Raw genomic sequence first — 72,089 nt, forward strand, 5'->3', positions numbered from 1 at the left:
TCCCAGTTCCGGTGGTCCCGAAACAGAGGAGGAGAAGGAAGACTTCCTCCATGCCAGTTCCGGGGGTCCCGAGTCCGGTGGTCCCAGTTCCGGTGGTCCCTGTTTCGGTGGTCCCTGTTTCGGTGGTCCCAGTTCCGGTGGTCCCAGTTCCGGTGGTCCTAGTTCCGGTGGTCCCGAGTCCGGTGGTCCCAGTCCCGGAGGTCCCAGTTCCGGTGGTCCCGAGTTCGGTGGTCCAAGGGCCGGTTGTCCCAGTGCCGGTGGACCCAGTGCCGGTGGTCCAGAGTCCGGTGGCTCCAAAACACAGGAGGAGGAGAAAGGCTCCCTCCGTAACTGTTCACGTCACGTCTGCCCAGCCAGAGACTGTTCACGTCACGTCTGCCCAGCCAGAGACTGTTCACATCACGTCTGCCCAGCCAGAGACTGTTCACGTCCAGCCAGAGACTGTTCACGTCACGTCTGCCCAGCCAGAGACTGTTCACGTCACGTCTGCCCAGCCAGAGACTGTTCACGTCACGTCTGCCGAGCCTGTGTCACCGGACAAGATGGCCGCCGCAGAGCCTGTGTCCCCTGACAAGATGCCTGCTGAAACGTTGTTGGATTATTTTTCGACGCTATTCAAGATCCTAGAAATTCCCAGGAATGTTCACGTCACGTCTGCCGAGCCTGTGTCTTCCGACAAGATGGCCGCAGCCGAGTCTGTTCACGTCACGCATGCCGAGCCTGTGTCTTCGGACAAGATGGCTGCCGCCGAGACTGTTCACGTCATGTCTGCTGAGCCTGTGTCTTCGGACAAGATGGCCGCCACCGAGCCTGTTCACGTCACGTCTGCCGAGCCTGTGTCTTCGGACAAGATGGCCACCGCCGAGTCTGTGTTTCCGGACAGGATGGCCGCCGCCGAACCTGTGTTTCAGGGCAAGATGGTAGCCACTGGGCCGGTGTCTGTTCCTTAGCCGGTGCCTGTGTCTGTTCCTGAGCCGGTGCCTGTGTCTGTTCCTGAACCTGAGCCGGTGGTGTCTGTTCCTGAGCCGGTGGTGTCTGTTCCTGTTTCTGAGCCGGTGGTGTCTGTTCCTGAACCTGAGCCGGTGGTGTCTGTTCCAGTTCCCGAGCCGGTGGTGTCTATTCCAGTTCCTGAGCCGGTGGTGTCTGAGCCTGAGCCTGTGGGTTCTGTTCCTGAGCCTGAGCCTGTGGGTTCTGTTCCTGAGCCTGAGCCAGTGGTGTCTGTTCCTGAGCCTGAGCCGGTGGTGTCTGTTCCTGTTTCTGAGCCGGTGGTGTCTGTTCCTGTTTCTGAGCCGGTGGTGTCTGTTCCTGAACCTGAGCCGGTGGTGTCGGTGTCTGTTCCTGAGCCTGAGCCGGTGGGGTCTGTTCCAGTTCCTGCGCCGGTGGGGTCTGTTCCAGTTCCTGAGCCGGTGGTGTCTGTTCCAGTTCCTGCGCCGGTGGTGTCTGTTCCAGTTCCTGTGCCGGTGGTGTCTGTTCCAGTTCCTGAGCCGGTATCTGTCCCTGTGCCGTGGCCGCCCGAGGGGTCGTCTCCGCCCTGGCCGCCCGAGGGGTCGTCTCCGCCGCCCTGGCCGCCCGATGGACTGTCTGCTGCGCCCTGGCCACCCGATGGACTGTCTGAGCCGCCCTGGTTTTCTGCCAGGAGTCCATACTCTCCCTCCCTCACCTTTCTGTGTATTTGTTTTGATCTGTTTATTTTGTCTGATCTTTGGTCTTGTACGTTTGTTCTTGTCTTGTTTGGTGTCCCTCCTTAGGAACGCCAGGTGGCGTTCCTTTGAGGGGGGGTAGTGTCACAGTTCTGTCACCCTTGTTCTGGGTTTTCTCTTGGTTTGTGACAGAGCTGTGACACTCCCGGTTTGTCATGTGTTTGTGTTGTTTGGTCTGTTGTGAGCACATGGCTGTCATGTTATTTCCTTGTGCCATGTGCTCTCCTGTCTATTGTCTAGCCCCTCCCATCTTGTTATCCGATTATTGGTTAATTTGTCCTACCTGTCCTTCTCGTTACCCTCCTTTGTTTGTTCCCCTATTTAGCCTCCCTGTGTTTGTAGTCCTGTGCTGGTTCATTTGTCCTAGTTACTTGTTCCTGGTGTTTCCTTCCCGTTTTGCAATCTGAGCTTTTGAGTTTGTACCTTGTCTGCCGGTTAATACATTTCCTCTGCATTTGAATCCTCGTCTCACATTCATCCATTCCGTGACAGGATCCTTGGAACCATCTGTAAATATGAATGTATGGTCAGAAAAATGCATATTATTATATATAGATAATATTTAACAATATCCCTCACTGCTACTTCCTTTGATTTATTTTTGATTTCCTTATGAATGCCTAAATCTACATCTGGTATAGGGAGGAATAGGAGGGACTGAAACCGTTGAACAGTACTGTAACTTATGTAACTCTATATTCTCAGCTTTCACATCGCCAATCCACCCAAAACTTCTGTAATTGGACTTACTATGTTCCCAGCAGTCTTTTAAGATAGCTTTAGCTGGGTGGCTATCAACTTGTCCCTTCACATTAACCCAGTATGCTAACATCAGTTGTACCCTTCTGATCCTCAAAGGCATCTCATCCATTTCCACTTGCATAGAAGACACTGGGGATGTTTTAAAAGATCCACTACATATCCTTAGAGCCTGAGCTTGCATGACATCCAATGCTTTGATATTAGACTCTGCTGATGACATATATTCTATACACCCATATTTAAAGATAGACCTCATTAGTGCCCAATATATATTTTGTAAAGATGCCCTGCTTGCTCCCCATGCTTGTCCTGATAGACAGCTTAGGATATTAACAATCTTTTTACATTTATTAACCATTTTTTCCAAATGAATCTTCCATGTAAATTTTTCATCAAACCACATCCCAAGAAACCTAATAATCTTCATTTGCTCAAGAGGCTGACTGTACAATTTTAAGGATACAGGTGTGATCTTATGCTTTTTTGAAAAACATATGACTTGTGTTTTAGACACTGCATTTTTGATTTAACATAAGATTCATTACGGCCTTTAACCATAATGCTCCATCATCAGCATACAGGGATTTCCCAATTTTCTGGTCAATATTTGAGAATATATCATTAATCATAATGTTGAATAATAATGGTATACATACACTACCTTGTGGAGTTCCATTCTCAACTGTATATACCTCAGAGAATTATGCACCTACTCTTACCTGTATTTTCCTTTTAAACGAAAAATCCAAAATCCAATTGTATACTTTACCACCAATTCCTAATCGTTGTAATTTAATTAATAACCCTTCTTTCCAAAGCATATCATATGCTTTCTCAACATCAAAAAATACTGCTATTACCACCTCCCTATTAGTCTGTGCTTTCCTAATATCTGATTCTAAACATAATAATGAATCCATTGTACTTCGGCCCTTACGAAACCCACTCTGATATGGGGAAAAAAGGTCACTGCTTTCTAAATAATGGGTCATTCTATCTGTAATTATTCTTTCCATTATTTTACACAACTGCGATGTTAAAGCAATTGGTCTATAACTAGACGGGTCAGATGGGTTTTTCCCTGGCTTTAAAATAGTACTATAATTGCATGTTTCCACACTGATGGAAGCTGACCAATTTCCCAAATTTTATAAAAAAAATTGTAATACTATTTCTAGTGTCTCATCTGTCATATTTGCTACCATTTTGTAACATACCATGTCTTTTCCTGGAGTAGTTTGTTTTGCATTAAGAACTGCTTTGTTTCTTGCTTTAACTGCTTTACTGCACTCATCATTCCACCATGGTACATTCTTACATTTCCTATTTCCTTTGCATTTAGGTATTGTTTCCTCAGCTGACAATATTATTTCATTTACTAATGCATTATTAAACTCATTTATTTCTATTTCTTTAATCTCATTAAGTTTAAGACATTTTACTGCACAAATTATCTGAAAATGTTCCCAATTCGCATTCTCTATTTTCCACCTTGGAATATTTGTAATCCTTTCTTGACACGTCCCTGATCCAACTTTAATTAGAATAGGGAAATGATCACTACCTATTGTAGTTTCCTTATCTACATTCCATGTACTAATAACTGCTATTGCACTGTAACTGCTATTGCACTGGACACAAAAGTTAAATCAAGAACTGATTCAGTATTATTTATACTGTTAAACCGTGTTCCCTCACCATTGTTAAGACATACCAACCATTTGTCATCAATATATTCTTCTAAAGCTAGACCATTTGCATCTGTACTGTTGCTTCCCCATAACGTATTGTGTGCATTAAAATCCCCACACCATATTACCTCACTGAGTGGTGATCCCACAATATTTTCCAAAATACTACCCTCTATTTTCCCACAAGGATTATTACATATAGAACCTTTACTAGTCCATATCCTTATCGTAATTGATTCATTCTTATCATTTACATTTATAATTTCATAGCTTAAACCATTTTGTATGAAAGTTACTAATCCTCCCCCTCTACCATTCTCTCTATCTCTTCTAACTGCTGAATATCCCTTAATAGTAAAATCTAACTCTGATTTCAACCATGTTTCTTGCACACATATTATATTAGGCTTCTCTTTTAACTCATCTAAATATTTCTTAAATTCTTGGCCGTTTGCTATCAAACTTCTAGCATTCCATTGTAGTATGTAGGGTGACCATATTTTAGTTCCCTTTCAAGGGAACTCGAGCTGCGTCGAGACGCGGTGGGAACGCCCTGCGTGATTGCGTCGTGAAGCACGTGTATAATCAGTCCAATGGAAAGACGAAACGTCATCAGTGACTTCACCGACCAGGAAGGTATAAATCACCCTTGAGATCAGACCGCGCTAGCTTCTGTGCCTTCAGCAAGCGCTCTCTGTATATCTGTCCCTGTCATATTTATTGTTGTCTGTCAGCTCAATATATATATATATAAAATGGCGAATAAGCAAGAATACAGGCGTTGTGTTGTTCCCTGCCCTCGTTTCATCACGGGTGGGGACACACATCTGCTTTGTGTTTGTTGTTTGGGAGTGGAGCATGCCCAGTCAGTTCTCGAGGGAGCTGACTGTGAGCATTGCGTAAAGTTGTCCTTGCGGACGCTCCGCTCTCGCCAGGCGTTCTTTGAGGAGGACGGTTCGGTTCGCGCTCCCCGAGGTGCGGGTCCCGCTGCTGCCGAGGCACAGCGGAGGCTTTCATCTTGGGGTTCGCATATGGATTTAGTAGCGGGGCTTGAGACGGGCTCCGCCCTTTCTCAACCCTTACCTGCTGAATCCGGTGCTTCTGCCCAGGAAGGAGCCCGCTCTGCGGCTTCTCCTTCCCAGGTTGAGGCACCAATGTTGCGGCTATCCAGTTCTGAGGAACTGGATGTCGTCAGTGTTGAACAAAATACTGAAGATGAGTGTTCGCCAGCTCGTATTTCTGGGGATGAGGAGCTTATGGAGGTTTTAACTCGTGCTGTTGCCAAGTTAAATATTGAATGGCCATCTGATGAGATTGAAACTGTTTCTAAAAAGAGTCTTTTAGATGAACGTTTTTTGCCATCAAAAACACGACCTCCTCGTCGGGAACTGCCGTTTTTTCCCGATCTCCATACTGAGGTGTCGAGATCGTGGATTAAACCAGCTTCTTTCAGAGTGCATAATCCACAAACACTGAACTATAGTAATATTAAAGATATTTCACACTATGGTTATTTGACGATGCCTCCGGCGGAAGAGACGCTTGCGAGCCATCTCTCCCCCGAGTCATCGTCATCACTGAAAGCCCCGACGTTACCCACCAAGCCATTAAAAGCTACATCTATGATGGTGGGTAAAGCATATACGGCAGCAGGTCAGGCAGCAGCGTGCTTACACACTATGTCCATTTTACAAGCATATCAGGCTGACCTGCTGAGGGACATGGATGATTGTGAGGAAGTTAGCGCTGACGCAATTCGAGAATTGCGTCGGGCGACAGATCTATCTCTCCGGGCCACCAAGGAGACGGCAAAATCTGTGGGCCGTTCTATGGCAGCCCTGGTGGCCACGGAGCGTCATTTGTGGTTAAATTTGTCTGATATAAAAGATAAAGATAGATCTGTTCTTCTGGATGCCCCACTTTCGCCTTCAAGTTTATTCGGCGATGCTATAAATTGTGTTGTCGATAGATTTACAGAATCTAAGAAACAAGCGGCGGCATTCCAGAGGTTTCTTCCTCGCCGATCCAGTGTCCCAGAGACTGCTGGGCGTAATGTTAAAGCAGAGCAGTCTCGGCCATCTACGAGCTCCGCACAGCAGCACAGAGTGCAACAAAAACAGAGCGTCGCCTCTCGGGCTCCTCCACAATCTGGGGAGCCCAGGGGGCGGGCGCAGTTTAAGCCGGTTAGAGGTAGACAAGATCTGAGGACTGTCCTCTCTAGGAAGGCTTGGGACAAGAAGAAGTCCTGACGCCAAGGGTGTCAAAATGTTGAGAGTGGTCCCCTCAGGGGAGGGACGGTTTCGAGGAATCGTTTCTCCTCTGCGCCCTATGGGGGGCGGCTCTCTGAGGAGAGTCGCAGCGCTGCCACATCGGTTGTTCCCTGCCGGTTCGCCGTTTCAGGGCACCGAGGTGTCAGTGTCCCTGTACGATCCTCCGAGGAGGGTCGTAGAACGGTCAGTTTGGTTGTTCCCTGCCGGTTCGCCGCTTCAGGGCACCGAAATGTCTGTTCGACTAAACCCAGAGGCCAGTCTCGAGAGACTGGTTCCCTTAGCAGAATTTCTGGTAGCGTGGAAACTTCTACCAAATATTTCTCAATGGGTCCTGCATATAGTGGAAAAGGGTTACAGAATGCAGTTCGGTTCTCGTCCGCCCAGATTTCAAGGAGTTCTGCCCACAGTGGTGGACTCCGAGTAGGCTCTGGTTATGGAGCAGGAAGTTATGACGCTTCTTCGAAAAGGAGCTATAGAAAGGGTTTCTCCTCCCAGCAGAGAGTCAGGGTTTTACAGCCGTTATTTCATTGTTCCAAAGAAGGATGGGGGGTTGCGTCCTATTCTGGATCTGTGTCAGTTAAACCGCACAGTTCAGAAACTCAAGTTCAAGATGCTTACGCTCAAACAGATTGTATCACAGATTCAGTCCGAGGACTGGTTTGTGATACTAGACTTGAAGGACGCATACTTCCATGTATCGATTCATCCTCATCACAGGAAGTTCCTGAGGTTTGCTTTCGGGGGCGAAGCATACCAGTATCGGGTTCTTCCCTTCGGCCTAGGTTTATCACCCTGCACCTTTACAAAATATGTGGATGCAGCGCTGGCTCCTCTGAGACTCCAGGGCATTCGCATACTAAACTATCTAGACGATTGGTTGATTCTAGCTCAGTCAGAGCAGATGGCAGTTCGGCATCAAGGTGTCATTCTGGCTCATATAGAAAAGTTGGGGTTACGGCTCAACTCCAAAAAGAGTGTGCTCCTCCCAGCACAGAGGACCACTTTTCGAGTAATTTGGGATTCAACCACAATGCAGGCACGTCTGTCTCCTGCACGAATATCAGCGATTCTCACAGCCGTAAAAGGGGTAAAACTAGGTCAGTCACTCACTGTCAAACAATTTCAGAGATTGTTGGGGCTCATGGCAGCTGCGTCCAACGTAATTACTTTTGGCCTTCTGTACATGAGACCTCTGCAGTGGTGGCTCAGGACCAAGGGGTTTTCTCCGAGGGGAAATCCGTTCCGCATGATCAAGGTCACGCGGCGATGCCTTCGTGCTTTGGTCATGTGGAAGAAACCTTGGTTCCTCGCCCAGGGCCCAGTGTTGGGGGCTTCTTGTCGACGCGTAATGCTTTCGACAGACGCTTCCCTCACGGGGTGGGGCGCGGTCATGAGCGGACGCTCAGTGTCAGGTCTTTGGCAGGACCATCAACTATCTTGGCACATAAATCGATTAGAAATGATGGCCGTATTTCATGCTCTCAAATACTTCCTGCCAGACCTGAGAGGCCACCACGTGTTGGTCCGCACGGACAACACATCGGTGGTCTCGTACATCAACCATCAGGGGGGTCTGAGGTCTCGACTATTGTGCAATCTGGCTCATCAGATCCTCCTATGGGCCCAGGGGAAATTACTGTCCCTCAGGACAGTATATATTCCGGGGCATCTGAATGTAGGAGCAGATATTCTGTCAAGGCAGGGGCTGAGGCCCGGGGAGTGGAGGCTTCACCCCGAGGTGGTGGAGCTCCTATGGAAGAAATATGGTCAAGCTCGAGTCGACCTCTTCGCGTCATCAGACTCAACCCATTGTCCGCTTTGGTTCTCCCTCACACATCCAGCTCCTCTCGGACTGGATGCAATGGTGCAGGTGTGGCCGAGGCTACACCTGTACGGTTTTCCCCCGGTATCGATGCTCCCGGGAGTTCTGGAGAGGGTTCGCCGGGAAGGGGCTCATTTACTGTTAGTAGCCCCGTACTGGCCAACCCGAGTTTGGTTCTCGGACCTAGTGTCACTTCTGGACGGCTCTCCGATGGAGATTCCCGTCAGGAGGGACTTGCTGTCCCAAGCAAGGGGCACGATATTTCACCCTCACCCAGAGTTGTGGAAATTGTGGGCTTGGCCTCTGAGGGGGCCCAGCTCATAGAATCCGGTCTCTCGACTGAGGTCGTTGAGACCATCCTTCAATCCAGAGCTCCTTCCACAAGGAAACTTTATGCTTTGAAATGGAAATGATTTTCTACCTGGTGTGGAGATCATAATTTTAATCCTGTTAACTGCCCTGTTGGTACAGTTCTCGATTTTCTACAAGACCGTTTCTCTGCTGGATTATTTCCTTCCACCTTAAAGGTGTACGTAGCAGCTATATCTGCGTATCACACCCCTCTGGCGGGCACTTCAGTTGGGAGAGATCCTCTAATTATTCGTTTTCTCCGTGGTACTTTGAGGTTGAGACCTGCTTTGCACTCTGCACCGGCATGGGATTTGGCCATTGTACTTGAGGGTCTGACTTTGGCTCCCTTCGAGCCCATTGAAGAGGTTTCAGAAAAGTTCCTCACGCTAAAAACTTTATTTCTTCTTGCTATTTCCTCTATTAAGAGAATTGGAGATTTACAAGCCTTGTCGGTGGCTCCATCATGTCTGGAATTTGCACCTGGTATGGTGAAGGCATTTCTTCACCCTAGACCGGGTTACATACCTAAGGTCCCTACTAATGTTGGGGGCCCAATAGTGCTGCAGGCCTTTTATCCTCCACCATTTAATACCCCAGACCAGGAAAACCTTAATCTGCTTTGTCCCGTTCGGGCTTTGGATGCTTACGTCCACAGAGCTGCCCTGTGGCGTAAATCGGAACAATTATTTGTCTGCTTCGGTGCACCTAAGAAAGGTTGCCCTGCATCCAAACAGATAATGAGCAAGTGGATAGTTGAGGCTATCTCACTTGCATATGAAACGGCCGGACAGCCTTCACCTTTGACTGTTCGGGCCCATTCTACGAGGAGTATGGCTGCCTCTACGGCTTTAATTTCGGGAGTTTCCCTTTTTGACATTTGTAATGCGGCAGGATGGTCTTCTCCGCATACATTTGTGAGATTTTATGACTTGGACCTCTCCACTCCTGGGGTCAGGTTGCTTGCTTCTTAGTATGCGCATGGTACTTCATACAGAACAGGCACATCGTCATTATGGCATAGTGGGTATGGGGTTCCCACCGCGTCTCGACGCAGCTCGAGTTCCCTTAAAAGGGAACGTCTCAGGTTACGTATGTAACCCTGGTTCCCTGAGAGGGAACGAGACGCTGCGTCGCCTTGCCATACTTCCTGCTTGCCCTGATCGACTTGCTTCAGGCTTATCAGAAGCTAGCGCGGTCTGATCTCAAGGGTGATTTATACCTTCCTGGTCGGTGACGTCACTGATGACGTTCCGTCTTTCCATTGGACTGATTATACACGTGCTTCACGACGCAATCACGCAGGGCGTTCCCACCGCGTCTCGACGCAGCGTCTCGTTCCCTCTCAGGGAACCAGGGTTACATACGTAACCTGAGACGTTTTCAGAAAACAGGACGGGGGCGTGGTTGATGGGTGGGGCGTAGTTTGGGGAGGCGTGGTTAAGGGGTGGGGGCGTGGTTGGGGGTGAATGCATCAAAAAATACTTGACAAATGCATTCACAACCTTGCAACTATGTTATTGTACTTTAATACATAAAGCAATACATCCTTTCCATTCAATGTTTGGCCCGCAACAATAGAATACTATTTTAAAAAAGTTTAGCTTTTAACACCTTTTACATGACACTATTTCTTTTCATGGCCATAGCATAGGTTAAAATCTACTACTAAAATAAAAAATCTACTACACTATTTCAGTAAAAAAATAAAATAAAATAAAAAGTCAATCCTCCTGATGTTCTCTTGTAGCCTATACTTTCTTTATGTGGGCTTCTAGGTCGCTAGCACCTTTATTTTACACTGACACGTACGTGCCAGCTTTGCAATTCATGCATTCTGCTTTACACTGATCCCGACCGAAACGAAAACACTGGAATTTTCTCTGTAAATCATCTGTGAATTTACATTTGGGCTTTTTTTTTTTTTTTTTTTACGCTGTTAGCTACTTACATCTTATCTCGTACTTGACCGTAAACTGAAGCGTGGAGTCACGCTGCTAAAATTCTGTGAACGTAAAGTCCGCCTACTTTGATTTGATTGGTCAATGTCAGAATATTTGAAATGACAAGCAGTGACAGACCAATGAGGCTGAGATGAACACACACACACACACACACAGGCCTCTGTATTCTGACGTGTTCTCTGCTTGCTGCGGATTGAGGAACGCGCTGATTATAACAAGACGCGGCAAAGCCGAAGCCGGTTATGTTTTGTGTGCAAAGGAAAGCATTTAAAGTACACACTTAATGGCCCAATGAAAAATAATGAAAACCAGGAGATTTTCATCACTTTCTAAAAAACCGCCAGGACGGCCAGGACAGGACGTGAAAACAGGACGTTTGGTCACCCTAAGTATGCCTACATTTACCACCATTTAATCTATACCAGCATTGTGCTGGGTAGACTGAGTGTCTGTACTTAAGTTATCCCTAACTGTTTCCCAAACCATTCCTTTTATCCCCAAATATTTTTCAGCTGCTTTCACAATAATTGTAATCCTTTCGGTACGACTCGTTGTCTGTGCAGAACAATTGATCATTTCAACCATAAAAATCACAAAATCATGTTTGCTGACAACTAAATTATCTTTCCTTATCTTTCCATCCTCTTCATTTATTATGTCATTTCCAATGCCCTCATTTTGTTTTGGTATTACATTCACTCTGGGGACCAGCTTCATTGCTTCAGAGTATAGCTAATGCCTTCAGTTACCTTAATTCGTTGTACCTCTTTGGCTCTTTTACTAAATTCACAGCCCTGATATGCTGCACTGTGCTCCCCTCCACAACTGCAGCATTGATTGCGAACTTTGTCACATTCATCATAATCATGGTCTCCTCCACACTTACTACACCTCTTCTTTCCTTTGCATACAGCCACGATATGCCCAAACCGTTGACATTTATAACATCGAAATGGTGGAGGGATGTACAACTTAACCACATAACTCATAAAACCAACAACCTTATCTGGTAACGTTTCCCCTTCAAACGTAAGCATAACTGATAAGCTGTAGCAAATGTCTCCAAATCTCTTAGTTTTGAGTCTTTTGGCTTCACATACTTTAACGTGCTGTAATGCTATTATATCATCTGTCTGTACATTTACCGGAATGCCGGTAATGACTCCTCTAACTAACTTTTTGTCATTAGCCTTTGAACATTGCACTAGTTTACCATGAATTTTACTCATCTTAACTGCTTTTTTGAGTTGTTCTTCGCTTTTACAAAACACCAGTACACTGTAAAGAGGTTGCTGTACATTTTACAGTAACTTACTGGCAGCTGGATGTTATTACTGTATTTTCATTTTCATTTACAGCATTAGTATTGAGTTTAATTTTTTTTAAAATTTTCATCATTACATTTTTTTTTTTCAAATGTATGTTTCAAAAAAACAAAACAAAACAAAAACAAACACAATAATTCATGAACATTTGTCCTTATAATATTCTTTTTAATCGTTGAACATTTTGTTTTAGAAGTACAAATTACAAATCTTGACCTTTAGGAGCCACTAGCTGGAGAAGAAACAAAGGCAACATCACAAGTCCATAGAATTAATCTCCTGGGGACCATTTGTATCTGTAGCATGGCGAAAACGTACACACACTGAAAACAGGCCTTAAAATAATAAAATTCAGTCAAAGTCAGTTTGTGTTGTTACATTTCAGTAATTTTGCCAGTCAAAGTTGACAAGCTCTCTGATGAGAAACACTGAGGGTTTCAGGCTGATGCTTTTCTTTGGACCTTTCCAGATTTCCATCTGATCTGTGCCTTTGGTGTTTGGTGCCATCAGGGTTGATTCTCAGAATGAATCTGCAAGCACAAGCAGGGAAAAATATATAATTTTTTTAGACCGGTGTTGGCAGAATTTTCCCTAACTCTCAAACTTGATGCATGTATTTTGACGTTAATAAAAGCACTATATCTGATTCTGAATGCACCTACAGGGATGGTATTACCTCACAATCCGTTACATTAAAATCATTAAAGCTTCATTCTTTTTCAATACATTCCTGTAGCTTAGATTTCCAGGGAATGGATCACTTAAATTAAACTTAAACACAATGTAAGTTGCTTTGGATAAAAGTGTCTTCCAAATGCATGCATGTAAATGTAATGTAATGTAATGTAATGTAAAAAAAAAAAAGTTTATATATATATATATATATATATATATATATATATATATGTTTACCTAATTCTGCATTCGACAAAATAGACAGCTAATGCTGAAGAAGAGTCTGTCAGCTGTTGTAACTGGATGATGATTCTGCCCTTCATTGTCAGCAACCATGTTTTTGCTTAGAGAACAGACTCTCCTGAAACAGACAAAGTCACAGCAGCCTTTTAGTGTTATAGTTTACAGAAAAAACTAAAATACAATAACAGAACTTATTACTAACAACAATAACATGTGGGGTGAAGATGAGGTAAGATATGATGTTGTATGGTGTTTATAGTTTTTAATCAATTAAACAACATTAAAAATATTAGTTAGCAAAACTTTGCTATATTGATAATGGTATATTGCTAACCCTTTCCTCCTCCTCCTCTTCCTCCTCCAACGTCAACCCGTTCTGTGTATTAGTGGAGAGCGTCAGCAGTGACGTACAGTCCGGAGGGAATGGCTGCTGCAAATTCAAAATAAAGAACAGAAACTGATGGATGATTGTTTAAAAGCACTTTAACTCTGCTGCCTGGTAAACCACTGTTTTCTCCCATTCCGTTGGTTTCATCGGCAGTTATATTATGTTTGCCTGCTTAACTAACGCATACTTCAGCTAATTTAGTTGAAGTCATCTTACTCACCTGTAGAAGTTATCACTGTTACGAAGGCAATCACAAAAAAAAGACTCCAAAACACACCTCCGACATTGCAGACGAACATGATTCAGACCACAAACTTGAAAATAAAACAAAAGATGAAATTAACAATGGTGTTGGATAAAGGGTTAGTTTACTCAAAATTGTAAATTCTGTCACCATTTACTCACCCTCAACTTGTTCATAACCTCTATTAATTTATTTATTGTGCTGTATACAAAAGAATATTGTTTTCTTTTCAAACATCAAATGCCATAATGACGTTAACCTGACTGTTATTGTAGCTATTGCATTGTCCTGTCATCATACAATTTCAGTTTGTTTCAGTTAGCCTAACCAAAGTCCCGTGATGGCACCACGGACCTCAACAACCTGACCTCACTCATGGACGTTGTAATGTTGCTGGCTTGTTTAGGAACCCTTATAAGCTTTAGGTCGACTGTGTTGCAATGGCATGTAATTAACTTGACATTTTGTCTCGTCCTGTCATCATAAAATCCAGTTTGATGGCGTTTTACAACTATTGCTTGCTTGGCTATAGTCAGAACTAAAATCTGTGATAGGAGCACGGAGTGAGTCTGTGGTGAGACCAAGGATAACTCCAACGCAAGTCAATGACACTCATCTTCCGTGGTCCACACACGGATATCCGTTTCAATGACAGAGAACAGATCTCACTCAATGGACGTGCTTTCTCATTTGGAAACACAACATTTTAAGTATTTATTTATTTTCCAACACCAAATACCATAAAGACGTTAACCTCTCTGTTATTGTAGCTATTGCATTGTCCTGCCATCATAAAAATTCAGTTTGATTCTGTTAGCCTAACTGAAGTCCCGTGATGGCACCACGGACCTCAACAACCTGACCTCACTCAATGGATGTTGTAATGTTGCTCACTTGTTTAGACACTTAAAAGCTTTATGTCGACTGTGTTGCAATGACATGTAATTAAGTTGACATTTTGTCTTGTCCTGACATCATAAAATCCAGTTTGATGGCGTTTTACACCTATTGCTTGCTTGGCTATAGTCAGATCTAAAATCTGTGATAGGAGCACGGATTGAGTCTGTGGTGAGTCTCACGTCAGTTCGTGATATGGTCACGTAATTTAATCTATTGATTCGTGCCACGGATGCGTTTATTTCGTTATTTTCGTACAATACCAGCACATTTTTTAAACTAATGTATTTTCAATGGGAAGCGTCTTTCGTGATCACAGCACGATTCTTTCTGCCTGTCGGCTGCAGCAAAGAAGCTGTTTAATCAACATGTATTCACGAGATCTTATCATCATGGTTTATGTATTTTTTAATGTTATTATTTCGGTCTTATTGCCAGGGAAGCTGGATTGCTTTGCTGTTTATTGATATTTTTAAAATTATATTTTATCAGTAGGAAATCACTCTGAAGAAGTCTTGTTCCGAACACATCGCGATATTTGGCATCAGTTCACGTGTGTCAGATGTTGGTAAGTAGTAAATACCAGAGCCTGTCTACGGAGAGCCTGCCCACTCCCTATTAAGTCATATTGTACTGAATTTTGGTTGTAGTTCCACCAGAGTTCCACTGGGGGCGATCGCCCATGAATGCATAATCAATGGGAGTCAATGGGGCTAGACGGCTAAATTTGCCTCTTTCACCCGATTGCTGTTGAGAAATCTCAGATTTGAGTATAGGTTTTAGGTAAATCAGTACTTTTTCCTTTAAATAATCCTATATATTATACATAATGATATTTTATTTTCTCTTTTTTCAGCTGAAAAGACCAAAAGGGCCTTTCGGACTCAGTCAGCCCATTATTGTTTGAGGAGAAGTAAACGGAGGAGACAGACAGCTGCAAAGGCAAATATTCACAATGGTATGTATGTGTTGGTTTTAACCCTAAATCAAACATTTTATCAAGCATTTGTTGTTTCTTAAAACTTTTCTCACAAAACCCATAGCCCAATCAGTACAAACATAGTCTGAAAGTCTTAATAATTCACAAGATTTAACAAGTTGTCAAATTCGTATGATACTCGTACATATTTGTATACTCATACACAATCCTGCAGCTTTTACTCATTGGCTACTGCCTCAATTCCTGTACATATTTATCGCGATATTTGTAAATCAGTTGCGCCACTTCTTGGAAAGTTGTCGGATGTCACACACACTGTCAGAAAGTTTATATTAATTACAAATTGGTCCCCGTCTGTTTATGTTCCAGTGATACATGATGTCTCTCCACACCTCATAACCTACCTCTGTTTGCAAGAGTGGAAAAGCTTATCTGACTTGTCACATGACATCAGATACTCGATTATTTAGTCATAATCAGATCAGTTACACTGCTGATAACTGTCCCGTTTGCATGTAAATCATTTTCATATGATTATTGCTTGCTATTAAAGACATACTTTTATTCATAGAAATGCCCACATATCAGTGAACTTATAACATAAAAATGCTTTTAACATTTAATTATGCAACACTCTTTACAGAAAACATATCCTACAGTTATAAACTGACTATTTGCAAGTAATGTATTAAAATTACCTTCGTTTCTGTTTTGCAGGATTATTTAGTCCTTTTTTTTAAAGCTCTACCAATATCAAACTCAACAGCTCTTTTAAGAGCCAACCATTACAAGAGCTACTAGTGAGTCGCAGTGAATCTTGCGTGATCAGCCCTTCCCAGGTGAAGTTTCTAGAATATTGCAATCAGTATTTACTCATCAAATACTCTCTCCTGAATCATATGGTAAATTAACTTATTTATAACTGTCTTAATTTATGTTTCAAGAACAATAGTAATTGCACATAGAGTAAGTCGAGACTTTCTTGTTTTACAGCAGAGAAGGAAGACCAGTCCTTATATCAACGCAAGCTAATTGAATAAGTCCTTTGTTTCGGGTGAGGAAGGAACATCTGGTGCCCAACGAAGACAGAAAAGTGTGCAAGTCCATTGGTATGTATTGTATTGAAACAATGCTGTAAAATGTAGTACATAATTTGATGTTGACAATTTTACATTGTACAGGTTATCACTTGGTTTTTGATCAAGTGAAGCTCTTGAAACAATTGACAGAAGAGTATGTTGTCTGGAAAGAAATCAAGCATCACTGGCAAAGGCTCAAAAGAGACCATGCCCTTCTAAAAGATCTTTTAAAATAGGTTGCTGTTGATATGGGTAAAACTGTCTTTGTTCAGTACTTAGCTTATATTATGTGCTGCAATATTTATATATATATATATATATATATATATATATATATATATATATATACACTCACCTAAAGGATTATTAGGAACACCATACTAATACTGTGTTTGACCCCCTTTCGCCTTCAGAACTGCCTTAATTCTACGTGGCATTGATTCAACAAGGTGCTGAAAGCATTCTTTAGAAATGTTGGCCCATATTGATAGGATAGCATCTTGCAGTTGATGGAGATTTGTGGGATGCACATCCAGGGCACGAAGCTCCCGTTCCACCTCATCCCAAAGATGCTCTATTGGGTTGAGATCTGGTGACTGTGGGGGCCATTTTAGTACAGTGAACTCATTGTCATGTTCAAGAAACCAATTTGAATTGATTTGAGCTTTGTGACATGGTGCATTATCCTGCTGGAAGTAGCCATCAGAGGATGGGTACATGGTGGTCATAAAGGGATGGACATGGTCAGAAACAATGCTCAGGTAGGCCGTAGCATTTAAACAATGCCCAATTGGCACTAAGGGGCCTAAAGTGTGCCAAGAAAACATCTCCCACACCATTACACCACCACCACCAGCCTGCACAGTGGTAACAAGGCATGATGGATCCATGTTCTCATTCTGTTTACGCCAAATTCTGACTCTACCATCTGAATGTCTCAACAGAAATCGAGACTCATCAGACCAGGCAACATTTTTCCAGTCTTCAACTGTCCAATTTTGGTGAGCTCGTGCAAATTGTAGCCTCTTTTTCCTATTTGTAGTGGAGATGAGTGGTACCCGGTGGGGTCTTCTGCTGTTGTAGCCCATCCGCCTCAAGGTTGTGTGTGTTGTGGCTTCACAAATGCTTTGCTGCATACCTCGGTTGTAACGAGTGGTTATTTCAGTCAAAGTTGCTCTTCTATCAGCTTGAATCAGTCGGCCCATTCTCCTCTGACCTCTAGCGTCAACAAGGCATTTTCGCCCACAGGACTGCCGCATACTGGATGTTTTTCCCTTTTCACACCATTCTTTGTAAACCCTAGAAATGGTTGTGCGTGAAAATCCCAGTAACTGAGCAGATTGTGAAATACTCAGACCGGCCCATCTGGCACCAACAACCATGCCACACTCAAAATTGCTTAAATCACCTTTCTTTCCCATTCTGACATTCAGTTTGGAGTTCAGGAGATTGTCTTGACCAGGACCACACCCCTAAATGCATTGAAGCAACTGCCATGTGATTGGTTGATTAGATAATTGCATTAATGAGAAATTGAACAGGTGTTCCTAATAATCCTTTAGGTGAGTGTGTATATATAAATATATAAAATACTTCAATGTGTATATTATATAATGTACTGACTGCTGCTTTGTAAATTTATGTAAGGAACAGGCAACTCTGGCCCTTTGCATTCTACTTTTTGAGGTTAATTAAGAGTTAACCTCCAACCCTAATCGAGCACATCTGATAATTGTAACCAAAGTCTTCAGGTTTATTTCTAGACAATAGGCAGGAGGGTTTGAGGTCGGAGCTAAATCTGCAGGACAGTGGACGCTGAGGGCCAGAGTAAACCATCACTGCTTTAAATAACGCAGAACATAAGCTGACCTGACTGTCCATTAAACAACTTCATTTGAATGGTTTGTGTTTTTTGTTTTAATTTCAGACCAGGACTGGAGAACGCCTGACAGTGGGATGTTGAGACTTCTTCCTCTGGTTGAGAAAAAGCTACACCACATCAGTAATCACATCTTCTGTTCTTCTGTTCTTCAACTGAACAAACTGTTTAGACGAGGAAGAAGAACACGAACAGGATAGAGAGGTACAGGGAAGAGCAAGAAACCAGTTTAGCTGTGATAATGAATCATTATTTTCCAACACAATATCAGATCTGTTTTCTGTATCATAGGTGACTGAATATGATTATCTGGCACTCGTTTTGTGGCTTCAGCAGCTGTGAATGGATTCATATGATGTTAACGTATTTTTGAAGACACATTTTTATTTATCTTGAATCTCATTTTTCTTTATGCTACTTTATCAACTTTATGCTTTGTCCTCCAATAACGTGTTTAATAAAGTATGGTGACTATTGTGTATTGAAAGTGGCGTTTGGTACAGTAAATAAAATTTTTTATTTGAGAAATTTTAATTTCTTATTTCTTTAGTTTAATTAATTTAAAAATAACTACATATAATTAATAACTTATAAATAACTACATATAATTAATGACCATGATTCTTTTACTTGGGACATAAAAAATGTAGATCTGGTTAATGATATTTGGGACAACAATGCAACAAAAGTTGCACATACTTGCATGTATGCCAGTTTGCAGTGAAATAAAAGGAAGCTATGCGAATAGCAAGAGGCTGCAGTGGGCTATCTTGCTATAAATACTTAACGCTTAATTGAAGATGATCCATGTTGATCATTCCAGTACATCTACAACTGCTTTTCAAATGAAAGCATATCTCACTGATGTCAGGCATATAAGCAGCAATCAGAGGGGGTGAAAAGGAAATGTTGGCACTGCTTTTTTGTTGTTTTACTGAATGGTGCATTATCCTTGTGTAATAGTAATAGTGTGTGTAGATCTGTGTAGATTATACTGCCCTTCCACCCCCAGGGGCCAAGCAACGGCCCCCAGAAGAGCAAACAAATGCACATATCAAATGGCTGTAACTCAAAGTCCGGTTAATGTATCAAAGAGAAAATCAGCTGGACAACTGCTTATGCTATGTTTAATAAATAATGTTGGCCACAGTTTTCAGACATATATGGAAAGCTGGCATAAAGGTTATTTTTAAAGTGCTCACAGTAAAATATACAATTTCAGCTTCAGCTTTGGCTTCGCGATCAAGTCCCGAGGTGGGCATGGCAACACGGCACGCTCCAAGTCCCAGTGACTCCGGCCTGTGCAAAGAACATGCTGCCGCGGGCTCCTGGACAGGACCCCAGCGCCTTTGGCATGTCAATTGCCTCGAGTTGCTGGCTGTACGTCTCGCCCTGCACCGCTTCCGTGCGTTGCTCAGGGGTCAGCACGTACTAGTCCAATCAGACAGTACCGCGACAGTAGTGGTCTGCGCTCCCGCCGTATGTCGCAACTCGCTCGCCACCTCCTCATATGGAGTCAGAAGCATCTGAGGTCGCTTCGAGCCATTTATATTCCGGGAGACCTGAACCTTGCGGCTGACCAGCTGTCTCGGCTTCGGCCTCTCCCTGGAGAATGGAGACTCCATCCCCAGACGGTTCAACTGATTTGGGATCAGTTCGGGGACTCACAGGTAGATCTGTTTGCAGATCTGTCACAAGATCAGGGAGGACGAGGAGCAGGTCATTTTGGTTGCCCCGTATTGGCACAACCGGACCTGGTTCCCAGAACTAGTACTCCTTGCGACAGCACCTCCCTGGCCAATTCCCCAGAGGAAGGACCTGCTTTCTCAGGGACGGCGTGTGGCTCCTGGACGGGACGAGGCAGGTTTGAGTACCCCACCACCAGCGTTGGTGGCTACTAGGGGTGTAAATCGGACAGTTCATCACGATACGATACGATATCGATTCTCTCCGCCAGCGATACGATATTTCCCGATACTTCAAAAAATTCCACGATACGATTCGATTCGATTCAGGGCTATATCGATCGATTAATCGATATTTAGATATTATGTTCACACAACCAGTTACGTTTTTATTAACTCACAAATGCAATCAAAAAATATAACATGAACGTTTAATTAAACTCTTTGAAAATTGCACACCCTCTACCAGGGGCGTAGTTTGTGGGGGGGATGGGGGGGAGATAACCCCCCCAATATTTAAATCTATGCATTACAACCCCCCCAATATTTATAACATGATCACAATATCAGGAGGCATACCCAAACTTCAACCCCCCCAATGTTCAAACCAAATCTACGCCCTTGCCCTCTACCAATTGGGACATTTATAACAGAAGTGGTCATTTGCAAGTACTCCGTTCTTGTTCATTTTCATAAATCATGTTTTTTATTATTATTGTGCATTCCAAGTAATATCAATCAAACTGCAGCTGGGTTGTTTTGATTATTAATAATAATAATAATAATAATAATAATAAAATACAGGTAAATTACAAAATTAAAGTTAATTGAAAGTATGCTTTAATATGTTAAAAGTTTTTTGTTTTTTTTTAGCAGAGCAGATACATTCACATTTCATCTTTCTGAGTCAAACAAAACCAAGTAATTGCGATGATAAATAATACAACACTTGGTTTATCTTTGTAACGTTAAACTCCTCAGCTGACATAGACGCCTGACAAACTTTGTTGTTGTGATTAACGTACACGCAATACAATGAGCTTTTCCCTCAACACTGTAACGTGCTGCTTTAGTAAGGTTCCGTGAAAATGTTTCAGCTTTTATTTTCCTTTTACGCCCTGAAGAAGATATCTCGAGTTCATTGAAATTATCCATCCTCGATTCCTTTTAGTCAGCTTTGACGAAACTCCTCTTAGCCAGCGCGTCTTTTTAAAGTGACATCTGACCTGAATACTGCGCGCTGAGTCGCTAAAACGGATTTACCGTGTTGTGTTCACCAACAAGGGTGCGAGTGCTTGTCTGTTTCTGCTGTAAAACATGAACTCGCGATGCCTTGACAGCGGAGAATACCGGCTTTTGTGAAAAAAAACTTGTTTAGGGTTTAGTCAGTCTTGTCAGGCGTCTAGTTCAGATGAGGAGATTAACGTTACACACCGGCAGGCGGTTGGTGAGTAAACGAAAATGTGCGCTTTGGCGGAAGGATGTTACGTGAGAATGTGGAGAGTGTCAAAATAAAGGTGTATATCGATATTTTAAGTGTGGAATCGATGCATCGTATCGTTAGACGTTATATCGATGTATCGATCCATATCGATGTATCGTTACACCCCTAGTGGCTACCATCACTGCGTTGAAGTGGAACCTCTTCGTCAACTGGTGTTCTTCTAAACATCAAGAACCCACAAAATGCCCGATCAGTGTTGTGCTTTCCTTCCTGCAAGAAGGGTTGGAGCGAAGGCTGTCTCCCTCCACCCTGAAAGTGTATGTTGCCGCCATTGCCGCACATCATGACGCAGTTGAAGGTAAGTCCGTTGGAAAGCACGACCTGATCATCAGGTTCCTGAGAGGAGCGAGGAGACTAAATCCTCCTCGTTCTCCTCTCGTACCCTCTTGGGACCTCTCAGTGGTTTTAACTGCCCTGCAGAGTGCTCCCTTTGAGCCTCTGCAATCAGTGGAGCTTAAGTTCCTGTCAATGAAGACAGCGCTCCTGGTTGCATTGGCCTCCATCAAGAGGGTAGGAGACCTGCAGGCATGTTCGGTTGACGAAGCGTGCCTGGAATTCGAGCCGGCTTACTCTCACGTGATCCTGAGACCCCAGCCTGGATATGTGCCCAAGGTTCCCACCACACCCTTTCGAGACCAGGTGGTGAACCTGCAAGCGCTGCCCTTGGAGGAGGCAGACCCAGCCTTGGCACTGCTCTGTCCAGTACGCGCCCTCCGTGCTTACGTAGACAGAACGCAGTGTTTCAGGACCTCAGACCAGCTCTTTGTCTGTTATGATGGGAAGCTGAAGGGAAAGGCTCTCTCCAAGCAAAGGTTGTCTCACTGGATAGTGGACGCCATTGCTTGGCATACCAGCTGCAAGGTCGACCATGCCCCCTTGGTGTGACGGCCAACTCCACTCGGAGTGTGGCATCCTCTTGGGCTCTACCGCATGGCGCCTCGCTAACAGACATTTGTAGAGCTGCAGGCTGGGTGACACCTAACACATTCGTGAGATTCTATAATGTCCGAGTGGAGCCAGTTTCTTGTCATGTACTCGCTTCAACTAGCCGGTACTAGATTCTGCTCAGGTGTCTTCGCTTGCTCGCCATTCCTCTCCACGGGCGGGATACGTGCGGGATACGTGCGATATTTCCTCCGGTGAGCCTCATAAGCCCTGAGTTTCCTCCAGCACTGTTGACGTCAACGCCAGAGTTATGCCACCGGCAGCTTTCACGCTTGGCTAGGTGCCTCCATGTGCATGGTTCTCCCTCTGGGCGACTCCCACATGTGTATTTCCACTGTAAGCCTCTCTGAGCATGTGTCTTTCCCTCGGCAAGCCACCTTGCCACCCCTGGGGTTGAAATATTCCACCTGCGGCTGGACACCCCAGTGTTACTCCATATGCAGCCCCTCCGGGTCATATGTGTATACGGAGTATGTGTGAAACGCCGTCAACGAGCCCCAGCAGCGGAACGAGCGACCTGCAGCAAGCAGCTCAGCGGACGACGGCCTCCCGATCTACACGCTAGAACTCGACGCCTCCTCTTCTGATTCGCCGTTCACCTGCGGCCATCCGGCGAGAAGCCTATGGGCCCTATCTTGCACCCAGCGCAATTGACTTTGTACACCGACGCATGTTTCATTCCTATTTTGCACCCGCGCAAAGCGCGCTTTTCCCTCCACAGAAGCACGTCGCTAAACTAGGGAATGAACTTGCGCTCCCTGGGCGGTTCAGCGCAAAAAAGGAGGCGTGTTCCGGCGCAAACGTTCCCTGGTGCTATTTTACTGTTCCATAAAATAATTGCGCCACTGGCCAGAAAAAACCTAGTCTAAAGTCAGTGACGCGTTGCGCGTTGTTCATTATGCTATTTTAAGGGCGCATGCTTGGCCATAATGTATAGAGTGCACAACGCTCATACACTGTGATTCTCTAATCTACACAGAAGCAGCAGTTTTCATTTTTGCAAATCGTATTATTACAAACGATAGATAGATAGATAGATAGATAGATAGATAGATAGACAATTTATTATAAATATAATAATTTATTATAAAAGCATACATCTAGCTTACACATTTACCCACATTATTATATGCCTGTTTAACCGAAGCTAATTTGGGTGTGTTTCTCCCATCCCCAATGTCACTTCTCTCTCTTTTACGGCCGTGACGAGAGCGTTGGTCTCCTCGGCTGTGAACCGCTCTTGGCGTGCGCCTGGCAAATCCGCCGTTATAATAGCAATACGCCAAGGAAAAAGTGCGTCTGCTCTTAAAGGGAATGTGAGATGATGCTCTGATTGGTTTATTTCACGTTACGCCCAAACCACACCTATGAATAATGAAGCTACTTCAGACCAACCCCTTTTAGATTTGCGCCTGGCGCAAGAGTCATTTATCCCGCCGGGAAAATAGCAACAGCGCCGAGACCCGCCCACAAAGTTACTTGCGCTTTGCGCTTTGACACTTGCGTTTCAGATCGTTAAAATAGGGCCCATTATCTTTTTAAAGCGTTTTACAGTGTGTTCGCTGGTGCGAACAAAAATTTCAAAACACTGGCGTTGTTTCAAATGGCGCATCCGGATAGTGCGTCATGCAGAGCCCCTCTGCAAAGGCGGCTGCTCTCACTGTGAGAGTATGCCGATCTCCATGCTGTGCTCGCGGCTAGCTCTCTTCTCAGAGGGCGACCCCACCCCTCGCGCTCTCCCGTTTCCTGCCCTCCTCGAACTGCGGAGGAAGAAAAAACGGGGCCAGAGGATGCCTGAGCGAATTGAGACGAGCGAGCCCACGCTGGCCACGTCCCCGCGTGCCTTGCTCTCTCCAGCGGAAACCCCTTCACCTCTTCTGTTCACTCAGATGGACCAGCGCCCCTCTCTGCGAGCGGAAGGCCTCGTCTCTTTCGGTGGATCAGAAGAGGAGGAAGATGACAGCCTGTCTTTGGCTGCATCTGAGTGCGAGGATTGAGTGTGCGAGGACTGACCCCACCCCCTCATCTCAGTCCAGTGAAGGAGGCGCGGGTTTGGACTCAGAGCTCCTCCGCTTCCTCACTAAAGCCGTTGAAGACCCTGCAGAGAAAGAGGAAACACTGCAGAGCCACTTCAGCTCTCGCTGGCTGAGCTTACACCGCTGCTGGCCAAGCTGCATCGGCCCTGCACACCATGACGGTCTTCCAGGTGTTCCAAGCTAAACTCTTCCGCTCCATGGACGAGTCTGAACCTAACCTCAAGGCTTTTAGGGACCTGCACAGAGCCACTGATCTAGCCCTGCATGCCACTAAAACCACCACCCAGGCTATTGGAAGGAGTATGGCCAGTTTGATTGTGCTAGAGCGCCATCTCTGACTAAACCTGACGGAGATTAAGAACGCAGACAAGACTGCTTTTCTGGACTCTCCAGTCTCTAACACTGGCTTCTTTGGTCCTGCTGTGAAGGGTAGCCATCCCTGATGTGTCAGAATGGGTAATGAACACAATAAAACAAGGTTACTCACTCCAATTCACTCGCAGACCCCCGCGCTTTCGCGCCGCGGTCAAGACGACGGTGAGAAGCAGCGTGGCTCACGTCCTTCGCACCGAAGTATCAAACCTGTTGGCAAAAGGAGCTGTAGAAACTGTTCCCCTGTCACTGAACGAGTCAGGCTTTTACAGCCGCTTCTTCCTCGTTCCAAAGAAGGATGTCAGCCTCAGGCCCATCCTGGACCTCAGACACCTGAAGAAGGCCCTCATGAGATGGCAATTCAGAATGTTGACAACCAAACAAATCCTCGCGCAAATTCGCCCGGGAGATAGTTTTTTGTCAGTGGATCTGAAAGATACTTACTTTCATATTCAGATAGCCCCCCATCACAGGCCATTCTTGAGATTCGCCTTCAAGGGACAGGCTTATCAATACACAGTCCTGCCATTCGGCCTGTCTCTGGTACCTTGTACATTTACGAAAGTGCATGGACGCAGCTCTTTCCCCCCTGAGACAGCGGGGGATGCGCATTCTGAATTACCTCGACAATTGGCTTGTTCTGGCCCAATCAGAGGCCGAATTACTGACCCTCAGATCCTGGCTTCTCAGCCATTTGCAATGCCTTGGGCTCAGGATAAATTTTTCCAAGAGTGTACTGTCTCCCAGCCAAAGTGTAACCTTCCTGGGAACAGTTATCCACTCGGTTCAGATGAGAGCATGGCACGCCAGACCGCACTCTCTCCATTCAACAGCTAGCAGCTTCGTTCAGGGTGGGCTCTCACACGCCCCTCAGAACATTTCAGAGGATTCTGGGCAGTGGCAGTTCTACACGGAGGCCTAGGGAGGCCCGTACCTCTGTAGACACGCTTCTATGGGCCTTCCTTACCCCATAGGCGTTAGAGCTCATTCCACGAGAGGCATGGCCTCATCTTGGGCCTGGTCCAGTGGTATACCAATTGTAGACATCTGTGCGGCGGCCGGCTGGTCTTCGCCATCCACATTTGTACGATTTTATAACTTAGAGGTTCCTGCTCTGCAGGCTCAAGTTCTTTCTGTATAAAGGCCTTGGTCTCGGGGGAGCCCAAGCCTTTTATTACCCCTCTGTGGGGCCGACATGGTCCGGCCCCCATTGGATTTGACCTTAGCTCTACTATTAACCTCAGGCTTTGAGCCCTAGGTGATAGTTAAGGGCGAAGTTTTAAAATGGGTTCCCATAGCGTATAGCTACGCAATACGAGAGACCATTCTCGAAAGGGAACGTACTCGGTTACTAAAATAACCTCGATTCCCTGAGAGTAAGGGAACGAGTATTGCGTACCCTGCCGTGTTATGCTTGGTACAGGTGCTGTCGCTTCAGTCGATTTAAACCTGATTCCTATGGCGAAATGGCCCGCTTATATAGCCAGAAGCCACGCCCATTCTGGTGGGCTTCGGCGCGAAGCACCATGATTGGTTTGCGTGACAAAGCCGCTTCGCCTTATGTTCACGCAGTTCCCGCAGCACTGCGTTTTAAAATATTCTCGAGAAAAGGAGTTTTCTCATAGCGTATACCTACGCAATACTCGTTCCCTTACTCTCAGGGAACCGAGGTTAGATTAGTAACCGAGTATGTTTTGAGTGGAGCATAGGGCACACCAACTGCGATTTTAGAGTTCCGGCTAATATTTGGCACTAATTCAAGTGTACTCGGTTATAAAGACTAAAAGGGAATTTCTGTTTAGGGCAGCAACCTGCTGATCGACCAACCTAAATAGGGTGAGTCTTACCTCTGTTTAATGTAATGTTACTTTAGTCAAGTGTACGTGGGAAACCATGGCATGGCCAAACCAAAGCTATTGTCAGAGAAGTATATTGGTCGGCTTATATCTGTAGTAGTCATGACCTCTGTCTAAAGAAAACGTTACTTTAACCCTCTGGGGACGGATTGGGCGGTACCGCCCAAAATGGCATACTTTTACAAATGTGTAATTATCTTAAAAACTATTAATGATAGAGAGATGCGGTCTTTTTTGCCGTCTTCCTCAGACTCCGCTGAAAACAGTGGTTTATGGTATACACACTTCCTTGTTGCGTAATACCACTTCGTATAAGGCCAATGAAATCGATGTTGTTAGGAGTATTCCACGCGCAAAGGCCAATGGAAAAATTGCCGCTGGGAGGAATATTTTTCTTACCCAATCAGAGGAAGGTTACCATGACGTATTCTAGCTAATCAGAGGACTCTTTAGCCTTGCAAGGGGTGGTATTATAGTAAGTGATATGATGCAAACAGCGTCGAGTGGAGAAGGAGACATAGAGCGAACGGAGCGGAGAATTACACACACAGATTTATATGAGAGAGAGACAGAACGATTATATTTATTTATATATATATATATATATATATATATATAGCATATTAGCAATTATTATTTTATTGTTTTAGCACTTTTATGATGGCAAGCAGTAAAAGATTTACCTCAGAACAAGCTCTGGAACAATTACTGGAAAGTGACGAGGAGAAATCCGAAGCTGGAAAAACGCCTGGGACTGTTTGTATATAAAGTTCATTATTTCATTGTTCTTTACACTTTTGATTGAACAATTACAAATGTCTGTCAAGCAAAGGGTTTGAAAAATATATATATTGTTCAAAAACTATTCACTATTGTTGTGAGATGTGATTTTCAGTAATAAATGACTAAAATAAACTTTTAGTTTTTGAAATTCTCTAGTATATTGTACAATTTTTACTCATACTTGCTTTATAAACACATTACATGCATTCTTATGTTAGCTTAGGGTCTTCTGAATCCATAGATACCAAACACATGGTGTTCCATCTCCATTAGCCTACATATGGTTTATAAGCCCAAATGTAAAAAGAGAGAAAACGGACCAAAAAGGGCTTAGTCCCCAGAGGGTTAATTCAAGTGTATATAACCGAGAGGACTATACAAAAATATATTTGATTAGCTTGTGTCAGTGTGAATGCGACCGTCTAAAGATATTAGTCAGTTACCTCTGTTTAGTGACCTGAAGCTGGCAAGTTTGTGATCGTGAGTATGGCGGAAAATCAATGACAAAATTAACGGAGCGCACAACTGATGCTGGCGCGTGCAGTAAATGACATTTGCAAGAGGATAACAGATATACACACGAGGAAACGGGAACTCGTGAGCTCATTCAAACCCTGCGCGCGCATGACATCTCCTCTGCACGCAATACAAGCTCTCTCGCGCGCGCATGATCATTCCCCACGCTCTAGCGCTTGATCTCCTCTCGCCTGCTGCTTTTGCTCGCTCGAACACTTTTATTTTTGGCAGTCGAGGGGCGGGACTTACTGTTTTAATAACCTTAAATGTCATTTTTAATCATTTGAATTTTTATTTTGTTGCCATGTTGATCAATTTTTTTTATTTTTTTTGTGATATGCTCTGACGAAATGGAGATGATAAATGTTTATGGTTTCATCATTTTCCCTCTCTGTTTTCTTTTTCTTTCACTCTGTCTTTATCTCATACAAACAGACAAACATTGTCATATGCAGCATCCCAAAACAAGAGGCTCCCAATTACAAGTTAATAACATACTTCATTATTTCTGAGCTGCTTGTTACAACATGTCCAATTGGCAACAGCTTTCATGGACCTTCTGGTGAAAAATCTCCTCATCAACTGTAAGATTTCACTGGCTTGTTTAGAACTGGCTAATTAGTTAAGTGATTAAAGGATAAAGGATTGCCTGCTTGAGATGTTTTATGCATCTGTATCTAACCAGCATAGATTACCCCCATAAGATGTTTTGCAATCAATGTTATTAAAAGTCTCAATGTATATGCATCAGTTCAGGATATTTGTAACTTAGATTATAGTATTATAAGTATTATAGTTCCACCACCTCATAATCAGGTTTATTAACAGTAGGAGTTCATGTGTAATAGGCAGACTCTGTATCTTTTAGCTGAATAACTAAACGAGAAAGTAACTTCAGCGTAAGATGGATCCTGTCATGATTTTTGAAATCTTATCAAGACATGCTGACAGGGAGAAATGGAAAATAATTCACACCGAAGCGTTTGGCTATTGAAATCCCTCCCTCTTTCCCTGTTTCTCTCTTTCTCTCTCTACTAACGGTATGAAGTCAGGCTCTGTGTCCCCTTGGAAAGGCATTTCCATGGTTACTGATGTAATATGCAATCTGCCGCTAGCTAAGTGGACAGAGAGGAGGCGGCGTGATGAATGATGAGGTCTAAACGTTGACATGTAAAAGTGGAAGCTTATCACACACTCAAAAACCCCACAACATAACTAGCATGAATAAGTGAATGAGTCTAGCACTGGACCACATATTAAAGGGTTACTTCAGGATTTAGCATTAAGCTTTGTATTAGTAGAAAACCTGTAGTATTTTCGAATTACCATGCTTTCCACCCTCATATGACCCTGAGACAAGAGATTTATGTATTTTTTGTCTGGAAAAAATCCTCCGATGACGCAAAAATCGTCATTTTGCGTCATCGGAGGATTTTCTGGACAGAGGCTAAAGACTACAGGCAGTAGATGGCGTTGTTCCGCATGTTTTCAGCCCGCCCATACAGGGTGGGATCTCACTCACAGAATGTACACACAGTCAGCCTGTCTTTGGAAGCTAAGCTAGCAAGCTCTTGTTCTGTGGAGAAAGCTGAATAGTAGGAGAAAGCTGAGTAAGTAACCATCCTCCTTTTCCCGGACTTGATCGTTCAAAATGTCCGGGATTCAGCTTTTGCTTTCTGCGGTCGCTATTCCTTGTTTACATGCACACCTTTCAATCTAACTGAATTCATTCCGATTGGTGAATTTGAATGTAGTGTTTACATGAACGCTAAACAAGTGATCGGTTGATGTGCGTTTTACCATTGCTAAGAAAAATTCCCGCTCCTCCGTGAGAGATGCGAGACCCGGCGCGTCTCAGCAATGACACCACCGGCCTCGCGCCGTTCTCCCGCGGCCGTCAGCCTCGTCCTGCTCGCCACAGTAAACATGATGAATGGCGACTGTAGAACGCAAAAGCCGAATCCCGGACATTTTGGACGATCTCTATCCCTCGCAAACTCATCACGTAGGCTAGCTTTGTTGTTTTCAACAACTGCGCACTCTTACCGGTAGGCGTGGCCTCCTAAGGCAGCGAAGCAAGTGCATTCTGGGAGTTGTTGTCTTTCATCCACATAAGCCAAAAATACATTTTCTGGCTTTTCTCAGTCTAGAAAGCTCCAAATTCAAAAATTTCTTCACATTTCTTCTACTTAAATGACCTATTTTAAATACACATTCATCTTCCCAGAGGTGAAGTATCCCTTTAAACAACTTCTAAACTGATAACAAGCATTCCATTACATTTAAGGAATTCAATAACTTAGTATAAGGGGGTAGCAGTGGCTCAGTGGTTCATGTAGATTGTCTACAAACCGGAAGGTTGGTGGTTCAATCCCCGGTTCCACCTGTCCAAGTGTCGAGGTGTCCATGAGGTGTCCGGGAGCAAGTGTCCTGCTCCCGACGAGCTGGATGGTGCCTTGCATGGCTGACACTGCCGTTGGTGTATGAATGGGTGAATGTGAGGCTATGTAAAGCGCTTTGGTGGCCATAGGTCTGTGAAAGCGCTATATAAATGCAGTCCATTTACCATTTATAAATCTACAGAAATCAATACATATCTAAAGACTGTCATCAATTATTAATCCCCAATCCCTGGCTGTCTTTCTGCCATTGAAGAATGTACTGATTAATGTACTGGTCATCCTTTTCCATGCAATTAAACTGACAACTGAAGTTCACATTTTTCAAAAAGGACTCAAAAGTACCATAAAAATATCATAAAGTGCATATTACAAAACGTCTGAAGCCTTTGTTTCCAGGACAGCCTGAAATTGGTTATTCACTGTAAACAAAATCATTGACAGAGTTAATTTATAGGTTTCCTTTTTGTATAATTTAGGCTACATTTTATTTGGGTTTTGTGAACTTCATCAACTGACTCATTTATATCTGACTCAACAGAAAGTTTATTCATTAATCAGACATCATGACTTCCCTCATGAATGCATCAAGGGGAGCTGTCAAAGTTATCAGTGAATAACATTTTACATTTCATTTGGTTCTATACACAATGCTATGGTTTCTATGCAGAAGACTTAAAAAATAGAACCGCCATGTAGACCACTTCTAAGATTTTTTTGGTGCTTTTTTTTTTTCTTTTCATTTTGTAACTTGACAGCTCCACTCACTCATTTTATTCCATTTCAAAAAGTGTTTTCTTTCAAAATTGTAGGACAGAGAGTTCCACTGAATAAAGAACATCATATAAGTTTGGAACAACATCACGGTGAGAAAATGATGCGAGTTATTTCATTTTGGTATGAACTGGTCTATTATGTAATACTTGATGGTATTGTTTTTTTTTTTTTTTTTTTTTTTTTTTGCACTGATTACTCATTAGCTGTGAAAAATAACAATATTTTAATATAATGTTTCATATTCAGACCTAGCCTGACCCTGTGAAATACTTTCTGTAAAATAAATAATTTCAGTTAGAATTCCTCAAAGGGAAATTTCAAAATTCACTTCTTCCTTTTCAGTGCCGCAGGGATACTTAATGGCTCCTCTCAGCGATTTGTCAAATTCAAAACATTAGCCCTCATTCACAGCCAGAGTTAAGCTGAAATCTAATTCCTCTTAATGGCTGGCTGTGCATGCACTACACTGTTAGCGGGGAAGAGGAGCAACAAAACAGAGTAAATGTGCTCATCGCTCTTCCTGACTGTGTTGATTAGATTAAAAGCTGTAAGGCTCCCCTATTGCCTCTGATCCAGGACCAGCATTCACATCTAAAGTACAAATCTTACCTCTTATGAGGCGGACTGAAAAACCAATCTGAGATCAGTGTGAAAGTGCAAGTTAATTTAAGGTTAAGTGTTGTCTCTGCTGGTGAAAATGACCTAGTTGGACACAGAGAGAATGGTGATACGCAGTGATACAGAGTTCAGTCTTAGCAGCTGGGCAGACAGCTGTAATTTTCTAAAATTCTCATTTTTCTAAATGGTTTGCTTCCCATCACCAACTCATTTGACTAATGTAAGTCAATTATATGGACACAAGCAGCCAGTGCCATTAAATATACAACGAGACAGAAAGGAGAAATGTAATAATATAATTTTCAGTTCCCCGAATTTGTAACAGATGTAGCACCATCTTGCTACCTAAGCCATGTTTGCCATGTAGTGCTTCCAGCTTGTTTAGCTGGCTGATGGCAGACATGTGTGCAGTGCTTAAGCACTATTAGATGATTGTTATTGGATGTTATTGGACAGACTATCTATAGGAATGTGAGCTGAGCAGCAGCCATACATTACAGTTTTTCTGAATTGCTAAAACACTAAACCCCATTCTCTGAACCAAATTCTCAATAGTCTAAACCAATTTGTCGAATAAATCACTCTTTCTGTAAAACATTACAGTTTTTTTCAATTGCTTAAGCACAATTTTGAAAACAGGGCCCGCGTTTTCAACCCCCTTCACACAATTAGCACAACACTACACCAAAGTAACACAACACCTCAGATCGTTTGCAAAATGGAACACTTTTGTCAAAACTATACAATGTCTTATAAAAACCTTATTTTGTTGTCATAACATAAACACAACCATCATATGGTCTAATTCTGTTTGAATCAGTTAAACACTCCTGTGCTCAACCTAAAACACTTTTAGCATTTACACAGAGAAACTGTCAAAATAAATTCACCAACACCACATGACACCAATTGTGTAGACTAATGAAAATATTTATTTCTTTTCATGTACTCAAGACAGTCAATACTGAACATTTCAACAAAACATTCATAACAAAACATTTTCCAGTTTTCATACAGTTTTACAGTATTGTTGAAGACAGGTGAACTTACCTGTTGCCTTTTTATAGTGCTTACTGTAAACCTGATTGGTGTGTTCATTTTAAAGCCTTTGCTTTGCCTTTTGCAAGGAAATTACATCATGATAAATTTCTGTGTCAAATGCATGCAAGTGTGTTTAGCGTTTTGCAAATCACTGTGTGTAATGTTTTGCAAAAAGTGCGAAGCTGACAATGTGCTTACAGTTGTGCAAATCTAGGCCGGTGTTTTGCTCCTTGAGTGTAAGGTTTTGCTAATTGTGGGAAAGGTTTAATTTTAGTGTGTAAGCAATTGAAAAAAACTGTAAACAAGTTCAGGTAGTTACAACACTGTTTGCAAATCTCATTCACTTTTTTTTTCAAAACTCTAAACACATTCTCACTCACTAAAACACATTTTGCACCGTGATGCACTTGTGTTTCAAAATGCTAAACACAGGTAGGCGAAAGTTAAGCACAACTGCAACACAGAGGTCATCGTTTACACACAACGACTCAAAATTGTTCACACTTATTTCTAATGATGTGACCAAACCAACTGTACATACAAGTCAGTTCAGAGTCCCAACATTTATTCAAAATGTTGCACTGAATGTTGATACCAACAATGGATGGAAACAATATAAGAGGGAGAGAAGGAAGAGGATGAGGATGAGGAAGAGCAGGTGTGGAGAATGTTGTCAAGGCTGGATCTGGCTTTAGGGTTTTCCCCTTTGCCTGCAGAGACGACATTGTCTGAGATATGAATAAACTCCTCCGGCCGGACCCAACATGAAGACCTGATGCTGAAGCAGAATAAAATCTCTCTCACTGACCTTGATTTTGCAGTTGCACAACTCTTCTGAGTGTACTTTACTGTAACATGCTTTTCATTTAGAGTTTTTTACTGTAACCTTTTTGGCTTTTGCAGTTGGGTCACTGTATTTTCACAGTATGCAAGTGGTGAATATACAAACATGCGATAAGGCCTACTATTCAATATTCAGTACAATACTATACTTGCAGTGAATACAGTATATAATTTATTCACCTTACTACTGTAAGTTGTCATTACTATATTTTTTTATTTAATTGCAAAATGTGTTTACTTTGTTACAATATACTTTTTTTTCTGTAACTGCATGCTTTGGATTCTGTGTTCTCCATTTTCTGATGTAGTGTCTAATGAATGATCTGTAGTGTTTATAATTTTGACTCGCTGTGTGTGTGATCTGAGAGCATTGTTTGATTTTGAGCACAGATGAAATGGTTTTGAGGCAATTGTTTGATTTTGCCAGAAGAGTCAGCGGTTCTGTGAATGTGGTTTGAAAATTTGGTTTTGTGTTTAAGGTTTTGAGAAAGTGAGTAATGGTTTCAAGAAATGTGTTTTAGCAATTCAGAAAAACTGTAAGAGAACTTTATGTGACGTCACCTACAGTATGATGTAATAATTATGTAACCCTGGGTTAATTTCTACATTAAGCCTCTGGGGTCTAAGGGGTTTTTGGGGTCCTTGAGATGTTTTGACATGCCCTGGCATTTGTGCTTTTTTCAGTTGCTTATAAACATATTAATGCCAAAGGTGTAATTACACTCTATTCAGCACAAACAGGGCTGCCATAATATGTGAGCAACATGTATGTACATGTTTGTATTTTTGAGAGAATAATGTTTATGCATGGTTATTGAAAAAACTAAAAATGAAAGTTTCTGAAATAAGGCCACAAAACACATACTAAATATGTGTCCATGCGACTTTTGACTAATGGATGTTGTTGCTTAGAGTTTTTGCTTCAAAATGATCTGAAAAGCCTCCTGCCTAATCATTCACATAACACAATACATTGATTTAAATTTTGTGAGACACTTTTTGTTTGGAAAGGCAATATGCGTGGGGGCGTGAATGATCATGAATAATGCTCTGATTCACACCTGAGAAGACAATGACCTGCATAATGAGCCTTTCATTGGTGTGTCACACAAGAAAGAATGCAAGGACTAATATATATATATGGGTCAATGACGTGACGCCTAAATTTTCTGTCCGATTGCATTTTTTCAGGCAAAAATGGGTTTAAATGCCTAAAAAGATACTGTATATTTGTAGTACCTCTCCCATGTATGTACTCACTTTAACTTTTCAAAAACCTTTACTTATTTGTTTTTTGTTAAAGTGTCAAAACATCATGTGGTGCGACTGTCCGGCCATAACTTCTGTTTTGAAAACATCTTTGAAATTACTCTGAATTTATTCAAATTTATATTCTGCACTATTTGGCATGATTTCCAAAATGTTTTGTAATCCTTTAAAAAAATTCAAAGCATTTGTATTTATATTTCCATCATAATATACAAACAAACTTTGTCCGATGATGTCCATTTTATGAAATATCATGTGGTGCGACCATCAAGGAACTACCATTTTGGGACTTTTATGTTGAAAACTATTCAAACACAGGAAGTTACATCATAAACCAATTTACCAAGGACCCATGGAAGCAGCAACCATGTTTGTAATTCTCTCTCTCTCTCAAAAAAAAAAACCTTTGTAATGGTTGGTATGTAGTTGCCAAATTTGGATGTCATGTGGTATGACCTCAAAAAAATGTTTGTATTAAAGTTATTTCTACAAATATATATTTTTATTATAAATTTCATAGTGACCTTTTTTGGCAAGCTAGCTTGTTTTGTTTAGGTGGCCAATTCTGTGCCTGTAAATTATGACTGAATTTGAAAATATCATGTGGTGCGACCACTGCAGACTGTTTTCAATGATAGATATATGTCCTAGATTGGCAGTTTTATGCTTTTATATTCAATTGACGGTTTATATATAAAAAAAGTACTTTACTTTAGTATCATTTGGAATAGATTTTTATGCAATTTGGGATTTTTTTAATGTTTATGTTTATGTTTACTCTTTGTACAATATGAGAAAAAAAAAAAATAGAGCATGTAATTTCAGTTTAGTAATACTGCATTTATTTGTAGTGTATTTATTATTGCCTATTTATTTATTTTAAACTATTTTAATCTATTTTACCAGATGCCACTGTCAAGCGAAAAAATTCTGACCCTGCAGCAAGAGCGGAGTACCTTGATAGGAGAAGAGTGATATATTATTACAGTTTAAAATACCTGTTTTCTATGTGAATATATAGTAAACTGTAATTTATTCCTATGATCAAAGCTGAATTTTCAGCATCATTACTCCAGTCTTCAGTGTCACATGATCCTTCAGAAATCATTCTAATATGTAACCCTAGACCACAAAACCACTCAATGGGTCAATGTCACATGGGTCAATTTTTTTGAAATTGAGATTTATACATCATATGCAAGCTGAATAAATAAGCTTTCTATTGATGTATGATTTGTTAAGATAGAACAATATTTGGCCGATACAACTGAAAATCTGGAATCTGAGGGTGCTACAAAATCAAAACATTGAGAAAATCGCCTTTAAAGTTGTCCATTTATGTTTGCGAGATTCACTCACAAAAATAAATGTTTATAAATGTATGGTAGGACATTTACAAAATATAAAACATGATCTTTATTTAATATCCTAATGATTTTTGGAATAAAAGAAAAATCAATAATTATGACCCATACAATGTATTGTTGGCTATTGCCACAAATACCCTGTGCGACTTGTGACTGGTTTTGTGATCCAGAGTCACTAATGATTTGCTGCTCAAGAAACATTTCTGATTATTATCAATGTTCATATTTTTGTTGAAACATTTTATATGTCAGGATTATTTGATGAATAGAAAGTTAAAAGAACAGCATTTCTTTGAAATAGAATCTTTCGTAACATTATAGCCTGCGCCTGAATGTGACACTGAATGTGTCCTTGATTAATAAAAGTATTAATTACTTTAAAAAAAACTATTGACCCCAAATGTTAACTGTATACAATACTTTTATGAAATAATTTATATCTATAACATTATTATTTGTTAGAAAGAAATTCTAAGTCAAGTTAAATTAAATGGTGCACTTGTGTTTGTGATGTGATTTTTATAAAAAAAAAAAAAGTTTAATAAATATTTATGTTCTGGAAAATTCTGTGAAATTTGTATAAAATCTGGTTTAAATCAATTTGTTTGTATAAAATGTATTGTTCATTGATCTCTTTAAATAGATTTTTAACTATATAAGGTCTTCGTGTCATTTGGAGCGACCACTTATCATGTGGTGCGACCAATAAAAGCAATCACTGTATTAAATTTAAAATAAAATATCTTATTTCTGTGGCTGAAATATGAATCACTGATACAGTATGCTTTAGTAAATTATATTTTAAAAACATTTCTATCAGTTTTATGTGATTTACAGGAAAAATAAGTCTGTTAACTAGATTTAAGAAGGCAACTCGGAAATTATAGAACAAAAAATGAATGCAAATACTTGGTTTCTAAACACTTTAATTACCAAGAACTTGTAAAAAAATGTTTAAGCATGTTAAGGAAATTAATTAATTTTAAGATAAATCATGGTCGCACCACATTACATTTTTTAAGGCTACGGACAATTCATCTATGTGAAAAAACACTAAAATCACTTAAATTAAAATTTAAAAATGAATTTAGGTGTAAACAACATCCTTAGGCCCCGTTTACACGATGGGAAAACGCAGATATTTCCCTGCGTTTTGGCCTGTCATTTACACGAAAACGCCGTTTTTATCCCAGAAAACGATTATTTCTAAAAACTCCAGCCAAAGTGGAGATTTCTGAAAACGCCGGTTATGTGTTGCCGTGTCAACTGGGAGAAATGGAGTTTTAGGTTCTCAAACGTCACATTATGCGCCAGAAAATGCTTACGTCATGAACCTCGCAACAACATGTCTGTTGTTTTGAAAGGAACAGGAAGTCGCTCGTGCTATTCGTTGTTGTCGATTTTGAGGATTCTGACTGGCTTGCATGGCTTTATCCTTCTCCCTACACTGCCGCCCATAGGTTTGGCATAGTTATGATGGCGCTCGACAGCGTATTTATGCGGGTTGATGTAAACGACAACTTTTTTGAAAACGATGTTGTGTGCACAATGTTATTTTTGAAAACGGAGGGGGGGAAATATTTGTTTCTCTAAATACCCGGCTATGTGTAAATGTGGCCTTAATGTTTGAACAATTGCAACAGGTATTATTAATTTTTGTATTTTAAAATTGGCCTGTCGAAAATCCTTATACATCATTGACCCATATATATATATATATATATATATATATATATATATATATATATAATCCAAATATAAATGAAAGTCAAAAGCACATATTTAGTACATAGTCATACCTGGAAACAAATCCTGTTTAAATAGGCTATATGGGTCATTCTACATAATTGGTTCAGAGTTAGAGTTGGAAACATCTTAAAAAAAAAAAAAAAAGTATTTTTCCACACATTTTTTATGCATGCAAATTGTATAATATCCAAGGTAAACATTTTTTGTAATTGTGCAGTTAATTCTCATACTGTATTTTCAGAAAGTTTTGGAATATATCCTCTCCCCAAATATGTCACTAATAAAACACAATAATAAATAATTTAATGAGAAGGCTTATATTGACCTATTAAGATTTTTTTACACCTAGCTTGTAAATATATATTTTTCAATTTTATTAAAAAGTGTTCACATGTAAATCAATAACAATTACAATTTTAACAATATTTCAAGTGCAATCTTTCTTTTTTTAAAGTATACATTTTATCATACGTATTTCAAAGTTAAGGATTCATTAGTTTGATATTGCCTACATTGGAACAAACACTACAATAACAAGTTGATAAGTTTATTTTTGACAAAACATACTATATATTTAACATATGAGCAGACACTGGCATACAAAAGCTTATTTGATGTGGCAGTAGTCTATTTTACAGTAAAAACTTTATAATCTATCCAAATCTAGTCAACGGAATGTTGTCTTTCATATTTCGTCTGTAACATAGTAAACAACAGTGCGCATCTGTGCCGTTCATTCATTCACACAGACATGCGCTTCATATTTAAACAGTCATTTGGCGAGCTGTAGTAAACAACAGCGTGCATCTGTGCCGTTCATTCATTCACAGACAGACATGCAATTCATATTTAAACAGTCTTTTTGCAGTTTACAGACACTATTCCATATCGCGATTAGAGCAAAGTACTTAAGAATAAAGAACTTACTATTCACAATCCTCAGCTGGATCCGTTGCTCCTCGAAGTGAAACTAAACCAGCACTTCTGAGGTAAATTTAACAGGATTATTCCTCACAGCCTCGCAAGACGACGTAAAGTACATTAATCTGGCTGTAGTGAGAGAATTGAAAGCTGAGATTGAAGAGTTGCAGCCAAAAGTGGCAGAAGGACCATCTAAAGTAACTGTGCCAGAGGTGATGTTGGAGTCAAAGCCCATACCAAGTAGGAGAGGGGGTGACACGTCAGGGAATCCAGAAGTACACACACTAAAGAAGCAGGTGCAAAAACTAGAAGAGCAGTTAGCTTCACTGAGTATTAGGCAGTTGCCACAGATGACAAAAGATCCACAATCACTGGATCAGGCTGATACTTCTGTGAAACCCAGACATGAAAAGGCTAAAGACGATTACTTCTGTTACAAATGTGTGGAAGATGGCCACATTGCTCCGAAGTGCAAAGCTCCTGAGAATTACTGTCTGGTGATACAGAAGCTTGTGCGATCATTACGGAAGGCTAGAAATGAAAGAATGGATCAGAGTAGTAGTAAACACACCAGTGTTCCCGCAAAAGGGAACACTGTAGGGCTGGTGGGTCCAGCTCTGACAATCACTATGAAGATCAATGGTCAGCCCTGTGAAGCCTTACTAGATAGTGGATCTCAGGTCACTATCATCTTTGAGCAATGGTACTCTGAAAACCTGTCATCAGCCTCTCTCTGGTCTGTCTATTTGGGGCCTTAGCACAGCCAGTTACCCCTACAAGGGATATGTCTTGGTAGATGTTTCTTTTCCTGCTTCTGTCATGGGTGTGGACGATACTGTTTCCATCCTTGCGTTGGTATGTCCAGAACCTGAAGGTCTTAAAAAAGTGTCTGTGATCATCGGGACAAATGCAAGTTTTTTCCAACGTTTGATTGAACTTGGCACAGCTGGTCATAAGACAGATGAGGCACACACATTAAGAATTCAGCTTCACAACTCAGAACTAGAATCACCTACAAGACTTGACATACCTGCTGGGAAAGTAAAGTGGGCAGATCCAGGTGCTTGCATCATACCATCAAGAGGAGAAATGTGTGCTGTTTGTACAGTTGAGTCGCAAAAACCGCTGGAGAAGGAAATCTTCATGGTAGAAACCCCTTCAGATGATATGCTGCCTGCAGGACTGTTCATTCTTCCAGTTGTACTGCCCTCTTCTGCTGTAGAGGAGAACAAATTCAAAGTGCTGATTAAGAACGAGACGTGCAAAGAGGTAACAATACCATCTGGAACAGTCGTAGCACATGTGTTTCCTACAGATACAGTGACTGTGGCATCTGTTACCCCTACAAAATCCAAGACCATTGATCCAAAGGTGTTTGATTTCACTAAATCCACCATTCCAAAAGAGTGGGAAGATCGACTTCGTCAGAAACTGTCTGAGAGAGGTATTGTCTTTTCTCAGGAAGAATAGGATGTAGGACTGGCAAACGTTAAGCATTGCATCCGTTTGAGTGACTAGGCCATTTAGAGAGAGACTAGGCCATTTAGAGAGAGATCTCGACGAATTGCTCCAGCTGACATCGATGATGTCCATCACACCTCAAAGACCTTTTAGCTACGGGGATTATTAAATAATCCTGAAGTCCTTATGCTTCCCCAATTGTGATTGTTCGTAAAAAGAGTGGTGCAATACGCATGTGTATAGATTATCAGACTTTGAACAGCAGAACTCTTCCCGATCAGTACACGACCCCACGCATAGATGATGCGTTGGACTGTCTTGCAGGAAGCAAGTGGTTTTCAGTCTTAGACCTGCGGAACGGCTACTACCAAATAGCCATGTCCGACGAGGACAAGGAGAAGACTGCCTTCATATGTCCTTTAGGGTTCTATGAGTTTGAAAGGATGCCACAAGGAGTTAGTGGAGCGCCTGCGACATTCCAAAGACTCATGGAGCGTGCAGTTGGGGACATGCATCTGCTAGAAGTGATAGTGTACCTTGACGATATTATTGTCTTTGGGTCCACTCTAGAAGAACACGAACAGAGGCTTCTGAAAGTCTTAGACCGTTTGGAGGAGTATGGTTTAAAAATCTCACTGGATAAGTGCCAGCTCAGTATGTCACAGGTCAAATATGTGGGCCATATTGTCTCTGCTGATGGTGTTGCTCCTGACCCGGAGAAAATAGAAGCAGTTGCTAAGTGGAAGATGCCCACAGATGTAAAAACCTTACGGTCATTCCTAGGATTTTGTGGGTTTTACCGACGGTTTGTCAAAAACTACTCTGCGATTGTGCGACCCTTGACAGAACTCACCAAAGGGTATCCTCCAGCCAAATGGGGGTGTAAAGGTCACCTCAGAAAGAAAGTACTTCAATGAGTCAGAACCATTTGGTGAGCGGTGGGGCAAATATTGTACTGAGGCCTTTAAAACCATGATCTACTGTCTTACTCATGCCCCTGTCCTGGCATTCGCTGACCCTTCCAAAGCCTATGTCCTACATGTGGATGCAAGTGGGAATGGCCTAGGTGCAGTACTGAACCAAGAGTATCTGGAAGGACTCAGACCAGTTGCATACACTAGTAGGAAACTTGAGTACAACAGGGAAAAGATATCCTACTCACCAACTGGAATTATTCGCACTGAAGTGGGCCGTAGTAGATACATTTCATGACTACCTTTATGGGGTGAAATTTGTGGTTAGAACTGACAATAATCCGCTCACCTATGTCCTCACTACAGCTAAGTTGAATGCAACAGGACATCGCTGGCTGGCGGCATTGGCCACAAATGACTTCAGTCTTCAATATAAGCCAGGATGTTATAACATGGATGCCGATGTGTTATTTCGTTATCCTTTGGAAGGTGGGTCACCTGATGGATGGACAGAAATATCCCAGTCAGGAGTGAAAGCAATCTGTAAGATGGTGACAAGTGACAAAAATGAGGAATCTTCCACCAGACTGGTAGATCAGTTGGGAGCCGATTCGAGCATTGTTCCACCTGTTTATGCATGTTTTACACAGCTGGAGCTAGGAAATCTGAAACAGTTGACATATGCTGACCTTGAGTTGGCTCAAGACAAAGATCCAGTCATTGGACTGGTGAAGATAGCTGTGGAGCAAGGAAAGGTACTTACAAATGGTGCAAATGCTAACCCACGAATGACTCTATTGCAGAGACAAGGTCCTAAGCTGGTTATCCAGAATAAGCTGCTGTACCGAGTGTTCATCAGTCCCTGTGGTAAAGAGAAAAAACAGCTTGTTTTACCTGAACAGTTCCATCAACAAGTGATGCATTCATTACATGATGATGCGGGACATCTGGGAATCGAGAGGACTACAGAGCTTCTGAAGGACAGATTCTACTGGCCACAAATTACTTTTGAGATTGAGAAGTATGTCAAAAACTGTGGAAGATGCATAGCCAGAAAGACATTGCCTCAGAAACGCACTCATCTGAGTAACATCACTAGTAGTGGGCCAATGGAACTTATATGTATTGATTTCCTGTCAATAGAGCCAGATTCCAAAGGTGTTGCTAATGTCCTGGTCGTCACTGACCATTTTACACGCTATGCCCAAGCCTACCCGGCTAAGGACCAGAAAGCAATGATGGTTGCAAAGATTCTCTGGGAGAAGTTATTTGTGTATTACGGACTTCCAGCCCGTATACATTCAGATCAAGGGAGAGACTTTGAGAGTCGACTTATGAAATAACTTCTGGGAATGCTGGAGATTAAGAAATCAAGGACGACACCTTACCACCCTCAGGGAGATCCACAACCTGAACGATTTAATAGGACACTACTCTCTATGCTGGGGACTTTGGATGCTGCAGAAAAGCAAAAATGGAGCATATCAGCAAATTAGTACATGCATACAATTGTACTAAAAATGAGGCTACAGGGTACTCACCTTACTTTCTTTTGTTTGGAAGGGAAGCCCGCTTGCCAATTGATGTGTGCTTTGGTACTTCTTCAGAAGGAGAAGGACAGACATACCAGAGGTATGTTGAAGACCTGAAGACAGATCTTCAGAAAGCCTACCGACTAGCTTCTGAATCTGCACTAAAGAATCATCAGAGAAACAAACGTCTCTATGATCAAAAGGTGAAATATCAAAGCATAAGGCCCGGAGATCGTGTGCTTATTCAAAATCTCAGTTTCACAGGAAAGCACAAACTGGAGGATAAGTGGAATTCGGCCCCGTACATTGTTCTTGAAAAGCTTGACAATTTGCCTGTGTACAAACTCAAATCAGAGAAAGGAACTGGAGGAGTCAGGACAATGCACAGGGATCATCTCTTACCTATTGGAGAATCGGTGAGAATGCCAAAACCTGATAGGAGACAAGAAGTTCCTCAAAGGCCAGTAACTAGGTCTAGATCTACAAAAGAGCACAAAGAAAGAGTATTGGAAACTCCTGTAACTGCTGATAATTCCTCAGGAAGTGAAGATGAAAGCTATGGGTACTAGTATTTTCCAGACAGGCCTAGACAATGGACACAGTTAATTCCTGATCTCCAGCACAAGCTTGAAGTTAAAGAGGTTGAAGTAAGTGCCCACACAAACAGTGAATCTCAATATTCTGGAGAAGAGGAAATGGTGGAGGAAACCTGTGAAAACGAGGATTCCAGGGAGAATATGCACCCGATTGTAGACTCAGTGGAGGAAGAATCTTCAGAAGGAGGAGCAGACTTGGAGGCCAAACCCATGGAGCATCGTCCTAAAAGGAAGCTGAAACCTGTGTCTAAGTTAAGCTACGATGAACTAGGCCAACCTAGTGAGAGACCCATAACAGTTGTGCACAGAGGAATAGTTATTCATCTGACAGATTCCTCAAAGATTGAACTTTGCCCTTCAAAAAATTATCAACCTTTACCTAAATGTGCCAGGTGTACTAGAATATATGCTAACTCTGAGAATAGACTCATTATTCATATTTAAAGTCTGTATACTCATGGGGACATGATAATTTCAGAAGGAGGAGGATGTAACCCTGGGTTAATTTCTACATTAATCTTTATAATTATTTTCATTATTTGTTTATTTTAAATGGGTATATGCATAAATGTGCTGTTTGGTGACAAGAGTTTATTATTGAATCAAAGTGTTCAGAAATTTTCATGTCAGTAAGTTGTGTTTGGTTTAACGTTATTGGCTAAAAACAGCTCGATCCCGCCTCATATCAGCTATGGCAACTGTGATTGGCCAGTGCTAATGTCAGTCAAGATAGGGTCAGAGGTAGCGGGAGAAGGAAAAAAATGAATAGATAATAGAATAGAGTAGAATAGAATAGAATAGAATAGAATAGAATAGAATAGAATAGAATAGAAAATAACAGATAGAGCGCTGGTTTATTTGTGTTAAATATAGTCTGAACTGCATTGTTTAACCCCCTGGGGTCGGCGGTATCGCCGGCAATACCAGCTCGCTTTTTTTTTATCAGTGTAAAAGAAACTCATAAATACTCTGTTGACTTTGATTTTCCATAGGAGTTTCATACATCAATCGATCCTGTTAAATGTGTATTATTTTTGTGTATACTCACAATAAAAAACAAAGTGTTGTGCTTTTCGCCAAATAAAGAAAAATAAACACGAAGCGAGTTCTGCCTTCTCTCTGTCAGTTAAGTCCATTCTGAAACGCGTCCGAAAATGAACCATAACTCAGCGAATACTTCTCACACAGACACGTGAGATATGTCTTTATGAAGCTTGAAATCTCTTCTTTTAAATGAAGTAATTTATATAAAAAACAAATATTCTCAGCTTATGTAGTCCCTTTAAAAGCAAGGAGAGGTACCGTTTTTTCGTTCTCCCTTCATTATCTCTAATGAGCTGAGGCAGCCCCGCCCCCGGCACTATTCACATGGTAAAAAGTTTAGGTGATCTATGCATCGCACACGCCCCCCGATCAATGCCATACAAACACAGTTTCTTCATCAGACTCACTGATAGTTCATCGCGTTTTGAGTATGGCACGCTTCTCCGGTAAAGACGCCCTTCAGATGATTCTGGACAGCGAGGAAGAATTCACCTTTTCCTCAGAGGAAGATTGTAACTCGGACAACGAACGGCAGCATTTTGAAGAGCGAATTGATCCCGCCGAGGACACAATTTCGGAGTAAGTTTTACTGTTATATAATTATTTTTCTGATAATATAGAACTCATATGAATTTTCAGACTATATTTTGCTTAGTTTTGGCTAGCTTTTGACATCTTACAGGAAAGATTGCCTTACAATATCCCTAACATTCGTGTATATGCTCAAGTGTAAACTTTTTCAATGTGATAGGCTATTACTCTCTAAACATATTTGTATATTAAATATATTTCACTCAGTTTTGATTAGCTTATAACACTGATTATCATGCTAAAATACTGCCTTATGTTTAATGTAGCTTATTTGCGAATATCTGCTTAAGTGTAATGTGATTTAGTCTAAATATATTTCAGCCTCCGGTAAAATATGTGATAGCCTAGGCCTACTGTCTGAATACTAGACATTATTTATATATATATATATATATATATATATATATATATATAAACGTATGGTTTTGGTTAGACTATGACACTGCTTATCATGCTTCCATACTGCCTTATGCACAGATGTTTGTGAATACAGGTGTAAATGTTTGAAATGTATTGATGTGTCGTTCGCGAACGATCCGTTCATTGCGTGCGTCACTAAATACATGCGGTCATGGCCCATAAACAGATACTCGCAGTGATATTTCTCTGTCCTATGGACCATCAACAGATATATACATACATTGTGCGTCCATAACAATTAATTGCCCATCAGTTTACTTTGGATAATGTATGCTAACAGTTTTTTTTGTTGTTGGTTTTTAGGAATGTGGGGAGTGTCTGTCACACCCCTGGTCTGAATCTCATTAATATTGATAGGCCATTACCACTCTCATGCATAAACCTCTTCTGACAAAAAAACTGTTTTACAAAGTGTAAATCAATGTATTGTGTTATGTGAACTATTAGGCAGGATGATTTTCACATCATTTTGAAGCCAGAACTCGAAGCGACAACATTCATTAGTCAAAAGTCTTATTGACAAATATTTAGTATGTGTTTTGTGGTCTTATTTCAGCAACTTTCATTTTTATTTTTTTCAATAACCACGCATAAACATTATTTTCTTAAAAATTCAAACATATACATGCATGTTGATCACATATTATGGTAGCCCTGTTTGTGCTATATAGAGTGAATTTACACCTTTGCCATTAACATGTTTATAAATAACTGAAAAAAGCACAAATGTCAGAGCATGTCAGAACACCTCCAGGGCCCAGAAAACCCCTCAGACCCCAGAGGGTTAAGTGTGAAGCTGAATAGTATTCTGTTGTGAAGTCAACACGACCACACAATGAAGTCAACATTACGCGTTTCGGAAGAACTGTTATAGTTTAACGCTTGATCGCTATTGCAGTGAATTGGACTCGAATTGGAACGTATTCATGTTACCGTTGAGAAACTTCACTCAAGTTTATCCTTTACATCGACGAATGTGAGAGTATCAAAGGTGATCTAAGCAATTGCCAAGAACTGTTAGCGCATCGATCGAGAGTGACAGAGCCGCTGAGGAGGAATCCAGATAGCGCTCCTAATCGCAGAGTGGTTTGGAGTTCCTCTGGAGTTGCGGGAGCATCACGGAGTTTGATAACTGATGACAGCTTCACGTGGATGGATCTGACGGGTGACGGAAATCATTAACTATTGCCACTTACACTCAGGTACACTTTGTTTATTTTATTTGTGCTCTTATAGAGCGAAGCGGCCATTTTACGTTTCACTCGACCTCAACGCACACAAGCAATGTTTCAGGCCTGCAACGGGGTGTGTGCGCGTGTGGTGGGTCCACAATAAAAAAATGTCCAATTGGTGAATGATATAATGGTTTAATACTCTGTGATTCATTGAGTATATTATTACAGGGTTACGTTTGTTTACGTACTTTATTTCTGTACTGAGTTTTCATATACCAGAATTACACTGGTATATTGGTTTACACTAAGTGAAGACAAATTTGTACTTTGTGGTTAATTTAACCTCCTGAGACCCAGAAAGAAAATAGTTTTTGAATTTAGTTTATTTTCATGTCATCACATTGTTTAGAGCATAAGAAACAAATGGTAAAAAAAAAAAAACATTTTTGAAAAATGATATTTTATTCATATGTTATGCTATGTCCTCTGTAGTGGACACCAGGACTCAGTTGTTTAAAAAATAAAATGACATGACATTATATGTATAGGCAAAAACAATGGGATTTTTTTTTTTTTTTTTTTTTATCACGAATAAATGTTGGGGTTTCAGGATTTATTTTAACTAAAATTTGTATAAAGATGATTCTCAACTATGTTATGAAAGATATAACGGAATGAATTGATACAGCATTTTACTTTATGCAATATCTGGGTAAAATGACCATAAATTAATATTCCCATTCAATGCAATGTATCTATACACTGTATCTAATGTGCACAATAATGTGTTCTTGGAGCAACATTTAATGAAAAAAGAAGTGTAATAATTGGAGTAATAATTAGCAACATTTTAATAATAATATCTAATATTTCATAGGAATATTGATGTATAACTTATTTCCATATTCACTTGTTGTGTCTCACAAAATGCCTGATAAACATGATTTAAGTCCTGATGTCCTCTACAGTGGACATGTAATCAAAATCAACGTCCTGTTCTGTAACATAAAGTAATTTTTTGATTTGAAACCCCATAACGTTTTCCTGAGATGTTGGTTTATGAAATACAATTTGAAAAGTAGTCCGATTTAAATTATAATTACAATATAGTATCATACTTCCATAAGAGTGCTACATTTGATCACTAAATTAATGTCAGACATTTTTAAAGACCAAGGATAAGTTGTTTTCATGGTGAAACCTCCAAAATTTTGATATTTCTGAAAAGTCCTGAATGTGCTCTTTACAGGACACCCAGGTTGTGACGTGACATGTATGGTGTCAGAGAAATTCACTAAAATATAATGTCCACTACAGTGGACAAAAGTCTATTCCTGGGTCCCAGGAGTGATTCTTTAGATAGCCCTATTTTGATGTAAGTTTAAAAGGTTAACCCTTTAAGTGCCTGTTGTTGTGCACAAAACACTGTATTTGAAAATACCAGATTCAGAAGTTGATTGAACAGATTTTATTCATATTTAATTTTATTCGGTTTTGTTAAATCTTTCTGTTTATTTTCTTTTAAATAAATCCATTGTATATTTTAGTTATATAGTGTGGTCACTTTAGTAGAACAGATAGGTAGCTGTAATTGGTTAAAAGTGGTTTTGCAGAGATCTGAGTTGCACTTTGTAAGAAGTAGTGTAGAACCAAGGGTCACAGATTGATTATAAGATCAAGTCAAGAGACAAATAAACTAATCTGGGTTCAAGCATCCAACATTCCTAAGGGTAGATACACCTAGGACAGTTAGGGGGCATTACAATTGTACAGACATGGTCATCTACTTTGCAGCACCTATCTTTATCTCAATTAGGAAACTTCTCATAAAACAGACTCTTTATTGTGTTAAATCATTAACCTGAGTCATTAATAGACATTACAATTAGTTGGACTGATGCAGCAAGAAAGCTGAGAACACAGCTGACAGTTCTTGCTATGTATGACAAAATGATGAAGAGATATTATTTATTTATTTATTTATTTATTTATTTATTTGTTTGTTTGTTTGTTTGTTTGTTTGTTTGTTTGTTTGTTTGTATATTTTTTGCCCTATCAGAGAGATTATTTTTGCCCCCTTTAACCAAGGGATGAAAAGACAGCAATGATTTATAGGGAATCTGAGGGATGACACATGCCGAGCAAGGCAACTTTTTAGTGGCCCAGAAGATGCAACTGAAATTGGGTTACTCAAAAAATGCAAAGGGCTTCGTTTCAGCCTTACAAACTCAATCAGTCATCCTATCCCTGGAGGTTATTTTAATAACGCCACATGACAGGGATTTCTTGCCAAACAAAATGCAATCTTTTTACCTACTCTTTGGGGAATTTTTCAAAAAACAGCATCCTTCAAATAGTTGGACTGTAATCTCTGGCAAGATACAGACTGGAAAAAAAAAGATTAGATTTAAAATGGCAAGCCATCTGTGTAATGTTTTATTATATGATATCAGTGATTAGATAGATAATATGGTTAGAGTTATGATCCAGTGACCTGTAGTGGACTTCTGGAAATAGGAATCTTTTTTTATTTATTTTTTTATGTATTGCAGTGTTTGATCATTTAAAAAAAAAGTTCAAAATTCTTAGTTATGTTATATAATAAGTTTTGTATTATTTCATATCATGTCACTTTCATATTGTTTGCAAAGCAGTACTAAAAGATAATAAATTGCAGAAGCTCTGCAGCATTTTAACTATTTATGAGCATGGATAGACTTATCTCAAGACTGTTTTTCTCAAAACATATTTAATCTGATTTCCTCTAACAGTGGTTTTCCCGCATGTTGCAGGATAATCTGAGTAGAGAACGGAGACGTTACGTTGTGACGACGAATGGGGTTTTGCTTAGAAAGCCTCTCACCTTTGAGAATACAAAACGAGCCAATGGCAAGAAAATGCCAATGGTCTGCAGAATTTGCATAGCGTAACTCCGCCCCACCTCGTGGGTATATAAGGAAGTATGCTGGCGACATGCAGTTATGTTTTCTCGCTGAGGAGCCGAGACTGAACTCCGGTGTTCCAGCGGTACAGCGGAAGTGGCAGGGAGATGTAACGTCTCTGTTCCCTACTCAGGCTGGTTGACTTACAGAATACACATATGACCCGGAAGGGGGCTGCATATGGAAAAACAAATCCCGCAGGGTGGAATGTTTCAACCCCAGGGGTTCAACCCCAGCTCGAAGCGACCTCAGATGCTTCTGACTCCATAAGAGGAGGTGGTGGGCGAGTTGCGACATACGGCTGGAGCGTAGACCACCTTGTCAGTTGATGTACACTACTGTCGCGGTATTGTCTGATCGGACTAGTACGTGCTGGTTCTTGAGCAGCGCATGGAAGCGGTGCAGAGCCAGACGTACCACCAACTCAAGGCATGGGATTCTCCCCCGGGGGGAAGCTGAGAATAGCATCCCTGTGTGTTTCCGCGATCTGTCAGTGTTGGCCAGGGAAGGACCAGCGTTCCACGGCGGCCTGGTCTGACAGAACTCCCAGGTCAGCACTGCCACAACGTGGGCAGTGAAGGCGGTAAGTCACGGGAACTCTCGCAACCCGGAGGCGTCCTGATGCACGTCCGGGAAGAAAGGCACTGGGGTAGTGCCCCAGAAAGGTGCTGGTAGTGCAGCACGCGCCGCACCCAGGAACCAATCGTCCAGCCTACAGCGCTCGGGGGAGGGCGGCACCACTCCAACCGATGCTTTCAGCTCCCCGGGAAAGCATGGCCGTCAGCTCTGGATCTGACTCGGCTAACGCTGGCACTCCAGAGACAGGCAACGCAGTCGAATCCTCTTTCCAGAGGTATCAAGCCCGCCTTGTGATGCTGTGAGTGACATAACAACATCAGCTGGAGCCCCGAATGAAACACTGGGTCCCTGAGAGGAACCAGGCACACACGGAAGCTCCACGGTTTGCGATGTGGAGGGGGGTGTGGCCCGAGGAATGACTCATCTGTTATTGTGCCACACCATAACCCTCAGATCACCCTGGCCACCAGCCAAAGCATCCACTCTCGAGGAAGAGATATATTGGGGTGTGGCAGAGGGGACTCTATTCACATGGAGATTATTGTGTCTCAATCTAAACATCGCAATGGTCATGTTCCCGCAAAGAAAACATGACTCATCCACTCATGCCGAGCGTGATTAAGCCCAACACGCGAAACAGCGCTCGTGACCATTAGGCAGATGAATCACGCACCCACATCCAGAAAACACACGGGCAAGCCGTCTTGAAAAAGACGTGCCACGTGCAGCTCTTTTAGAGAGAGGAAAAAGCTCAGCAGAGTGCTGAAGCGCCCAGGGAGAAGCACACACACTGTCGGCAGATCACTGCACAGACCAGCAGCAGGCAATGTGATCTCGCTGGAACACGCTGTTGCACCAACACACTGGAGAGCCGCTCGTCTCGTAGAGTGAAGATAATTCAGAATGGCTTGTGGGAGTGAAGAAATTTCTTGGCTCCGATGCAAAAACATAACTGCATGTTCCCAGTGTACTTCCTTATATACCCACGAGGTGGGGCGGAGTTACGCTATGCAAATTCTGCAGATCCATGGCATTTTCTTGCCATTGGCTCGGTTTGTATTCTCGAAGGTGAGAGGCTTTCTAAGCGAAATCCCATTCGTCATCACGACGTAACTCATAGTGACCACGAAAGGGAACATATCATTAACCTGTTTCTCTTTCCTCACAGGTACTTGGTTATTCCTCAGCCTGTTCTGTGCTTTGCACTTGCAGGAACAGCATAGACACAGCCATTAGCTTAGCACTATTCAAGAATTTCAAATCAAAAGGTTGAGGCAGAGAATAAGCATGGGTAAGGAAGACGTGAGATGTTAGTTGCTGTTCAAGGAACTCTACAATGCACACAATGCAAAATCCCACGTGAGAAAGCAAACCTATTGACAAGAGGTAGTTTGCTGAACAAGGTGTTTAGACTGCTGTCGATATTTCAATGGAAATGTCAGGGGGAAAGTCAGGGAGACGATGAGAGGTTCACGAGACGCTTGCTTTTTAACTTTTCACTCTAAGCAGACATATGCTCACATCATAGTATACAACTAACAAGATCATTAATATGTTTCTCTTGTATTTGAAGAGCCATGAATTATTGACCTCATTGATCCCTGTTAGGAATGCTGTTAGCTGGTGAATGGGTCATAATTAATACTCGGCCAAGGTGCTTTTGATCTCAGTTCTATAGGGACTATGTTTTTTGTGTGTTAAGAAATGTATTAATTTGTTATGCGATTAGTGCCATAGGTGTCTAAAGGTCATTAAAGGCTCTTGTAAAAATTGTGCAACTTGCACTACCATTCAAAAGTTTGGGGTCAGTAAGATTTTTTATTTTTATTATATTAAGAATTGAAAGATATCAATACTTTTATTCAGCAAGGATGCATTAAATTGATAAAAAGAATTGTCTTGAAACTAAAGACTTTAAAATTGTTACAAAATATTTTTTATTTCAAATAAATGTTTTTTGAACTAGTTTTAATAAATTAAAAATAAGCAGCACGACTCTTTTCAACATTGACAATAATAAGAAAGTGTTTCTTGACCGCCAAATCAGCATGATTTCTGAAGGATTATGTTGCACTGACTTCACACGGACGGACACTTGCTCTTATGGCGACGTGGGTATTAGCGTTCCCACCGCATTTTGATGCTGCTCAAGTTCCCTTGAAAGGGAACGTCTCGGTTACGCATGTAACCGTAGTTCCCTGAACAGGGAACGAGACGCTGCGTTGCCCTGCCATACTCCCAGCATGCCCGTGATCGACTTGCTTCAGCCTATCAGAAGCTGGCGCTATTATGATTCAGGGGTGCTTTATAGTTTCCTGGTCGATGACATCACCCGCCTATGACGTTCTGTCTCGCCATTGAACTGATTCCATACGTTCTTCATGACGCAATCACGCAGGGGCGTTCCCACAGGGTTTCGACGCAGCATCTCGTTCCCTCTTCAGGGAACTAGGGTTACATACGTAACCAAGACGTTTATAGAAGTCAGGCAAGGGTATCTATACGTTCTCCGGCCCCTCTAGGAAGATTAGCCGACTTTGTATCAACAAGGTCATACATAATTATCAATACTGCATGTTGCCATGTTTTTTTTGTTTTTTTTTATGACACAGAGGAAAAAGAAAAGGAATTCTATGGGTTTTGTGAGCCTCACACGAGACGCAAAGCAAATGGGGGGCATTAGGATGCATCCAAGTGCCTACTGGGCTGCTGAGGGATACAATCAGGGGCATGTTAAGAGCTTAAATGAGAGCAGGCTCATCCATCAAGCGAGAAACAAGATGCAGCATGCTGACAGCTGCAGGAGATTGCATTGATTTTCAGTTCACCACTTCCCGCTTCACATCTTTAATGTACACAAAAGGTGATCGCTTTATGCTTCGTAAAATCCGTGTCCTCTACATAGCAAGAAGGCCTTGTTTAGGTTATGAGAAGCAAAAAGTAGAACTGCTAATTCATCAAGATTTCACATGAGAAGAGACACTGAAAAAAAAAAAAAAAGAAACGCACTAGATCACCCTCTCAGCGTGTTCTGTGTCTTTTTTGGACGGTAAGTGTGAAGCCTTGCATTTCAGTGCAATATAATGAATTATTTACAGGTGATTATCTACAGGTTGATGGATTCTATCTGCTCTGATGGAGCTCAGAAAGAACTGCTGCGTAAAGCACATTCATGAGTATGGTACGGCACACGGAATCACAATGGATGTAAGGAGGGAAGAAGAGAAGGATTCAAAGGAGAAAACAGCAAAGGTAAAAAAAAAAAGGGGCAAAGTCATCAACTTTTTTTAGTGTTATTCTGCTCTTACTAAGACAAATGCAATTTTGTTTTAAACTTAAAAGCTTTAACCTACTTTATTGCTCAATGCTATGGCCATGCACTTTGAATCCACAGGCTCATTCAGTCATGTTGCTCCTAATTCTTCCCGAATTGAACAGCCACAGAGGTGTACATAATCACACATTGCTGCATGAACTAACTGGTTGAGCAGGATTATTCATATTTTCAATGACTTTCAATGACAACCCACTGGCGGGTATAGATGTATACACTAGATGTCGCCTTCGCTACTGCAGTTCATTGGAACGAAACCGTAGCCAAGGCGACATCTATGTATATATCTATACCCGCCCGCGCCGTCAGATCATTTGGACGTGTGCTGTTTTCAAGAGATAACAACGATATAAATACTGTTCGTTTTCTCACACAAACCGCTCGTTTCGTGTCTTAGGCCATCAATGTGTACTTATGATGGGGAATTGTTTCATTTGGACGTGGGGAATTGTTTTAATTTGGACTCTGTGCTTGTGTTTTGAGCCAGTGACCATAGACCTGCATTATATGACTGACAGACAAGAACGGTTTGACCTAAAAATATCAAAATTGAAACTACTGCGGAAACAAAGACACCTACATCTTGGATGCCCTTGAGGTAAGCTAAAACATATCAAAAATTAATTTCAAAGTGAACTATCCCTTTAAAGATGTTTTATTTTTATTTTCTTATATTTCCTAATGTTGTACAGCACTTTTCAAATAAATGAGATTTCATGAGCATTTGAAATGTTATTCACATTGAGGTTGATATTTGCATGTAATGTGAGCATGTACTATCTATTATAGTATTATAGTAAAGTACTACTGAGAATGTGTAAATATTTATACAGACTGTATTGACGTGCTGTGATATAGTTTAGATTGTATTCAATTCTGAAACTTTTTGATGAAAAATCATTCAATTTCAATTATATGCAATTTACTGGTAATTACCAGCATTTTATGCAAAATTCTCTTTAGCATTGATTAAAAAAAATGTGTTGGAGCCACAGCCTTTTGTGCAGCGCTTCAACATGTAGCGCAACATCGCTTTGGGTGGCCTGCCCTCTCTCTCTCTCCTTTAATATGATCACTCCCTGTCATTGTTTAAAATGTCCTATCAATAATAAAGTCTAAAAATATAACATTGGAAAAAAAATAATAAGAAAAAAATAAACCTGGTTGGGTTGGGGCAGGGTTGTGTGGTATGTGATGTAAAATCTATACCTATGAGTTTAGTCTATACACACCAACTTAATTCTCCTCAGTGCTTGGCCACAGAACTGTTCACTATTCTCTGCCTGAGGGCAAGATCATTTCCCAAAAACAACCTCCAGAGGCTGGCATCACCTTAGGGCGCTATCTAGATCTCATCAATCAGTTATACAACTATCTTCAAAGTTGGTAAGGCTCTGCCTCTCCAACCAGACATGTATCAAGTCATCACTGAGCCACCTAGAGAATGATTCAAAGTGCTTTGAAGACTTTAACACACCCTTGTTCCTGCTCATCATCTTTGAAAGTACCTGAGAGAGACACGTCTCTCAATTTCATTCTCCTCAGTTCCTTTATAAGACAGCACAACATAGCAGAATAAACGGCAGCTTCATCTCTTGCCCGTGAGCTTACCAGAGAGAGCGAGAAAGAGAAATGTGAAAAAGAATAGGACCAGAGGTCTTAAAACACAGGAAACTGCCATGTTTCCCACAGTGCTCAGACAATGAGCGAAGGAGAGCTGTCAAACAGAATCACAGCCTCGTCTTTCTAAACGCAAGTTTCAAACAGCTCAGTTGTATGCACTTGGCTTTAGGCACTACTATAGGGACACCTAATTGGAGAGAAATGAGCTTGACAGCTGTGAATGCAGAACCAGTGACTCATAGCTGTGCTGATTTTATGTTGTTCTCAATTTGAAACAACAATTTTTATGTGTGGTCAAATTATTTGGTGATAAACCAAAAAGCAAAGGTCCATGCTTACACAAAACAAGATAAATACCTTTTGGATTTTATTATTTAAAGTTACAATAACATAAAAAATTTGTAGGCCCATTTATTATAAAAAGATTCATCATTATTTTTTATTAAATTCATGTTCCCAAACTAATGAAAGTAACTTCCCCTCTTCTCTGATTATGTGTTTACTGGTGTAAGGGCGGACAACCTGTCACTCACAAGAGATCACATCAGCAAACCACAACAAACCAACGATCCAATCAATTCTCGATGGACAAAATAAAATCCCACCCTACATGTTTTTCTTGTTCGAAAAGATATATGTTACAATAGAGAAGAAAATACTAGCGCATCTTCCTTTTCATGTCGACTTTACCTGTTTAATACGAAATGTATTTATGTTGTTGCACATGACAAGCCAAAAATTATTATTAGTCCTCCGTTCTTGTGTGTTCTGTCACCCCGTGCATTGCAGGTTCCGTCAATACACCAGGAGAGGCAAGTCTTGCTTCTAGAGAGTCAATGTCCTACATAGTTTAGCTCCAACTTGCCCAAAACACACTTGCCTGGAAGTTTCTAAGCTGCATTTGAAACCTCATACTGTATAGTAAGTACTATGTTTGGTTTGAAACTTGCTTTGTGACCATTCAAAATAGGTTTTATATAGTATAAATGTGTGTAATATGCATGAAATTCGGATGTACTGTACTACATCTGTCATGTTGCCGTTTGCATCCAGTGGATGCTTCAGATTCTCTCCAGAAGTAGCAGGTCATCCGGGTACTTTTATGAAAACTGTGAATTTGGACATACTACTCGACTCGCATACTGTTTATTGGCTATTATATAGCATGGAAGTAGAGATATCTGGACACATTTGGACACATGTCCAGTTGTATTTAACCATTGTGCGTCAATTAAAAAAAGTTACTCTGAGGTCCAAAATGTCTGTGTCAAAAAACTGTCATAAAAAATGTAAGCTTGGGAACACAGACTTAAGTTTGGTCTCATTTTAAAGAAGACCCATGGCAGATTCTTGATGATGTAAAAGTTTAAAAAGTGAAAAAAAACAAAAGTTATAGAGGTTTAATTTTTATGAAAATTATTTATGAACATAATATATATATATATATATTGTCACATGTATGTGCTTGTTTGGACTTTCAGATTGTATTTTGATTGGTTCCTGTTTTCCTTTGTTCTTTTCCTGCCACTCCTTCGTTTCTATAGTTACTGTCATTATCAGTTCAGTTGTATCACCTGTTTAGTCAATCATCGTTATCTGTATCACCTGTGTTCTGTTAATCAGTGTCATCTGTGTTTGTATTTAAGTTCCATCTGTTCAGTCAGTCAAGGTCTGATCTCAGTTATATTTAGTGTGTGTTGCTACCTGTTCTGCCGTCCTGTGTTTAATTACCAATAAACCTTTGTTTTGGAATTATATCCTCGTCTCCATCTGCCTTCCTGCAACCACCCGTGACAGAAGATCGGACCAGCCCATTTAGACGACAGGGCTATATTTGTTGCCATTGCTCAAGAGAGCACAGAATTTTTCTCCTTCACAGAGAACTTTATTCATCAAGCCGTCACTAGCCCCCTCGACGACAAAACCCTCAAGCTGCTTTTCTGGATCGGGGCCAGTTTCCACCAGGCCATCGACCTCCCAAACACAGATGGACTGAACTGGAGGGATGCCATCGGCAGATGTTTGGTGAGCGTCGCGTCCCCATCCAGAAAACAACCACCATCACCAGCAGCTGCCGAGACTACCCTTCCAGAGTCTCGTCCCGCCGAGACCGCCCCCTTCCAGAGTCTCGTCCTGCCGAGACCGCCCCCTTCCAGAGTCTCGTCCTGCTGAGACCGCCCCCTTCCAGAGTCCCTTCATGCGTTTAATTACCAATAAACCTTCGTTTTGGAATTATATCCTCGTCTGCCTACCTGCAACCACCTGTGACACACTATATATATAAAACTGCTAGAAAATCAAATCCATAAATATAAACAAGTTGTGTTCCAAATTTGAGGTTGATATCTTGAAAAATGTTGCTTACAGTAACATTTCTTTTGGGCACAGTATCACATTTTCCTCATTAGATGCCAGCAAAGCTGCACTGGTACACACTGTGGTTGGATTTGTGATTTGCAGTAGAGTTTTTTTCTATCAAATATTACATGCAAGCACACACAATTTATCTTATTACACACATACAAACAACACTCTGACATCCATACCAACACAACCATACAATTATAGCTGCATAATTTATCAAATTGCACTATTATGCAGAAGTAGAAAAGGGCTCAGATTACAAACAAGGCACTGCGTCCTGAGACGCTACTGGGGAATACCTCAACGTGACTGGTGTCTGAAGCACTTGTTTAATTGTGACAATTGTATTGGCAGGCGAAAGCAAAGACGCCAGTACTAGTGCGACCGTGAAGTATAAAAGGGCCTAGAGAACATGTCAGCTGCTTCTTCGTCTGAAGGGACCATGCAGGCAGCCCAGAAGTATAGGACACAGTGTCTCATTCCCCTTGTAAGACTGAAAATACTGGTTGAGGCCTGGTCTATGAGACAAAAGGGCCCTGCTGGCTAATTAACATTCGACCTCCCCCATACAACCTCACTTCCTCTCAGAAACAACTAAGAACTCACACAAGAACATGGTTTAATGTGAATGTTTATCATTGACTGTTATGTTTTTGGTGTCATTTGAAATGTCTCAAAGTGAGTGGTACAGATATCTCATATCCAGGTAGATAAAATAAAAGGAAATAAGGTTTAGAGAAGTTTAGAGAAAACATATTCAGAGATAAGGCCAGATAAGGCCACCCCCCTTTTGTTGTATAGAAGCCATTTGAGGGTGGTCTCCCCCATCCCCCATGTCACCTGGTCAAAGAGGATAAAGGTGTTCTCCTTCTCTCTGGGGCTCTTCTTTGCCGGACATGAATTGAATAGGTGGTCTCTCCCTTTCCCCTCTCTCTCTCTCTCTCTCTCAAGTTGGGTAAGATTATTTGGTGTAACCAATGTATAACCATGTTCTAGATATTTGAATTGATTGTGGAATTGATCTCTGATATCTGAAATATTAAATTATTACATGTGATTATTCTAACTGATTTTGACATTGTTCATTTAATGGTTAAATGGAATAGTCAAACATTCGCTCACTTTTAGTGAGGCACAGATATTATTAAAACCTTTCATTTATGGAGTCAGATGAAATAACGAGTAAATATATATGATTAACGTATTGTAAATTTAACCAACCAATACTTTGCATGAGTGAGGACAGAACACGTGATAACCTTCCCCGTGTATTGGCGAACCGGCATTGGACCAATATATCGGGCCTTACACCCTTCTCAGGGAAGCAAGGTTACATTTGTAACCCAAGACATTACCTTTCAAATGGGAACTTGCACTGCGTCCTAAGAGACTACTGGGAAACAAATGCCCACACTGCCATGCTGAGGGGAATGCATGCCGAATTGGCTGCGACTAAGCACAAGACAATTAATTCAATGGTCTGAAATGCCAGCGTTAAATTCCCCAAAGGTATACACACCAGTATTGGCTGCCAGTGACACTATTTCCTACGGCCACTGCCCGAACTACAGTACATGCCTCCGTGAGGAAGTACCTTCACCAGGTCAAACAGAAGGACTTGACCCAGGGCCGAGCTCAAAGGCTTAGAACCATTATCCTTTTAAGGGTTAAGGGAATATGGCCCTGGCCTGTCACTTTCAAGGGTGACCTAAATGTCAACCAACAGAACCGCCAGGGAGGCTTACTTGTTCTGTTTTCTTAACCTTGCTTGCCTACAACCTGTCTGTTTCTCTTAACATAGTCTCTATAATTTTCCTCTATGAAAGGCATCCAAAGGCAATGCCGATTTGTCTCGTGGTGGCAAGGACCCTAAACAATTCACAACATCACCGCTGTTAAAACATTTGCGTATGAAACATCCGAAAGAATACGACTTGTGCATGAAGGAATCTACAGACAGCAGCCAAAATGCAGCAACTTCAGGTACAGCAAAGAAAAGAACAGTCACAGCTAAAAACTTGTGTTAACCTGTTGACCATTACCAGCTTTTCTAGCCCTACACCGAACAAACAGTGGGCCTCAGATCACACACGAGCCAAAGCCATTCATGCAGCAATTGGGAAAATGATAGCCATTGACTTGCAGCCCTATAGCATAGTGGAAGACACTGGATTCAACGAGCTACTACATCTGCTTGAGCCACGTTACAAAATCCCCTCCAGGCGCTTTTTTGCTGACAAAATCATCCCTGAAATGCACAAGTCCATCACTCCCCGCATAAAAGCACACGTTGCCGAAGCAAATGCTTTTGCATTTACATGCGACATATGGACTTGTGAATACACTACACAGTCCTACATCAGTGTGACCTTACATTGGATTGATGCTGATTTTAAGCTCACACATGCTATTCTTCGATGTGAAGCATTCGATGGAAGGCACACCGCATTAAACATTGCAGATACACTTCAAGAAATTATCAGAGCGTGGGACATACCTGTTAACAAGTGTCACCTGGTCTTGAGGGACAATGCTGCAAACATGCGGAAAGCCATGTCCGTGTGCATCCACAACAGTCTTTAATCACAACAAAGTGTCTCTGACATGATCGCACTGGCCAGGAAAAAATGTTGGTCACTTTAAGCACTCTTCAAGTGCTAAATCAAGGCTTTCTGCTCTACAGCAGGAGTTGGGGCTGCCAAATCACTATTTAATCCAGGACGTGTCAACACGATGGAATTTGACATATCTGATGTTCGATCGTTTAACAGAACAAAAACGTGCCTTAAACATTTACGTGTCCGAGACAGATGGTATGCAACATATTCATGCACAGAGGTGGACTCTGATGGAGGATGTTCTCAAGGTGCTCAGACCCTTAGCAATAAGGGTATTATTGCAGCAATACTGAAGCAGTCACATCGGGTGCTGACGTGGAGATAAGCGCTTTTTTCAGCGAGCCTCTGATTCCTCTTAGAGAGGATCCTCTTCAGTGGTGGAAGACATAACCAGCAGCGATTTCCACTGCTGGCGAAAACGGCAAAGATCTACCTCTGTGCGCCACCGACCTCTGTGCCCAGTGAAAGACTTTTCAGTACCGCTGGGGACATTTGTTCACACACTCGCAACCGGCTGTCACCTGTTAATGCCGAGCGTCTTGTTTTTCTGAAAGGAAACTCTCATTTCATGTGAAAGGTTAGAGGTTATATGTTAATTTAAGTATGATGCAGGAAATGTGTGTGATTTTTTTCTTAATATTTTTCATAATATTTGGCTACTTTTCTAATCGTAGCCTATTGTTATAAACGAAACAACAGCTTACTATTCATGTTTATTGAGTAAATGTCCAATAACATTAATTTCAGTTAAGTCACCAAACATATTCTGATAAAAAAAGAAAGAAAAAAGAAAAACACTTTTCTTTGCATTGTTGCACTTTTATTGAAAGGTTTTGGTTTGTACTTGGGGGTAGCCTACTTTATGGGATTATAAATCTAAAATGCTAATATTTTGGATATTGATTGGATCTTGAAATAGGGTAAACATGGGCCTATGGTAATTGTCAAAATAGTTTTTCCCTCTTGTCATCCTGGCATAATGATGCCTATTCTTTTTTTTTTTTTACAGTTAAAATAAAATAAATTGAAAAATACACTGTTGTGGACGTTGTTTACTTCATTAATGTGTTTACTGTGTTAATGGACTGAGGATGGGAGTAGGATTCGGTATTCGGTTTAGGATTCGGCAGAATCTTAACCAGTGGATTCGGTATTCGGCCGAACCCCAAAAATCTGGATTCGGTGCATCCCTAGTACAAACACATAAGTCACTAAAGGTACTACACCAGCTGAAGGTACGCTGTTAAGGAGGCCCAGAAAGGGCTAGTGACTCAATAGCATATCTAGACTCTTGCAGAAAATCCATGAAGCAGACTGCTTACACAAGCCTTTCAGCTTGGCATAGCTCCTGTACAGAGCCCTAAGGAGCAACTTACTCAACATAACAACCCTTTTGACAAGGGGAGTACTTAATTATGCATTAAAGTAGCCAGACTATCAAGGGGGCTATAGATAAAACATACCACTAGGCATGTGCTTGGAGCTCTAGGGAGCAGAGTACTTTATATTAGAACACTCTAGACGAGGGGAGTACCAATCCAGCTCAACCTGAGAATAGCAGGTGTTTAAGGACGCCTGTGGCACAGAGCTCTAGTAAGCAAAGCACTCTCTAAGATAACCGTTAACCGAGAGGAGTACTACTATGCTTGACCCGACGCGACACAGACCTTAAAGAGTAGAGGGCTGAACAATAATAATGCTCTCAACCAACAGAAGGCCTAACCATACTCTTTGTTCCAAAGACAGATACTGTCTATGCAGAGCTCTGGGGAGCGGAGGCCAAAATGAGTGAAAGCATAACAACACTCATACCTATGATATGATAGTTCCATACTGTTTTAGGAACTCTCAAATGAGAGCCTGAATTATGTAAATACTAATAACATTGCTATCCAGAGCTCTGGAGTGCAGAGGCCTCAACAGAATGACTCTCTATAATGAGAGGAAGCCTAGCAACACTCAGTGCCAGAAAGACAGTAGTAGAGGAGGCTATAAGTAGCCTACTACACCATGATTGCTCTCTGTGAAAAGCTCTATGGGGTATTGACCTCAGCAGAGGTGCCTCTCTAAATGAGAGGTTTCTCTTTTAAGGGTCAACTTTGTTGTTTAAATATACCTGAAACTCTGGGGGAGCCAGGAACTCAGCAAGACGACTCCAAGCTCAACCCTAAAGTGTAAACTTGAGGAGGCTATCGGGCCTGCAACTCCAAGTTATTGTCTAAGCACAGCACGGGCCTAAGCAGAACGACTCTCACAGTGAGAGGAGGCCAAAGAACTGAAGACTACTCTAGTGGCAATCCAAGCTGAGGAGACTCTAGAAAGAGCCTGCACCTCCAGCTACTGTACAAGCACAGCATGATGGCAGGAGCCTCAGCAGAACGACTCTCAAAAAGTAGAGTAGGCTATTATAAGGAATCACTGAGGCGTTCCCCAGTAGTGTCTTAGGAAGCAGTGCAAATTCCCATTTGAAAAGGAACAGGAATAACACTTTATAGACCACACCTGAGAAAATGGCACCATCTGGTAAAAAAAAAAAAAAGTGTCAACATAATGAAAGCCTATTAACAATGATTGCATCATTTTATAGTTATATGGCCCTGGGATTAAAAATTGCAGTTTTAATGGATTTCCGTGGGGACATTTTTGTCCTTACATTCCTGAGTGTAACTATTTTGTGTACCTACTACCTAGTGTAAAATATATTGGAAATGGGAAATGGGCTGAAATAGTAAAATTTCAATAAAAATACGCACCTGTGCCAAAATGTATGCAGTTGGGATTAGCACAGGCAAATAGATAAAAAAAAAAAACGACACTGAAAATGACAAAAATGTCGATAAGGTCGCACACGGGTTAATTAGGATTGGAACTGAACTGTGCAGGATAGTCACTCTCTTGGAACAGGATTTGACACCCCTGCTTTCATTTGACTGATTATTTCAGCAATCACCTGCTGGCCCATGTCACATTTTTAAGGACATTATATAAAAGATGCCAATATAAAGGTTTTTCTCAGCATATCTTCCTAAAATTTCATAAAAAAAATTCATATATATATATATATTCTGTCCCTTAAATGTTGTTTAAAACAACCACAAATTGATGTGAAATCTTTTAATCTATTTGACCTCTTTCAACATTACAGTGAACATAATCAATCATCGCCTTCCTGTGGCTTTCTGACCCCTCAAGCATATGGTCGCATTTTTCCATTCACCATGACCTACTGTCAGTGCCTGCCAGACTGATTATTGCTATCCTCAAATAACTTGCATGAGAAACACAACACGGTTCCCTTTAGAGGGAGTCATTCCTATGAGAAAATCTCATTACTGGAAAGTTTTCTTTGGAAGAAAGATTTTGAAAAATTCTCCTTTTTGGTGTTTGTATTGTCTTTCTAATGCTGCATCATTTGTATTTTTGTTTTGCTATAATTCTGGACCTATTTTGCCATATAGTCATTTAATTTACTTCATCTCTCTTAAAAATAAATTTAAGTTTAATGAATTTAACAAATTAATATTTGTCATTAGGGTATACCAAAAACTTTTAAGCTGGCTATTATTAAACTGCTTGTTAAAAAAACTCAACTTGATCCAACAGAATTAGTCAATTACAGGCCGATCTCGCATCTACCTTTTCTGTCAAAGATATTAGAAAAGGCAGTATCCTCACAACTATGTTCTTTTTTAGAAAGAAATGGTATCTGCGAGGATTTCCAGTCAGGATTTAGACCGTACCATTGTACTGAGACTGCTCTCATTAGAGTCACAAATGATTTGCTCTCATCATCCAATCGTGGTTGTATCTCTCTATTAGTGTTACTCGATCTTAGTGCTGTATTTGACACTAACATTCTTTTGAATAGACTAGGAAATTATGTTGGCATTAGTGGAATTGCATTAGTATGGTGTAAATCATCTGACCGTTATCAGTTTGTAGTAGTAAATGAAGAGATGTCATATCGATCACAAGTTCAGTATGGAGTACCACAAGACTCAGTTCTAGGACCGTTGCTGTTCACTCTGTACATTAGGAAGCATGGCATTAGTTTTCACTGTTATGCTGATGATACTCAGCTCTATATTTCTTCACACCCCAACGAAACTTACCAATTCACAAAATTAACGTAATGCATAGCTGATATAAAAAACTGGATGACTAGTAATTTACTACTTAATTCTAAAAAAGAGATTCTGATTAGAGATTCTAATTATTGGACAAAAAACTTCCTCACGTAATAACCTAGAATATTTTCTAACACTTGATGGATGTTCTATCAAGTCTTCATCGTCGGTTAGGAACCTGGGTGTGCTCTTTGATACCAATCTTTCATTTTTAATTTCACTTAAATGGCAATGAAGATTACCTATTAATTGTCGTTTAAGTGAAATTACTGAACTTAAATATACGAGCTTGATAAAAATGATCATTCTAGAAGAAAATTTCAGATGGCACTTAAAGGCTTTTGCATCTGAACTCTTCATATATATATATATTTCAGAATTATTAGATTATTAGAATTATTCAGCATACCACATAGGCATAAATGATTATATTTCATCAATAAATTGGATTAAAAACATATAGCCTAATTAGATTTAGAAGTTAATGCAAAAACTGTCTTATGTGCAAGTTTACATGTTTGCATACCATTTGTTATTTGAGTGTTGATTATCATATCTGAAAATAAATACAGTAACTGAATTTAGGCTAATAGTTTAGGGTCTGTTGTTAACGTTTAATATTATAGTAATGTGTAAGTAAGGGCTCCATACATATACATTATATATGTGGTTCATCAAATCCTCTCAGAATACAAAAGAAAAAAGAAAAAAGATTATTGAACAAAAATAAATTGCATTGGTTTTACTGGGGTGGAGGGAGTTAAATTTTTAGGCATCCGGTGACTTCTGATCGGGAAGATAACAAGTGCTACAGCCAAATGTGGAGCACCTGATAATAAATCCACAAAAAGAGAGTAATGTGACACATTAGTTTAGTTTAGTTTAGTTTAGTTTATTTGTTTATTTGAGCAGTAAACATTCTGCTCAAAAGGAGTGGGCCGAAGCAAAAGAGCTTATAAGCGCCCACCCCCAAAATTAATACAATAAAAATGCTCATTTCACTATAGTACAAAGGATCATAATGCAAAAGCAAAAAAAAAAAAAAGCAAAAAAAAAAAACCTTGATTATATACACTTGCAGTATCTGATCATGGTAGAAATACCCCTAGTGGCAACTCATTTCTTCTTCTCTATACTTTTCAAAAATCTTTTGTTTGTATTTATATTTGACCAGGTTGATGTTTGGACATCATTTCATCTCCATCTCTAAATTATTCCACAATTGTACCCCATTAACTGTAGGGCTAAAACTTTTCAAAGTTGTGCTATGTTTCTGAGTCCTAAAGTTTAATTCATCACGTAATTCATAACAACCAGTACGTTCTTGGAACCTTATTTGTATTTGGCTTGGTAACAATTTGTGCCTTACTTTGTATAGCATCTGTACTGTTTGGAACTCAACAATGTCACAAAACTTCATGATTTTTGATTTGAAAAATAATGAGTTTGTGTGGTCCAAAAACCCAACTTTATGAATTAATCGGATAACTCTTTTTTGCAGCATTACTATTGGTTTTAATATGCTTTTATAAGTACTACCCCATACCACAGAACAATAATGTAAATAGGGCAAGATCAGAGAACAATATAAAGTATGCAGAGCTTTGATGTTTAAAATGTGCTTTACTTTTGAAATTGTTATGAAATACTTATGAGAGTTCCAAGTAATTCTATCATCTATAATTACTCCAAGGAATTTGATTTCATGCACCCGCTCCATAACAACACCCGCTATCTGAATTGCTTCCTGAGCATTGGAATTACAGTTGCCAAATATCATCATTTTGCTTTCCTCAGATTTAGTGATAATTTATTTTGTTTGAACCACTTATTAACACGTTTAAGTTCCAAGGTAACAATTTGACACAGTTGTTGTAAATCGTCTCCTGATGCAAAAACATTTGTATCGTCTGCAAACAAGATAAATCTAAGTATTTGAGATGTTTTACAAATGTAGTTTATGTACATGTTAAACATACATTCAAACATTGATGAGACCTGACAGTGATGAACAGAAAGAAAGGAACGTCTCGGTTACGTATGTAACCCTCGTTCCCTGAGTAGGGAACGGAGACGTTACGTCGGATGACGACGAATGGGGTTTCGCTTAGAAATCCTATCATCTTCGAGTATTAAAACACGAGCCAATGGCAATGAAATGCCATGGGTCTGCGGAATTTGCATAGCGTAACTCCGCCCCACGCAGGGGGTATATAAGGAAGTGCGCGAGCAACATGCAGACTATGTCTTCGCTGAGGAGCCGAGACTGAACTCAGGCGTTCCAGCGGTACAGCGGAAGTGGCAGGGAGACGTAACGTCTCCGTTCCTTACTCAGGGAACGAGGGTTACATACGTAACCGAGACGTTCCCTTTCGTTGTCACTCCGAGTTACGTCGGATGACGACGAATGGGGTTCCCAGTGTAATCACGCCACCTCTCGACTGTCTTCCAGTGCCCTGCGTAAGTCTGAGCTCCCTGTCGTGAGACTGGCACGGACGAAGGACTCCTACTTAACACAGGAATACCAAGGTACACTGGGAAGCATATCTCAGTGGAAATATGCAATCATGCCCAACCCGAAGGGGGGGACTTGGAAAACACATATGACCCCGAAGGGCTGCATACGGAGTCACTGGGGTGTCCAGCCGCAGGTGGAATATTTCAACCCCAGGGGTGGCAAGGTGGCTTGCCAAGGGAAAGACACATGCTCAAAGAGGCTTACAGTGGAATACACATGTGGGGGTCGCCCGGAGGGGGAACCATGCACATGGAGGCACCTAGCCAAGCGCGAAAGCTGCCGGTGGCATAACTCTGGCGTTGACGTCAACAGTGCTGGAGGAGACTCAGGGCTTATGAGGCTCACCTGAGGAAATATCGCACGTATCCCGTCCGTGGAGAGGAATGGCGAGCAAGCGAAGACACCTGAGCAGAATCTAGCACCGGCTAGTTGAAGCGAGTACATGAGAAGAAACTGGCTCAACTCGGAGATTGTAGAATCTCGCGAAAGTATTAGGTGTCGCCCAGCCTGCAGCTCTGCAGATGTCTGTTAGCGAGGCGCCATGCGCTAGAACCCAAGAGGATGCCACACTCCGGGTGGAGTGGGCCGTCACACCAAGGGGGCACGGTCGACCTTGCTGCTGCTGTCCACTATCCAGTGAGACAACCTTTGCTTCGAGAGAGCCTTTCCCTTCAGCTTCCCACCATGACAGACAAAGAGCTGGTCTGAGGTCCTGAAACACTGCGTTCTGTCTACGTAAGCACGGAGGGCGCGTACTGGACAGAGCAGTGCCAAGTAGTGTTGCTTTCGTCAACGAAAATTATGACTAAATATCGTCGTCAACGAACCTTTATCACGTGACGAAAACGAGACGAGACGCAACGTAAATGCTGATCATGTGACGATAACTATAATTAAATGTATAATGCAATATCGTTGACGAATAAAAACGAGACTAAATGTGGTTTACTAAATAAAAACTATGCTAAAATGTCTCTTCATTTTCGTTGACCAAAACGAGACGAGACGAAATGTTATAACGTTATTTCGTCTCGTTTAGTCGCAGTATTTTTGCAGTATTTCTGTTTCCTGTGTCTCCCATTCGGGAGGCTGCATCAGGTTGCACTGCGCAGACGCAGGCGACGTCACTTCCTCAAGCCTCACTCGCGGCATTATTTAGATATTTAGACTGCGGTGAGTGTCATGGTTAGTGTATGTAAACGACAACAAAGTTAAGTCTATTAGTGTGACAGAGAGAAAGGGTCCGATGGCCGGCCAGCTGGGGTTCATCTTTGGAAGAAAAAGAAGAAACGACATTTGGAAAAACTTTCATTACATAGAAGTGGAAAAGAAAACGGAATGTGTTGTGAAAAAAGATGGGGAGAAATGCGGCCACAAAATCACAGGAAAAAACACCACAAACCTTAAGAGACATCTCAAGGCATTCCATAATGAAATTGAGGTAAGTCAAAAGACATTAACATAACGTTACTTTCTATATTATAAAGCTCATGCCAAGCCAACTCATGAGGCTGTGGTTAATGCGTCTCATTTTAACGTTAGCTTTAGACGTTAGCCACTGGAGCTGAAAACGACTGAGACAAACGTGTGTGACTAGCGTGTGTGTGTATATTTGTTTGTGAGAGAGTGTAAAGTGAGTTAACGTGTGTGTGTGTGTGTGTGTGTGTGTGTGTGCGTGTGTGTGTGTGTGTGTGTGTGTGTGTGTGTGTGTATTTGTTTATGTGAGAGAGTGTGAAATGGGTTCTTAGTTTATACCTGACTGATTGACATCCCTTGTTGGCCAAATACTTTAGCTAGTTTTTTCATTCACATAGCAATCACTCTGAACTGAATTTGGCATCAACAACATGACTTTGAATACCTTATTCTAGACCAAAATATACATTTAAACAAATGGTATTGGCATTAAAGGGATAGTTCACTTCAAAATGAAAATTCTGTCATCATTTACTCACCCTCAAGTTGTTTCAAACATGTATGAATTTCTTTCTAATGCTGAACACAAAGGAAGATATTTTGAAGAATGTCAGTAACCAAATAGTATATATTTTTTTCCTACTATGAAAGTCAATGGTTCCAGTTAACTGTTTGGTTACTGACATTCTTCAAAATATCTTCCTTTGTGTTCAGCATTAGAAAGAAATTCATACAGGTTTTAAACAACTTGAGGGTGAGTAAATGATGACAGAATTTTCTTTTTGAAGTGAACTATCCCTTTAACGTGCCTGTCGAGACTACTGCTTAGATGACTTTTGTTTTGATTATGTAGACTTTTTTTTTTTTTTTTATGGACAGTCAAGTCACTCACTCAGAGGTGAATTTACTATAGTAAAAATCATAGCAAAGATTTATGCTACTTAATATTTACAACCGTTTTCCAGAGGCTGCATCTGTCCTGACATTGTATCTGATCCTGTGCTAGATTCCAGAAATAGCACCAGTGAAGCAAGTCCCACCCAAGAAGATGGACAAGCCAACTAGTGCTCAGGATTTCTTTGCCACAAGGAGGTACAACGACAACTCCCCAGAGCAACGGACCAAAGAGGAGGGGATTGCACAATGGATAGGCCGCACAGGACTCCCAGCAAGAATTGTTGAAGATGAGGAGTTCATCGCCATGATGGCAAAAATGGACAAAAAGTTCAAAGTGCCAAAAAGACATAAAATTTTAAACTTGATTGACAAAATGTACAAAGAGGAGAAAGAAAAGATCAAACAAAACCTGGCCACAGCACGCAGAATAACTACAGGGTTGGATATTTGGACTAAAAAGGGGCTTACAGCATCCTTCCTGGGAGTCAGTGCCTGTTACTTCAACCCTGAAGACAACAAGGCTGAACACAAACTCCTGAACCTGAAGGAGATGGTTCACCCTCACACCGCAGTGTCGATTAGTACACTTGTGGAGGAGTCAATGGAAGAATGGGGGATCCCCAGAGAGAAGGTCCTTACAACGATTACTGACAATGGCAGCAATATGGTGGCTTCGTTCCACACACATGCAGAAGTTGCCACAACTTCTGAAGAGGACTCAGAGGCAGAGCACGACGATGACTATGAGCATCAGGAAGGGGAGGATGACAGGTAACGTAAGTCTGTGTATGAAAATATGCTATTAATTAGGAATCAGAATCCGCTTTATTGGCCAGGTTTACAAGGAATTTGACTCCGGTTAGTCTTTGCTCTCAAAGTACACAACAAACACTTTACATATAAAGAGTAAAAACACAAGGGGACAGTAAGAAAAATAAATAATACTATATACAATATAATTAATTCAACATTTATGTAACTTGTTATTTATGAATAAAAAATAATTCCATAGAAAGTTAAAAGATTAAAAATTATGCTATTAATTCATTCAGCATTTATGAAACTGGTCATAATTTAATTTCATATACATAGAGACTAAATATGTTAATAGGAAGTTAACTACTAAAATTATTTAATTTGGTTCAATAATGTAAGGGCTAAAATGGTTAAATATGTGCATTTGTTTTTTCATGTAGATACGACTACGGAGCCATAGAGAGGACCCCATGCGTGGTTCACACTTTACAGCTTGTAGTGAATATGGTCCAGAAGGAACCCCCAATCCAAAGGCTGTTGGATAAAGTGAGGCACTTGGTGAACAAATTTAGGAAGTCATCTGTCGCCACAGAGCGGCTGCTGCAGAAGTGTGCTCTGGTTCTGGTAAAAGACTGTCCCACCAGGTGGTCAAGTTGCTTTGCTATGATTTTGCGCTGTCTTGAAGTCAAGGAGCACCTCACAGCTGTGGCTGAGTCCATGGGCTGGGACAGCCTGCAGCCCAGTGAGTGGCAAAAGATCGGGATGCTGAGAGACCTTCTTTTGCCATTTGCGGAGCACACTAAGTCACTTGAAAGTGACACTCAATCACTTTCCCTTGTTGTGCCAGCACTCCTGGATCTCAAAAACCACCTGTCGGAGTTCTCGCTTGCACATGGGAGAACCTACAAAGATGCAGCTACTCTGGCTCAGAAGATGCTGTCCAGCATGGATAGGCGCTTTAGTGTGTTTCTTGACATAACGGCTGACAACTTCTCACCACTTCCTGCAGCAGCATGCTTTGTGGACCCTTGTATAGCTGAAACCCTTCTGGAAAATGATGACAATGAAGTACAGAATCTTGTCAGAAAGGCAGAGGACTACATTGCTCATCTTGTGCCACAAAGAGTGCAAGTACGAGAAGAGCAGTGTACCGATGATGAGCAAGTCGCAAATGAGGGTACAGGGGCTCCAGAGTCAACCCCTGCAAAACGGTGTAGATTTAAATTCTTCAGTGCTAATCGTCCATCGAGGCCCAAGACAGCCAAGACAACAAACATTAGGCAGGAGATTTTAAAATATAAAGAAGGGCTGTCCGAGTCGCACAAGACTGCTGCTACTAGTGCTGAGGTTGAGGAATCCGGCATTGAGTATTGGTTAACTCAGTGTTGTTCCACTGCGTTTCCAACACTGAAACCTCTGGCCTTGGACCTCCTGGCGATGCCAGCCTCTCAGGCATTTACAGAGAGGGTCTTCAGTGTAACTGGTTACCTCTCTTGTGGTCGCAGGAACAGGGCTAGGACAATTTTGGAAAGAAGCACTTTCCTCAAAGTAAACAAGCCTAAGTAGTAGTTAATGTCTGGCCTGAACAAGAAGCATGCATACTGTACACACACACACACACACACACACACACACACACACACACACACACACACACACACACACACACACACAGAGAGTTTCTGTTGAGACTGCTGGTTATTTGTTTCAGTAGTTGGCATAATTCAATACTGTTTGTTCTTTTCTATGCAGCCAGTGCTTCCTATCCATCTCTAAGGTCCAAACCATTTGTAGTGTTATAGTAGATTTTTGTAGTGCAAAATCTGACTTCAGATTACAATACAAGTAACAGACACACACATTTTTTAGTTTTTTACATTTTTTTTACACATTTGCACTTTTTAGTATGTTATTGTAGCTCGAGCATTCAAGAACCTTGTTTCTCTTTATGTTAAACTTGAATGTATTATTTTTTTTCTGGCATTGTCATGTGATGCTATTTTATTTATTTTATTTAAATTTTATGTGTGTGTACTTCTAACATGTTTGGTTGGTAAAATAAATATGTTGTAAATTCAAATCAGAGCGCCTGGAATGGATGTATTCTTGAGTCTAAAAGGTAACAATAATATAATAAGATAACCTTGTTTGAAATGGGTTTGGCTAAAAGAAAATTTTGGTTTCGTCTATACTACTAGGTATTTACACTATATTGACTGGGTTAAATAGAATTGCATTATTAAAAGAGGCTAAAATACAATTTTCACTGACTAA

The 72,089-nt window shown here is 41.1% G+C and overlaps 1 protein-coding gene and 1 long non-coding RNA gene across 2 annotated transcripts; one reads left to right on the top strand and one right to left on the bottom strand.

Annotated features, from left to right (window-relative positions):
• Nucleotides 1-12,261: 12,261 nt before the first annotated feature.
• On the bottom strand, nt 12,262-13,264 carry LOC311278285. Its single transcript, XR_014625404.1, has 3 exons — nt 13,135-13,264; nt 12,795-12,918; nt 12,262-12,412 (listed from the first exon to the last, which is right to left on the bottom strand). It is a non-coding gene; the product is annotated as an uncharacterized lncRNA (long non-coding RNA).
• Nucleotides 13,265-67,593: 54,329 nt separating this feature from the next.
• Nucleotides 67,594-71,397, top strand: LOC311286221 (zinc finger BED domain-containing protein 4-like). The gene is made up of 3 exons (XM_084402335.1): nt 67,594-68,187; nt 69,169-69,830; nt 70,256-71,397. The coding sequence occupies exons 1-3, from the start codon at nt 67,993-67,995 to the stop codon at nt 71,379-71,381; spliced, it is 1,983 nt and encodes a 660-aa protein (XP_084258461.1). The 5' UTR covers nt 67,594-67,992; the 3' UTR covers nt 71,382-71,397.
• Nucleotides 71,398-72,089: the final 692 nt, after the last annotated feature.

The sequence above is a fragment of the Rutilus rutilus genome (assembly GCF_951802725.1).
Source record: "Rutilus rutilus genome assembly, chromosome: 2".
NCBI classification, from domain to species: domain Eukaryota; kingdom Metazoa; phylum Chordata; class Actinopteri; order Cypriniformes; family Leuciscidae; genus Rutilus; species Rutilus rutilus.

What these genes read in the sequence shown, in the direction of transcription:
- LOC311286221 (XM_084402335.1), top strand. Translation starts at nt 67,993, where the DNA reads ATGGCCGGCCAGCTGGGGTTCATCTTTGGAAGAAAAAGAAGAAACGAC. An exon ending in CATTCCATAATGAAATTGAG is followed by an intron (nt 68,188 to 69,168) that starts GTAAGTCAAAAG and finishes ATCCTGTGCTAG; the next exon opens with ATTCCAGAAATAGCACCAGT. An exon ending in CAGGAAGGGGAGGATGACAG is followed by an intron (nt 69,831 to 70,255) that starts GTAACGTAAGTC and finishes TTTTTCATGTAG; the next exon opens with ATACGACTACGGAGCCATAG.